Here is a 71,592-nt window from a genome sequence, read left to right as displayed (position 1 = left end):
CAGCACATAATTGCCCCTTTGAAGAGAAAACTCACAACTACCCGCTTTGTTTGTGTTAATTAAAACCCCTGCGGCTCTAAGAGTTTATTTCTCAGCCTTGAAGAGCCCTAAGGAGACAGTAGGGATGTGAGCTCCCTGGGCCAGCTCTCTGCCTCAGTTCCCAGCAGAAACACATTTCGAGGACACAGATAACCCAGCCTCACAGAGAAAACAGGAAAAAATAAATAAATAAAGAGCACCTGCAACAGCTTTGCAGCCGCTTCTGTTATCAACATATAGAAAAGAAAAAAAAAACACAATCACTTTTACCTTTTAAAAGGCACATCACCTTTTCTTCAACTGCTGGCAACTTTCTACCTTCCTTCGTGCTGTGCTGTTTTTCTTCTCTCTCCCTTTCTTTCTTTCTCAAGACAGTAAATAAACTTTTTACATCTTTATATCATAATCTTTCTCTGAGAAATCTTTCTCTGCCTGTATGTGAATTTCACACTCTTGCAGGCATCCCCCGGGGAAATACAACCAGGTTTACCCAGAAATATTGTCCTCTCAGGGGAATAGGAAAATAGATTTTGAATGTTATTTTGTTCCTAAAGTTCAGTTCTTCAGATATTGCTGACTGTCTGAGAGGTGCTGCTGGAAGATTTTCAAGACTGTGTGGTCGTTTGGGGAGTATTTTTTGAAAACCAAGTTGACTGCTGTTCTCTGTCCGCATGATCAGTTATGGGATTGCAATGCTGCATGGTAGTTGGTTAAATAAGACACAACTGGAGTGACAGAGGTGATAATGACAAACCTTGGTGTGGAGAAGATGGCTCGGCCCTCTCTGCAGATCCACTTTTTTTAAACACCCTAGTGCTCTGTTTGTTGCTATTGTCCTTTCCTTTCCAAGGACAGATGAACTTGGAGATTCTTGGAGTGGTTTTGCTTCTGTTTTGTTTTTTTATCATTTCCCTGTAGTGCTATTGCTTTGCATACAATCATCTACCCTCTTTTTCTAGGGGGTGCTAAATACTCTTTGGAATAATGAGAGGAACAGCCACTTGGTGCTACCAAGGCTGCCCACGGGCACATCAGTGACAGCCCAAACGTGGGTGAGAGAAACATGTAATTTAGTTCTTCTATGTCTTTGAATAATACTGTTCTTCTGGGGGAAAAAAGTAATAAACTAGTGAAAATTAAAGAAATTAAGGGTTTTATATAATAGGCCCATGTCCTAAGCTATTTTTAGAAGCCTTCTGTAAACTAATTTCTTTTGATCACTATTTTGCATTAATAGCATGATTTTTTTTTTTTTTTTGAGACAGAGTCTTACTCTGCTGCCCAGGCTAGAGTGCTGTGGCATCAGCCTAGCTCACAGCAACCTCACACTCCTGGGCTCAAGCAATCCTCCTGCCTCAGCCTCCCGAGTAGCTGGACTACAGGCATGCGCCACCATGCCCGGCTAATTTTTTCTCTATATATTTTTAGTCGTCCAGCTAATTTCTTTCTATTTTTTTTTAGCAGAGATGGGGTCTTGCTCTTGCTCAGGCTGTTCTCAAACCCCTGAGCTCAAAGGATCCACCTGCCTTGGCCTCCAAAGTGCTAGGATTACAGGTGTGACCCACTGCACCCGGCCAATAGCATGAATTTTAAACCAATAAATTATCAGTTATTAGAAAAAAATAAAATTTGATGAATAAAGTGAGTGACAGTAGGGAGGTGTCTCTTCAACCAATAGGAGAGAGCCACACCCGGCTGAGAGGCTTCTACGAGGCAGGTCCGGCAGAACCCACACTCTGAACATGAACATGTGAGACAGAAGACCTTTCACTTTAGCTTCCACATGGAAACGGCCAGTGAAGCCCCTGAACCCCACTGCCCCTCCAGCCAAGGCCCCACTGACCAACCCCCTTTCCAACAGATCTCTTTTACGGAAAGGGACTTAGATGAGGAGAAGAAACCATTTGAAGAAAAAAGCAACAAATTCTCTTCTCATTCCAGTGAGAACTACACCCAAAGGCAATTCCTTGGGATGTTCCCATGGAGGCTGGAAGGAGGAGTGCAGTGAGGGTTACTGAGCGTCTTTGCTAGGGTTTCATTCTGAAATTGGGGATGGGAAATGGCTTATAGCTCTCAGGGGATTTGAGAAATGTGGCAATAATCTCATGAAATAGGATCCTTCATGTTTACTCTTGACACTGGATAAATAGCTTTGGTTGAGAGAATGACCCACAAATATGGGTTAGGGATAGACTTGGGGCTTTGTGCCTAGGAAGAGGTAATTTACTTAAACTGCATTTTGCTCCGTATCAAAGGCCAATCCAAATTAGAAGAATTCCAAGGAAAATGAAGCTCAAATACAGAAAATAGGACTGCTAGATTAGGTAAGATTTGAGTCTTCCAAAGCTAGAAAGGACAGAGGATGGATGATCACAGGCTCCCCTGGGAAGGCAGCTGGGAACTTTTTAGCAGCCAGGGCCTCTCAGATCTTGCACTCTGGAGAATGGAAGAGAACAAATTATTGGTGGCAACCTCAGCTCCTGAATATTCAGGATGGACTAGGGATTCCAAGGTGTTTGGTTGGAGGCACTCACTCAAACTGCATTTTACTCTGGGATCATGCAATATTTCGTCATTAAAATGTAATTAGTTGTTATGCTGGGAAAATAAGAGTATTTGGGTGTTTCTTTTGTCCCTGGTTGTAAAATTTCCATATTACACAGTGATGAAGTAAACATTAATGTATTGTAATTTAAATTTCAGATAATTATGCTTTTTATCCATATGGATTTTTTTTTTCTACCACATGTGTGGCTTAGAGAGCTGTATTCTCTTCACATCTGGTTCATCTCCACCCTGATCTCCACAGACCCCACAGCTCTTACTTTAGTTGGTAGATAGCAGATTATCATTCCCCTAAGTGGGCCGAATTCAATGATAGTATGCTACAAATCAGTTTAAAACCAGGACATGCCTTCAAAGCATACTAACAAGTGCCTGCATATGTACTGTAATCACTACAAGTTGCAGTTGGGGAGGGACATGAAACTACAAAAGGATTATTAAAGTAAATTAAAATGGAGACACATGTTGGAGACTCCATAAGGAGACAAAAAGTCAGGCCTCAACCTTGCTTGCTTGGCAAACATAAGAAAAATTTAACTTGAGGTATTTCAATTCTTGCAAAGGCCTATATTAAAGAAAAACAGAACGTAAGCTCAAGCATTCAGTGATATCCATCAAACTTATAATTGTATAACTAGAGACTTTCCAGCAGTGTAAACAAAAAAGAATCAAATAATTTTGTAACTTCAACCAATTATTTTACCTCTGCAATTTCCTAATCAATACTTGCCTCTGGTACTTTGTCATTGAAATACTAATCCTCTTTCATTGCGTTGTTCTACAATGCATGAATTCCTTTATACTCAAATAAACTCTTACAAATTTTGTTATGCCTCAGGTTACTTTTTAAAAGGACAAAATAAAATAAATTACCTAAGAATAAATCTAACAAAAATGTTCTGAGGGGTCCAGCAGGTGCCTCTGGAAAGATTTCCATGTCCTGGCTGGGGGACACATGGAGGATGTGTGTGTGTCTCTCTCATTTGTCTGTCCCATGAGCCAGAAGATGTCCCTGGTTTGGGCCCTCAGGCAAAACACTTCCAGGGCCCCCTTCAGCCCTCAGGGTTGTGTCACCATGACGGAGAAGGCAGGAGCCCCCCAGGGTTCCACTGGTACCCTCAACCTGTCCTGGGCTGAGAAACTAAACATGAGGTGAACCTGGATGAGGCCTTTTTGTGTCCTCCAGCAAGGTCCACTGATGGCCTGGAGAGACCGGTCCTGCCTCTACTGGTGTCGTGTGCTGGGGGCAGTGGGTGATGGAGTGGGGGAAGGGCTGGGGAAGGCATGAGCTGCACCGGGAAAGTGACAACTGACATTGTTTCCTGGGGTGCTGGGTAGGGCCTGAGATGTCAGGTGTGGGTTGTAGAATGTGTTGGTATGCCCTGAGGTTTTACCAATGGTGATTATTAGAAATATAAAAATAATTATTATGAAAAATCTAGTGTATATCATTTATAAATTAATCATATTTATAAATATATTAATATGAACATAGATAATTATATAAGTACAAGCATAAGTTATTGTTATAATTGTTATTGTCATAAAGACACTGAATAAAGATTATGTACAAATATTGTTAGTTTGAATGAAGATGACTAAGGGGTGAGGTTTTCTATCCCCAGCCTGGAAAGGCCTTGACCCAGGACCTTTTCAGCAAATAGTCTGACCCCCTACACCTCTGCAGCCATCGGCCCCCAGTGGTCAGGACTGCACTGATTGCTTCCCTAATTTTTGTGGCAGTTTCCAACTTAGGACTAAGGAGCAGGGACAGCTGAACACACACCCTCACCCATCAGGTAGGGTGCCCCTCTCTAGCCAGCCCACCTCCAGCTTCCACGAGCAGACAACACCCTCCCATCAGGACCCTCCTTGCCTTCCTTCCCCACAGCTCCCCCTCTCCTCCACCTGCCTGGGAGTCCCTGCCAGAGCAAAGCAAGTTGTGCTGCAGGTGGTGGGGGCCGCAGAGCAAAATCTCCTGCAATCCGTAGGAAGCTCTCTGTAAACACACTCGTTCTCTCTGGGGTGACCTTCCTTTATCTCCTGAGAGGTGAGTAGCTTGAAAAGCAAATGAAGCGCTCAGGATAATACCTGTGCCCTCACGTTAACACCCTTTCTATGTCTCTTCTGATCCTCTCTCCCTCTTTGACGTATGACTTACATACTAAAAAAATTCACCCATGTAACAGTGTCAATGTAGCATTTTTTTCAGTCTATTGAGAAAGCTGTGCAGCCATCACCACTATCTAATTCAGAACATTCCCATCGCCTGAGAAAGAGACACCCCAACTGTACCAATTAAATGCTCACTTCACATTTGCCCTTCCCCAATCCCCTGGCAACCACCAACCAGCTTTCTTTTCTAGAATGTGACTATCTGGATATTTTAAAGAATAGAGTCATACAGCAGGTGGCCTGTTATGACTGGCTTCTTTCACTTAGTGAGATGTTTCCCGGGCTCACTCATGTTTGTATGTCTCAGTGCTTCATTTCTTTGTCTGGCTTCATAAGTTTTCACCACAACCGTTTAAAATGGAATTGCTAATCAATTGCCTCTCACATGGTACCATGTTTCTTTTTTAAACTTTCAAATTATGGTAAAAAGAAAAACCCCTAAAGAGGAAGAAAATTCTGACATATGTTACAACATGGATGAACCTGGAGGCATTATGCTGAATGAAATAAGGCAGTCACAAAAAACTATCTGATTCTACATCTGTGAGTATCTAGAGTCCTAAAATCTGTTCAGAAATGGAAAATGCAATGGTGGTTGCTAGGGGATGGGGAAGGGGGAAATAGGGAATTACTGGTTCATTGGGAAGAGTTTCAGCTTTGCAAGTGAAAGAGTTCTGGAGACCGCACAGCAATGTGCATGGACTCCACACAGCTAAGCTGTGTACACTCAGAAATGACTAAGATGTGACAAAGACTCTTTACTTGACCAAACTAACATCAGGCTCCTGCACCTTCTACTAGGCCCATCTGTGGACTTCGACATAAAGTTTTTTTTTTTTTGAGACAGAGTCTCACTTTGTTGCCCGGGCTAGAGTGAGTGCCGTGGCGTCAGCCCAGCTCACAGCAACCTCAAACTCCTGGGCTTAAGCGATCCTCCTGCCTCAGCCTCCCGAGCAGCTGGGACTACAGGCATGTGCCACCATGCCCGGCTAATTTTCTCTCTATATATTTTTAGTTGTCTAGATAATTTTTATTTCTATTTTTAGTAGAGATGGGGTCTCGCTCAGGCTGGTCTGGAACTCCTGACCTCGAGCGATCCACCTGCCTCGGCCTCCCAGAGGGCTAGGATTACAGGCACGAGCCACCGTGCCCGGCCTGACATAAAGTCTTTTTTTTTTTTTTTTTTAGACAGAGTCTTGCTCGCTCTGTTGCCCGGGCTAGAGTGCTGTGGCGTCAGCCCAGCTCACAGCAACCTCAAACTCCTGGGCTCAAGCGATCCTCCTGCCCCAGCCTCTCGAGCAGCTGGGACTACAGGCATGTGCCACCGTGCTCAGCTAATTTTTTTCTATATATATTTTTAGCTGTCCAAATCATTTCTTTCTATTTTCAGTAGAGACAGGGTCTCGCTCTTGCTCAGGCTGGTCTCAAACTCCTGACCTCGAGCAATCCTCCCACCGCAGCCCGGCCTACAGAGTGCTAGGATTACAGGCATGAGCCACCGCGCCCGGCCTACATAAAATCTTGATTTAGCAAAGAACGCTGTTCAGTCTAGCAAGAATCCCCTGCTCAATATCTGGTCAGTTTCCAGGTCTCTGGGAAAAGGATGAGGAAGAGGTGGCCACTGCTTCTGAGTCATGGAGGCCCAAGCCTGGAGCAGAGCAACATCATCTTCAGCTCTGACTCCTCAGATGCTTCATAAAATCTGACAGCAGGGCGTTGCCCCTGAAGTCTTGTGGCTTTATTAGGGTGTGCAGAGGGGAATGGTATCCAGCCTCCAGCCACAGCACAAGACTCTCCTCACCAGTTGAGAGAGGGGTGCCCAGGCCATGGAGGGCCCAGAATGAGGATTTTTAAAAGGCCTGGCAGGGGCTAGAACCTGAAGCACGGGCCAAGTGGCCTTCAGGGCACCAATGCCTCCACCTGCACCAAGGATTCCCTGAGGAGGAGGCCCTCTGAGGCAAGGTGGTAACACTCAAGTCCTTGCAGATGGTCCTGTGACCACACCTGTCTCTAACCTATGGGTACATCGCCAATCACAGTGGGTTCTGGCTGTCCTCATTCCTGGGATTTTACACTCAAGATAGATGGTCTTGATACTTACCAAGGTTTGCTTTAGGCCAGGTTCAAAGGCACCCTCTAGGGATCAGGAAATCCATTCAGTTTCCACAAAGCTCAGATTCTCCATGAGAAAGCCACATTTGTCCAAGTGCTGTAATCCTCATTATTTCAACTTTGTTATTATTAATTGCTAGAAGCTTGTCATGCATGAGTATAATAACAAATTTTTTGAAGAGAAAGACTAGACTAAGTTGGGATCTACATAGAAAGGAAGTAAATTCATGTTGAAAAACTTCTCCCAAGTAATATGGAAAAGTTCATCCAAGTGATAGGGGATTGTGCTGTATACATATACAAAGAATATTCTTCCCAAAGTGGCAACTGCAGAAAGTAACTTTAGCAGCTTAACCACTCTGCTAGGGTGTGTGGGTACATCAGGAGAAAGACAGGAGATATGTGTGCAGATGACATGGGATGACCCAAGATTTTCTGAACATTTCCCAGACGTTGGACATCCTCAATATATTTTACTTGTGGGGTGTCCCAGGGCAAACCCTCAGAGCAAGGTGGAAGGGCCAGGCCAAAATAACCCTGGGAGGGTGGTGGAAGAAAATATTAAGGTGTCAAGGGGTTAGCTTTTTCTTTTTTTTTTTTTCTTTTTTGAGACAGAGTCTCGCTCTGTTGCCTGGCTAGAGTGAGGGCCGTGGCGTCAGCCTAGCTCACAGCAACCTCAAACTCCTGGGCTTAAGTGATCCTACTGCCTCAGCCTCCCGAGTAGCTGGGACTACAGGAATGCGCCACCATGCCCAGCTAATTTTTTCTATATATATTTTTAGTTGGCCAGATAATTTCTTTCTATTTTTTTAGTAGAGACGGGGTCTCACTCTTGCTCAGGCTTGGGGGTTAGCTTTTTTGATGAAGGTTACACAGAGAGACTTCTCTCAGTCCCAGGGCATCTAGCTGCCCCCTGAGAAGCTCCACCCCCATTCTTCAGGTTGTCCCCTGGAAGGAGATGGCCCAAGGGTGATACTCACCGGATATTCCAAGAGACAGGGCTGCTGTAGTCATCTTGGTTCATCCCCAGACTGTTCCTCAATTCAGGACCAGAAAAAGACCAGACAGTAGCCTGAGGACACACCACCCTGTAAAGTTTCCAAAGTGAAACCTCAACCTGAAGAACTTCTGATAACGTCTCTGTACCTAAATAAGATAAACGAAGGAGGGGCACAAATATTTTTTATAGTTGAGTGTTAGGGCATTATTCTCTGCTATCTCCTCATGTGACATATTTACATACAGAAAACAGACCTTTAAAAAAGTGTCATCTGCTCCTCTGTGGAAAAAAATGGTTTATTTAAATACCGTGTCTAAAAGGTATAATAGAGAACAAATAGTCCACAATGTTGTGACTCAGAGAGGGGAAGTTGGCATTCAGGAATGTCCAAAAGGAACAGAAAATTTAAGATTCTTTTGCAAGCCTGAATTAGGCTTGGGGAACAGCGTGGTAAACTTGAGAGTCTTCTTGCCATACCTTTGGAAAATGCAGGGAAAAACCAGTCCTCTTGTGGAGTGTTAAAATAATTGAAAGAAGGCAATTAGACTGAAATGGCTCTAGTGCCCTGGGTTCCTATGTTACTAAAGATCCAAAATCTAAATTGCATTTCTTGTAAATTACTAGCTTAAGGGGAAACAAAATTCAGGCTTAGTGAACTACAAACCTGCAATTAATTTCTGATTAAACAACCAGGAAATTTCCACCTGGATAGGCCAAAGGCGACAGTTTAATTATACCCAATCAATTATTTAAATTGATTGATTTAATTATTTAATTTGGTTTCCTCGTGCACTTTACAAAAGCCTTGCCCTCAAGCCCCTCTAGTGAACCCCCCAAACCACAAACCATGGCTGGGGGATTCCCCATTCAGGAATCGCTGTTTGCTTAAATTTCATCAGGCCTCAGTTTAATTTTTAACAGGAGAACGGAGGGACAGAGTGAGTACGCGACAGTCCACAGGAAACCTGCACACAGCGTGGGGATTCTTCCCCGAGTGCCCTGTCGTCCTCTGCACAGTCTGCGCAGACGCGGAGCTGCAGGGCAGGGCTGCCCAGAGAGGGCTCCGGGCCGGTGAGAAGTCGCCGCACAGGGACAGCACAAGACGCCCGGGGTGGCAGTTCCCAGCCCGCCCCCCGCACCGTGGCCGGAGGAGACGCGGGGCCGAGCTGCCACAGCACGGACCGACTCCGGAGCTGACCGCGCGAGGACCGGGTCCCGCCACAGCCGGTTCTCGCCAGTTCCAGCCAGCCCCCTCCCAACTGGGGAAAACCGGCCCCTGACATACAACCATTTTCTCGGCTTGCGCACTCTCCCAGCGTCCTCCCTATGACCTCCAAGTACCTGCAGGTCACAGGGTGACAGAGGCTGTGGCGGTCTCCTGGGCCTCCCGGAGCACAGGAGAAAGAACAGTGGAAACTGAGCCGAGCTCGGCGGACACGCCGGGTAGGAGACCAAAGCCCCGCCTTGTCAGGGAAGGCCGTACCACCCGCTGCCTCTGCGGCGCCTGATTGGACAGTTCCCAACTCAACGCCCCTGATTGGATAAGGCCCCACACTCCACCCCTTAGAGCCCTGAGTGACAGCTGATGAGATCCCACAAATTCATGGCTGCGTCCAGGCTTTGCTCTGTGCTCTGGGACCTGGCTTGGGGGACATTTGCATTCAGCTTTGTATATAAGGTTATAGCCACTTGTGAGTAATATATATGATATTCAAAATTGGAAACAGTATAATGACAATTATTTTTAAATTTCACATTTCATAACTTTCATGGCTATTGGTCTATAATGAGGCAGCCTGATTTTTTAAAAGAGAGAAAATTCTTTAAGGCTGTGTGATGTAAACAGAAATAAAATATAAGCCACGTGTGTCATTTTAAATTTTCTCGTACGAATATATAGACGAAAATAACATGTGAAATTATTGTAATAACTTATTTAACCGAATATATCCAAAATATTATTAATGAAAAAAATTTTTGGTACTAAATCTTTCAAAGTCACTTTGTATTTTAACTTTCTAGAACATTCCAATTCAGAGAGCACAACTGGATGCACATGCCTGGTTTTCACACTTTTATTTATATTAAGGTTGATCAGTGGATCCAGGGAATGTCTACTTGCTATTTCTGTTAGGTTTGTTCCAGGTGGGAACCCGAAAAGTATGTATAGGACACAATGTGGTTAATGCAAAACTTAGGCTTGTAAAACAATAGCTTCAAGAGTGTGGAGAATCCCTGGATGTTGTAAATCTAACAGACAGCTGCAGCTTGAATTCCTTTTCCCCCTGAAAGAGATGAAGTTTATCCCTCCCTCTCTCTCCTGATGGGGACCACCCAGGAGCTGAAGGATGGATGTGACTGAGGCAGGGGTCCTAGGAGCTGGTTGTTTGACAATTTATTACATGCAGCTGTTCTGGCCCACTTACTCCGCGGGAGAAACTCTCTATAAAACTGAAGGCTCTGTCCTTTCCTCTTGTGGATACTTTTTCGCCTCCACCCATATGCATCCAGATGCTCAAAATAAACTGCATTTTGCTACACAGGAGGCATTTAGTTGAAAACAAAGTAGGTCAGATCATTACTTTATGGCTAATTTTTACATAAAATAATGTGAGGTTTTATGGCTTGTTTTCAGAAAAAGAGGTTCTGGCTTTTATGACCTGTCTTGGGGAAGAGGGATTTTGATTTCTATGGCTAGTTTCAGGAAAGTATGGGACAAAGAGGCAGGAAGACAAGGGAAGGTCTGACAACTTTTGTTCCTGAGGCCTTTGTTTTAGAGTAGTTTTCACCCCATAAACATGATACCACGTGACTTTAGACTCAAAAAAAGGTTTAGCACCAATCCTTAGTACCTCAAACAATGACACAAAGTTGTAACATGTTTTCTTACATGAAGATCAAGATTAAACTGTTTTAAAAATAATCTAAATAGTCTCAAAACATTTTCCAACTTGTGTGTACTAGACCCCCAAAGAGAGAAAGTGAGACATGTAAGAGGGTGGAAACAACTCAGTGGTGAAACACTGTGGAGCCCCACCCACAATCAGCACACTCTGATCCACTACACTAAACCCTAGACTATAGTTCAGTTGCTTCTTTTAAAGAAGAATGGGAAACAAATCCTTTAAAATGAGGAAAGACAAGGAGAAAATCCCCTTCAGGCACCCCAGTTGATTTATGATGCTTTTACTTGCAAATAGTTGTATAAATGGAAAGGTTCAAAGGCATGCTGGGTTTATAGGACTTCAGCAGTTTATGGTCAATTATTGTGCACAAGTTTTTACTAAAGGGCAGATTACATCAAGGGAAATTCAGAGCGCAAATTGTCAACCTGCCACTATAGAATTACAATGTCAAGTCTCTCAAGCTATATCTTTTCTTTTCTGGCTACTCTAAAACCTGCTAACTTTTTCTATTGATGTTGAGATAAACTCATTGTTTATGGCATCTTTAATTGAAAGTCTACCTGGCTATGTTGCAGCCAGTTCTAGCTAAAATGTAAACATCGAAAACTAATTTTAAACTGAAGAAAAAAAGGGGTAAACTAGGTTTTTTTGAAAAATCAAACTGCCACAAAAACTGCTTTACCCAAAACTTTGATCCACAGGTATAATTAGGTTACTTATCAGGGCAACTAAAGTTAAGCCATGTGAACAAGTTCCAGTTTTGTCAGAAAAAATTTAGATCCAGTTGCCTTTTATAAGCGGATGAGTTGTGTTACTATATAATGGCTAGAGTTCTAGGGTAAATAGATTTTACCCTTCATGTGCGTGTGTGTGAGTGTATATGTTTAGATATGTTTTGTGTATGTCCATATTTATATGTTTGTGCCTACATGGTTCCGGACTAGCTGATAAATAACGGAGCACTCATAAATTAATTAAAAAGCCCAAAGGGTTCATGTGAATTTAGTAATCTTTGGTAAATAAGCAGGGTTATTAAAAAAAAGTATTATTGGCAAAGTGAGAATAAAAATGATATGAGTTTAGTGATGGAAGTTGATAATTGATTGCACTGGGTTGGAGAGAGTGGGAAAACTTGTATTTTCAGAAAATAAAACTGCACCCGGCCGAAAATGCAATTCTTAATAGAAGAATGAGAACTAATATATGCAGAGGATAAAATACAATTAGAAAACTGCTATTTTGCAACCCTCAGTGAAATAAATGAAATTAGGAAATACTAATCAATAAATGCTAAACAATTATATGAAAATAACAGGCAGACATATTGATCAACTTTAATATAAATAAAACTGTGAAAACCAGACATGTGCATCCAGTTGTGCTGTTTGAATTGGGACGTTCTGGAAGCTTAAAATATAGAGTAACTTTGAAAGATTTAGTACCAAAAAATCTCATTAATAATATTTTGGAGGTCGGGCGTGGTGGCTCACCCCTGTAATCCTAGCACTCTGGGAGGCCAAGGCAGGTGGATCGTTTGAGCTCAGGAGTTTGAGACCAGCCTGAGCAAGAGCAAGACCCCCGTCTCTACTAAAAATAGAAAGAAATTATATGGACAACTAAAAATATATACAGAAAAAAAAAATTAGCCGGGCATGGTGGCTCATATCTGTAGTCCCAGCTACTCAGGAGGCTGAGGCAGTAGGATGCTTGAGCCCAGGAGTTTGAGGTTGCTGTGACTAGGCTGACGCCACGGCACTCTAGCCCGGGCAACAGAGTGAGACTCTGTCTCAAAAAATAACAATAATAATAATAATAGTAATATTTTCGACATATTGGGTTAAATGTTATTACAATAATTTGATGTGTTATTTTCTTCTAAGTTCATGTGAGAAAATTTAAAGTTTCACACATGGTGCATATTTTATTTGTGTTAGAAATCGCCGCCTGAGAGGATTGTCTCTCTTTGCAAAACTCAGGCTGCCTTCTTAAAGAGCAAAAGCCATGATGGTTATGAAATGTGAAGTTTAACAATAATAGTCATTATATTTTTCCAATTTTGAATATCATATACATTATTCACAAGTGGCTATAACCCTATATGCAAGGTAAAATGCAAATGTCCCCCAAGCAGCGGCCAGGTACTAACACACAGAGGAAAACCAGGATGCGGCCATGAATTAGTGGGATCTCGTCACCTGTCACTCAGGGTTCTAAGGGGTGGGGTCTGAGGCCTTATCCAATCAAAAGCGCTGACGCGACAACTGTCCAATTAGGCGCCGCAGAGGGAGCGGGGGGTGCGGCCTTCCTCGATCTGGCGGGGCCTTTGTCTCTTGCGCGGCTTGGCCGCTGCACGGGGCTCCGTGTCCGCTGTTCTTTTTCGTCCGCTCGGGGAGGCCCAGGTGCCCGGCACAGCCTCGTGAAGGAGGATCTGGGAGGTCGGTCGGGAGGACGCCGAGACACTGTGCAAGACGAGAAATGGTGAGTGCGACGGGCTGGGTGTCCCCAGTCGCAGGAGGGGGCTGGTTGGAACCCGCCGGGACCGGCCGCGGGGCGACCCGGCCTGGCCGCCGCAGCTGCGGAGTCTGTGGGCTCAGGGCCGCGGCGGCGCAGGTGCGACCGCGGTCTCCTTCCGCCACAGGGAGGGGCGGACGGCAGCAGGGACCCTGCGCATCTTGTTCCGTCCCTACGCGGCCACGTCGGCGGGCCGAGCCCTCGCTGGGCATCTCTGGGCCGCAGGCCGCGTCTCCCCGGAGTGCGCGGGACGACGGGGGTCCTCAGGGCTCCCGCGTGGGGGAGCTGTGCGCTGTGGGCACTCTGTCCCTCTTTCTCCTGCCGAAAATTAAGCTGAGGCGCGCCAAAACTTGAACAGCAATTCAGGAACGGGGAAGCCCCAGCCGTGGTTTGTGGTTTGGGGGCTCACCGGAGGGGCTTGAAGGCAAGGCATTTACAAGGTGCATGAGGAAGCAAACCAAATTAAATAATTGATTGGGTACACTTACACTGTCACCTTCTTTGGCTTATCCTGATGGAAATTTCCTGGTTGTGTAATCAGAAATTAATTGCAGGTTTGTAGTTCCTTAGTCCTGGATTTTCTTTCCTCTTAAGCTAGTAGTTTAAAAGAAATGCAATTTAGATTTTGGATTTTTTTGTTACATAGGAATCCAGGGCACTAGAGCCATGTCAGTCTAATTGTCTTTTATTTAATTATTTTAACACTTCACAGGAGGACTAGTTTTTCCCTGTATTTTCCAAAGGTGTGGCAAGCAGGGTCTCAAATTCACCACCCCATTGCCCTAGTGTAACTCAGCCTTGCAAAAAAATACTAAATTTCTTGTCTCATTTGAAATTCCTGATTGCCAACTGCCCCTCTTTGATTCACATTATAAACTGTTCTTTATTATACATTTTAGACACAGTATTGGTTTATTTATGAATGAATAATGAATGACAGAGTCCCACTCTGTTGCCAGGCTAGAGTGCCATGGCGTCAGTCTAGCTCACAGCAACCTCAAACTCCTGTGCTCAAGTGATCCTTCTGCCTCAGCCTCCCGAGTAGCTGGGACTACAGGCATGCGCCACCATGCCTGGCCAATTTTTCTATATATATTTTTAGCTGTCCCTATAATTTCTTTCTATTTTTAGTAGAGACCGGGTCTCACTCTTGCTCAGGCTGGTCTCCAACTCCTGAGCTCAAACAATCCGCCTGGCTCAGCCTCCCAGAGTGCTAGGATTACAGGCGTGAGCCACCGCGCCCATCCCAGCTAATTTCTTAATATTTTTTTAGTAGAGACAGTGTCTGGCTCTTGCTCAGGCTGGTCTGGAACTCTTGAGCTCAAACAATCCACCCGCCTCGGCCTCCCACAGTGCTAGGATTACAGGCATGAGCCACTGTGCCCGGCCAAGGCAGAGTATTTAAATAAACCACTTTTTTCACAGAGCAGTGGATGGTACTTTTTTAAAGGTCTGTTTTCTGTTTGTAAATATTTCACATGAAACAGTAGCAGAGAATAATCTCCCGACACTGAACTATAAAAATATTTGTGCCTCTCCTCCTTTTATCTTCTCCAGGCGCAGACACCTTATCAGAAGTTCTTCAGGTTGAGGTTTCACTTTGGAAATTTACAGAGTGATGTGTCCTCAGCTACTCTCCAGTCTTTTTCTTGTCCTGAATTGCAGAACTGTCTGGGGATGACCCAGGGTGACTACAGCAGCCATGTCTCTTGGAGTATGTGGTGAATATCAGCCCTGGGTTATCTCCTTCCAGAGGACAACCTGAGGTATGGGGTTGGAGCCTCTCAGGGGAGCAGCTGGATGCCCTAGGGCTGAGAGAAGTCTTCTGGTATACAATTCATCCAAAAAGCAAACCCCTTGAGGTATTAATATATTTTTCCACCACTCTCAATTTGCATTCCTTGTAGACACACTGGTGGTCAGCCAGTTGGGTGCTGATATTGAGGGGAAAAGGCAGAAATGATTCCTGCTCTCTGGATTTGCTTGCATTGTTAATGGAGAATATCTGAAATAAAAAAACTCACCCAGCGAGGTAGTACAAAAGGCTGCAAAGCAAAATGCACTTTAGGCACTTTAGGGTTGTAATGCAGTGTCCGTTGGGAGAGTTGTCATTGAGTACTGTATTGGGTTGGATAAAGGTGAGAAGATGTCCCAAGTGTCTATGTTGTAGTCAGCACTGCCACTCTCTGAATTTGTCACATTGCAAAGATTTATTCACTTCAACTTCAGGTTATGTTTGTTTCTTCTTTGTTTTACTATCTAAATAGTAATTAGAGCTTAAAGATAAAATATTTCCAAAGGGCATGAAAAATACGGATTTAAGAAAATATATACTTATATATTCCTTTGTTAAAAATTCTTATTTATCTTTTTCTTCCCCATAGTAAGTATTTCAGGTCTGTTCCTTCCAGGGGGTGGTTTCAAACAGAATCCCAGGGCTTAGCTTTAGGAATGCTGCCAGGCAAAAAAAAATGGGGAAAATCTGTTTTGTATTATGGCTGTAAAAATTATTATAAATATATTTCCACAAGAGGGTGTGATAGATGAATTGGTGAATTATGTAGATTCAGGAAAATATCAATTTCTGGGTTGAGAAGTTTCGATAGTGGATATCTCCTTTCTGTAACCTGTTACCTAGATGTCCGAGTTTAATGCTAAATTTTTTTTTTTTTTTTTGAGACTGAGTCTCACTCACTCTTGCCCGGGCTAGAGTGCTGTGGCGTCAGCCTAGCTCACAGCAACCTCAAACTCCTGGACTCAAGCAATCCTTCTGCGTCAGCCTCCCGAGTAGCTGGGACTACAGGCATGCGCCACCATGCCTGGGTAATTTTTTCTATATATATATTTTTAGTTGTCCACATAATTTCTTTCTATTTTTTTTTAGTAGAGACGGGGGTCTCGCTCTTGCTCAGGCTGGTCTCAAACTCCTGAGCTCAAACAATCCTCCCGCCTCAGCCTCCCAGAGTGCTAGGATTACAGGTGTGAGCCACCGTGCCCGGCCTGCAATTACCATTTTATCTGTACTGGCCATGCTGGTACACACTAGTGGAGCTGAGACTATTTGTGAAAAACTCTGTCTTTGTCATTAATCCCACAAATAATTGTAGGTTCTTAATTAGCATTTCCAAGGACACCATTGGAGTATGTGGAAGAGGCTCTTCCTTTTCTATAATCCTTGGAGGCAGACAGGCTGTCATGTGGAAGGGAGCAGGGAATGCTGAGGTCCAACACAAGAGAGGGCCTGGCAGTGAAGCATGTGTTGTACACTGGACTGTGTGCTTCCCTGAGAAGGATTTTTTTTTTTGAGACAGAGTCTCACTTTGTTGCCCAGGCTAGAGTGCTGTGGCGTCATCCTAGCTCAGAGCAATGTCAAACTCCTGGGCCAAGCAATCCTCCTGCCTCAGCCTCCCGGGTAGCAGAATTTAACCTGCATTACTTATAAGTTTAAATCATCAAAATTAGGCATTAGTAGATATTTTCAAACTTGACAAAATGGTCTTTTTCACACTAATGAAAAACATGAGGGATGTTCCTACTATTTTCAGAAACAGTACTAAAAAGCACAATATTGCTTATAGTATTCATTAAACTTTTATTGAGCTTTATCCAGGGCATTTGAAGATGGCAGAAGAAATAAAAACAAACATGTAAGAGTTAACTTGCAGATGATATGACTATATGTCTGGAAACAAAATAATTAGTAAAAAAAACCTAATACCACCCTGAGCAAACAAACATAATATAGCATCAATACACATAAATGGTAGCCTTTCCATGTATAATGCACAATCATTTATAAATAAAGTAGGAGAAAGATACAATAAAGATATAATATAAAGTAAATATTTAAAAGTAAAACAAAATGACCTAGAACAAATCTAATGAAAAATGGGCAAAGTCTGTATGAGCAAAATAATAAAGCATTCCTTTTTTTTTTTTTACCTGGAGCCACGCCCAAGAAGCCTTGAGCAGGTGGACTCCAAACATTCCTGAAATATATGATTGAAGACTTAAACAAATGGAAAGTTACCTCTTGTTCTTGGATAGAAAAACTCAATAACATAAAGAAATCATTTACCCTCAAGCTAACTTAGACACTGTATGTTATCTCATAATAGACTCAGTTCCTTTCAAGCTAGCAAGGATTTTGTGAAGTGTACATGGAAAAACAAACATATGGGAATAGCCAAAATCCCTAAAAAAGAAACACAATGAGTACTTCTGGTGTTACATGACATTAAAACACATTAACACATTCTATAATTAAAGCAGTGTAGTGTTGATGCAAAAACAGGCAAGCAGACTGGGACAGTGAAAAATTCAGAAATCCACCAAACTGCGTAAAAGAGGTTACACAACAAAAACTAGAAAGGAGGAGGCTTTATCAATAGTGTTTGAGAACTGGATGTTCTGATAAAGAAGATAATAATTGATTTTTTCTTTATGTGCTAGAGTAAGATAAAGTACAAATAAAGAAGACATATAAATGGTAAAAAATTGGAAACCTGCAAATAGTAGAAGAAAATATTGGTAAATATTTCCACAAGCTGTGAGAATAAATCTGGCTTATGACTCAAATCAAGAAATGTTAATAAAAATAAGTTTGGTAGAGGCTTGGGCAGAGTTGGTCTCTCAGGGCTGTCAGGGCACATCCGGAAAGGACGAGGACAGACCTAAGACAGGGCAGCTTACCGTCGGCGGGGGGCCGGCCACAGAGGGCTGTGTCCGAGCACCATGCCCGAGCTCATGTGTAGCTGCTCGTGTTCTGATAAATGTTTTCTGCCAATCCTTCATGTGTTGGCAGAGGGACTCGGACCCAGAGAAGCTCTTTCTGAACCAGTTTTCCCCCCCACTCTTCCCTACTGGATCAGTATTAAGCTTTATTTGTTGTTTTTCCACTCCAGTAAACTAAGAGCTGCTTTCGGACGAAAATGACTTATTTATTTGTAAAGCCTGGACTCAGCGCCTTGCCCATAATAATTACTAGCATTCACTAATTCAACAAATATTTATTGGTGTTTCTTCTTAAGTAAGCTTTAGTAGTTTACAGAAATATCTAAATTGTTTATAGCAAATCTGTTAACAGTATTTCTTTATTGTCTTTTTAATATCTATAAAATCTCATTACTGAAATTGGTATAAGAAAAAAAGTTTGATAAAGTACACAGTATGAAACCCGGATATGGTGCATGGGAGGAAACACTATAAGTCAGGTAAAAAGGAATATACCAAATAGGACATCTATTTGTAAATTGTGTAAAAGATAAAAGAAAACATGCATATGTGTTTGTTCCAGGGAAAAGAAAGTTCTCAAAACATGGTCTCATGGCATAAAGACACAAGAGGCAATGTGAAGTATCCTTCACTGACCTAAGATGGGACAATTTGAACTCAAAAATAGATACAACTGCAGTGTACTGAATGCTATGAAATACACAAAAAGAATGTTAGGGAAAATATTATTTAGGTGTCTTTGTTTGCTGGGGTCACTTCATCATTGTTATGACAATGGATAAAAAAAGAATCAATCTGGGTCTGGCAAAAGTGAAAAATAAATAATTTAAAAGAAAAGGAAAATAATTAAAAGAAAAAAAAAAGAATCAAGCTTTTATCCTTCCTTTCCTGAGAGGTTAGATTTGAATGTAATGAAGAGCTCATGAGAAAATGCAGTTCTTAATAGAAGAATAAGAACTACTACATGCAGAGGATATAACAGAATTAGAAAACTAATATTTTGGAACCCTCAGTGAAATTAGAAAAATACTAATCTATACATGATAAGCAATTATATGAAAGAAATAGGTAGACATTGCTGGATCCACTGATCAACTGTAATACAAATCAAAGTGGGAAAGGCAAATATATACATCCAACTGTCCTGTCTTAATTGGGATGTTCTGGAAGCTTAAAATACAGAGTGGATTTGAAAGATTAGGTACCCAAAATACTTTATTAATAATATATTGATCACAAATTGAAATAATATTTTGGATATATTGAGTTAAATAAATTATTACAATCAATTTCATATTTGGTTTTCTTTTCTGTCGCTAGTTGAATATTTAAAATGACACACGAGACTCCTACTCTAGTTGTAGCAGGCATTGCTGCCTGAGAAGATTGCCTCCCTTTGGAAAACTCAGGCTACCTCCTCAAAAAACCACAGGCCATGAAAGTTATAAATTATTTCATTTAATTTTTTATTTATTTTAGAGTTTTTTGAATTATTTATTTATTTATTTTAGAGACAGGGTCTTGCACTGATGCCCAGACTGGAGTGCAGTGGCATGATCATAGCTCACTGCAGCCTCGAATCCATAGGGTCAAGGGATCCTGCTGCCTTAGCCTCCTGAGTAGCTGAGAATACAGGCATGCACTACCATACCTGGCTTTTTACAAATTTTTGGTAGAGATAGGTCTCACTATGGTGCCCAGGCTAGCCTCAAATTCCTGGCCTCAAGTGATCCTCTTACTTTAGCCTCCCAAAGTGCTAGGATTACAGGCACAAGCCACAGTGCCGGACCCAAAACCTGAATTTTTTTTTTGAGACAGAGCCTTGCTCTGTTGCCTGAGCCACAGCGCCATGGCATTAGCCTTGCTCACAGCAACCTCAAACTCCTGGGCTTAAGCGATGCTCCTGCCTCAGCCTCCGAGTAGCTGGGACTACAGGCACATGCTACCTTGGGCAGCTTGGCCAGCTAATTTTTTTTTTTATCTTACCTGGCTAATTTTTTTTTTCTACTTTTTAGTAGAGATGGGGTCTTTCTCTTGCTCAGGCTGGTCTCAAATTCCTCACCTCAAGTGATCGTCCCACCTCGGCCTCCCAGAGTGCTAGGTGTTAGGGTGGCCTTGAATCTCCTAATTTTCTAGTAACGCTAAAGATGAGTCTTGAGCTGTCCCTATTCTCTTTGCTGCTTCTCTCCCAAACTAGCAGGCAACCTGCTGGGGAAGACAACAATGCCTGCTTCCCAATCTTTCTAATTTTTAATTTTTTCATTTTCTCATACCTTGTCTTTCCTTTTCTTACACGTATATAATAAAAACGGTGGAATGTTAGGCTTGAAGAGCTCACCCTCCCCAAACTTTCTAACAAACCTCTCATAAAACCCATCACTCTCCCCTTCCTAGGGGTGTACGAGGCACATAGCTTTTGCCAGACCCCTAGGGAGATAGGGAATGAAACGCAAAAGGGGAACTTACTTTCCTTATCCCTCCTGATAAGGACTATTTTTATGCCTCCAGGTTGTTCCCTTGAGAGATAAAGGAATGGAATGCAAGAGGGGCACTTACTTTCCTTATCCCGCCTGGTTGTTTGAAAAGAATTTATTTATTCCCCCCAGAAAAACCCTCTATAAAACCCAAGGCTCTCCCCTTTTCTCTCCTGGACACCTTTTTCGGCCTCCGCCCGTCTGCACCCAGATGCTCAAAATAAACAGCATTTTGCTACATACGAGGCTTCATGTGTCTCCCTCTCGCCTCCAGACCTAACACTAGGATTACAGGAGTGAGCCACTGTGCCTGGCCCAAAACTTGAAATTTTAAAATATTTATCATTACAGGTTCCAATTTTCAATATTACATATATCATTCATAATGGGTATAACATTATATACAAGGTTAAACGCGAATGGTCGCCAGGTAGTGCTCCACCCCAGCAGGAGGACTAACCCGGGTTGCAGCTTTGGATAGGTGGGATCCCGTTAGCTGTCACTCAGGGGGCTAAGGGGAGGGGCCTCCCGTTCCATCCAGTCAGGGGCGCTGGGCTGGGAACTGTCCAATCAGGCTCGAAGCGGAAGAGGAAGGGGCGGCTTCTACAATCTGGCCGGGCTTCCGTTTCTCTCTTCGGCCCGCCAAGTTCAATCCGTATTTACTGCCCCTGCTTCTCTCGGGAAGGTGCGGGTTTCTCTGCCGCAGCCTCTCTCGCCCCGTGACCTTCAGGTACTGCAAGACCTGTCAGCAGGATGCCAGGACAACACGGAAGCCGGGGAAGGGTGAGTGTGTGTGGCTGGCTGTCCTGGGGAGCTGGAACTGGCCAGAACCTGCTGCGGCGGGTCCGGGCCTCCCCGCGTGGGCTCCGGAGTCTGCGGACAGGACTCCCCGCTGCTCCCTCGGCCCTCAGACCCCTCTGGCCACAGCGCGGGAACTAGAAGCACAGCCAGGACCCTGGGTGTCCTGACCCTTCCACAGGTGACTTCACAGGCCGGGAGCCTCTCTGGGCCGCTCTGCACCCACAGCCCCGCCTCTCCAGACTGTTCAGTAAGGACAGGAGGGTCATCAGGGGAGCATCGTAGCATTGAAATAGTAAAGGGTTTACTAGAGCAAACAGTGTATTATGAGTCAGGAATTCCCTAGCCATGGTTTGTGTTTGGGGGTCCTCAGGAGTGGATTGAAGGAAGGGCTTTTGTAAGGTGTATGAGGAAGCAAACCAAGTTCAGTAATTGATTTGTTATAATTTTGTAGTCGCTTTTTTTGGAGTATGATGGTGGCTATCTTCTGATTATGTAATCATGTCACAGTTCAGTCCACGTTGTGAGGAATTGCAAGTCTTGGCCCTGTGCAACGGAGAGAGGTGGCAGACACTCAGCAAGTGTTCGTGAATAATTTATTCGAGTAAAGTTTAAGGGTGCAAAGTGAGAAGTACATTTCCTTAGGGGAAATGGGTCTGTCTCAACAAGTGGAGAAGACACTATTTTTGTGTTTTTCCTTTTATATCTTAGGTTTAGGTAAAGGTTAGTTATAACTATTCATAATTAATTATACGTCACTGTTTTGGGGACTGTAGTCTATGTTTCGACATGACTTAAAGGTTATGTTCCAGTAATTCTTTCTAGTATATGTATGTTGGGGAAAGTTCCATAACTGTTTATAGTGTTTTTTCATTCCCTGGTGGTCAGTGTTCCATGGCCTAATTACCCCATTCTTTAAGGCTGAAATAACTGTTTCCTCTTTTTATTTTTTTGCAACCATTTCCTCCTTACAGTTTTTCTATAAATGTTTTCTCATTTCTGTTGTTCTGATTTCCATTATCTCTCACTTGTTTTTCTGTCCCTAACAATCAGAGGTTAATTGGTAGTTTGTAGCTGGTTAAGCATAAATTTTGTTTCTAAGTTAATAATTTACAAAAAAATGCATTTGCGTTAGATTTCGGTATTCTCAGGTAGGAAGCCAGGGCTCAAGAGTCAGTTTAGTCTAATTGCCAACCATTTAGTTATTGTAACACTGCACAGAAGGACTTGTTTCTCCCTTCATTTTCGAAATATATGGCATGCTGTTCCCCCAGCATGACTCTCCTAGGGCTTGCAGTAAAATCCTAAATTTCTAAGTTTCTCCCCCTCCACATTCCTAAATATCAACTTCCTCTCACCAATTCACATTATCCAGTATTGGTCCTTAATTATACTTTTCAAAGAGCTGGAGTATTTTAATTGTTTATACCTTTTCACAGAACAGTGGGTGGTTCTTTTTAAAATATTTGTCCTTCTGAACATTTTACATGAGGAAATCAGAGAACATTGACTGGGCATTCTGGTTTAACAATTCTTTGCACCTCTCCATCTTATCTTCCTTAGGCACAGACATCTTAGCAAAATGTCTTTGGGTTGAGGTTTCTCTTTAGAAAGTTTATGGAGTGATGTGTCCTTAAGCACCCTCCTGTTTTTTCTGGTCCTGGGTTTCACAACTGTCTGGGGATGACACAGTGGCCCTGTCTCTTGGAAATTCTCGTGAATACCAGCCCTGGGTATTCTCCAAGAAAATAGCCTGAGGTATGGGGCTGGAGCCTGTCAGGAGAGAATCAGGATGACTTGGGGCTGAAAGGAATCTCCTGTTATTTTCTTCATCTAAAAAGCTAAGTTCTTGAGACATTAAGATTTTCTTCCCCAAATCCCAGTTTTCATTTTTCAGAGGCATGACAGTTGGGTGCTGGCAGTGAGGAAAAAAGGCAAATGATTCCTGCCCTCTGAATTTTCTCACATTTGTGAAGGGAGAAAAACTATCCCAAAGGATGAGGAAAACAGACCCTTGAGGTGGTGCAAGAACCTGCAAAGCAAAATGCACTTCAGACATAGAGGGGGGCAAAGTGCAGTGTCTTCTGGGAGGAGGGTCATCTAGTACTTCAGTGAGTGAGAGGTGGGGGGGTGAGCAGATGTGCCGACAGGTGACACTTGAGTCACACATTTCTGTGTTTCTCTCAGCACTGCCCCTCCCTGGGTTTGTCATCTAGAAAATATTTGTTCACTTATTTCAGCTTCAGTTTTTCTTTAACTGTAAAATGAATTTTAGCGGTACACCGAGAAAGATAAGAATATTTTTCTTTTCTGTCTTATATTTTGGGGTGAGTTTGGAGATGGATTTAATGACCTTATTTTGGGCCATCCCAAACCACTCAGCCTGGCAAGGGCCTGGGTGTGGCTGGGAGGGGCCCAGAAGGGCCCCAGAGGGGGCATGGGATCTCGATTTGGCTTCCTCTGCTCTGGCCTCAGGCCTGCTCCCATCTGGGGTGAAAAACCTCTCTAGAGAGGATACCCTCTCTCTGTCCCTGAGAGGATCTGGGGCTGAACAGAAAAGTATGCCTCTAGCATTGGGGGTGGGAGAGCCATTGTGGTGTGCTCAGGAGACCAAGGAGAGTGAAAATCTGCCCTGCTAAGCCTGACAAAATATTTTCAAAGAAACATGAAAAACAGATCTCAGGGAAAAAAAAATCTGGTCATATATTCCACTTGTTAAAAATTCTTATTTAACATTTTTCTTCACCAAGTGAGTATAGTAAGTTTCTAAGGTCTGTTTTTTGTTTGGAGGTGATTTGGGAATTCCAGGCCTTAGCTTTGGGAATGTTACCTGGGAAAGGAAATAGAAAAAAATCTTTCTTCAATTTTGGTTGCAGAAAAATGAATACCTTTTCACAAGACAGTAGGGTAGAAAAACTGGTGAATGACGAAAGATTCACCAAAACATCTATTCCTCTCTTTTTTGCAGGGTAGAGGATTTGTGACAGTGGATAACTCTGTTTTGTATCCCGTTGTCTGGATGTTGGAGTTTAACCATAAATCCTATGGGAATTTGGCAACTCCTAAATGTGTTTACCAAGTGACTTATCGTGCAAATAATAATTAAATGACCTGTTTATTGATTAAAAGGGATACAGACTTTTGTTTTTCCTCTAGAGGTATGGCATTTTAATGCCTTACAATTTCTGTGATATTATAATAGATATATTTTGATTTTTTTCCCCCATGATTCCTGGTGCTCAGCTCCTATAAGCTTTGTTATTTCCTAAGTGATTAGAGCAATAAGAATATCCTTTGTTAGATTGTTTAGTCTTTTGTCTTTGGTTTCTGAGGTAGCTACTGACCTGCACAGGTGAAAGATAGTCTTTTGCTATTTAAACAAAGCTATTTAAAACCCTTGAGCTTACGTTAATAAGGGGATTTTTGGAAAGCCCCTAGAAACTACTGGCTGGGAGGCTGGCTGCCAAGGGAACCAGACACATGCCCAGAGGAATGGGATTTTTAGTTCTATCCCCAACCTCCAAGGAGGAGAGGGGACTTAAGATTAACTTGATTACCAATGACCTGTGATTTATGAAATATGTCAATGAAATGAAGCTTCCATAAAACTCAAAAGGATGGGGCTTGGAGATCCTGGAAGGAGGTGGGTCTGGCAAGGACATGACTGCTCTGAACCCATCCCCGATCTCCAAGTAGACAGTGTTGGAATTGAACTGGGTTTGAGGATACCGACTTGGTGTGTCCTCCAAAATTGATAGCTTGCTTCTTGATAGGGAAAAGTCTCCTCACCTTTGGTTACAGAAATCTTCCGTGTTGATTGTTGTGTTGTGAGAGCAGAGGAAAAACGCTTACGGTTTGAATTTTTCCCTCTTAGAATTTCCTTTTATTCCGTGAACATAAACACTGAGTTTGAATGATTTTTGCTGGCTTCTTTAAATACTGTGCATTTTCTTATATAAAATTATGTAAATAATCCTGACCACAAAGTGGAGGCCTGAGCCCAGTGACTCCACGTTAAGGCCAGTCTTGAGCCTGCCACAGGAGGTCACTGAAGGCCCGGTTAGTTCTTCCTGGGGAGCCACACTGCGGGTTTCCCAGCCTGCTCACGCCAGCCATGGGAGGAGCACTTTATAAAATCTTTTTGTGGTAAAATTCCTGTTTTCCCAAGTAATTAAGGATTTTATTCCATGGTTGGAGTTTAAGCTCTTTATTTTCTGGGCTGAAAATATGAGTGTGCTAAGTGACGTGGTCTGAACAAGCAAAGATCATTTTTGAAGTAAGTTGTTTGTTTTATGCTGAGCTCAAAAAATAATGTAATCACGCATGGACTCCCACACTCCTGATTCTTTTCCTTGTTCTTTGTAACTTAACCATCGGTTTATCATAAAGCAGTGCTTACCTCAGTTTTGCTCCTTTTGAATTTTCAGTACCTTAATGTTACTATTAATATACCATCAACATTATGCTGAAAAGGTGTTTTTATGGTTTCTGTGCCTCATGCTGTTGCACAAATGCTGCTGTTTGAGTCTGTGGGTCACCCAGTCTGTTCCCCCATTCCACAGATTTTAAGCCTTGGGTTGTTTCAAGTTTATGCTTTGATGTTGCTAATAATGTACTTGTTGGTTTTATTCTCAAGTGCTATCATTTTATAAATTTGTCAACCCAAAGAAAGAAACTAAAGCACAAAATATATTTTTAAAGTGTTTACTTGAGCCAAGTTAGGGACAGGTGCCTGGAAAGCTCAGATCCAAGTAACCTTGGATATGAGCTCCATTCTTGCTTTATTACAAGCATGTTTTTCAAGGCAAAAAGGAAAAAAGAATTGGATCAATAAAAAAGTTGTTTGTCAAGAATTCTCACTGGTTTGCCCAAGCATTGATTAATGATTGGCTGTACATTGTTGAACTATAAGGTATAAGTTATGTTGTTGAGGAAGCAGCATTGTTAATTTATAGCTACTTGTTTTTTTCATAAGTCTGGAGTCCATATAGCAAGCACCTTCAAGAGATTATTACTTAGCTGAAGGGTCGGAAGTGGAGTGGGACATGACTGCTGACTCTTTCCTGTCACTGTCTGGGCTTTGTAACTTAGAGGAGGCTTGTATTCCTCAAAGAAATAAAAATGTTTCTTTTCTTTCTCATGTTCCCCTTTTGATCAAAATCCTTCTTTTGAAAACATTGATGATCAAAGTGTAAGCGTCAAAATTTCCCTCACACTGAGAGGCTAATTTCCCTATAGTCCTGTCCTGTGACAGGTGGTGGGGAGGGAGGATATGTCTCAGTGAGGAATTTTTTGAATGCCTGTGCACTGTGGTCCTGGGAATGAGGGTGTTCTTGTCCTTGCTCTTACCCCAGAGTTAGCTGGTCATGGAGAGGTAGTAGCTGGTCCAGGGTCAGTGCTTCCCCAGGCAGGCTTATCCTCTCTGCTACCCACACAGGCAGCCTGTGTGTCTTCTGTTTGAATCACCATGGGAGCATCAGTGTGTCACTAGGGCTTTCTCTGTCTTTATTTTTTTGAATCAGTCTTGCTCTGTTGCCAAGGCTAGAGTGCCATGGTGTCACCATCGCTCATAGCAAACTCAAACTCCTGGGCTCAAGTGATGCTCCTGCCTCAGCCTCTGTAGCTGGGACTACAGGCATGCACCACCATGTCCAAATTTCTTTTTCTATTTTTAGTAGAGATGGGGTCTTGCTCTTGCTCAGGCTGGTCTCAAACTTCTGAGCTCATGGAATCTTCCCAGTTTACCCTCCTGGAGTGCTAGGATTACAGGCATGAGCCACACACCCAGCCACTAGGGACTCTCTTAACAGGATCTGGGAGACTTTGACGTATTGGGGATGTTCTGTGCAGAGTGGGTTTAGGCTGACAAGGTTTAATCCTGATTCCATCTCAGAGGGAGAGAAATGAATGAACCAGGGTTTGTTTCTCTCCTCACAGAAGGAATCTCCTTGGTTGGTGCCCAGATGGGAGTTGCTCCGGTGTCTTGGTACTTGGGTGAAGAACAAGGAAGTGGTCTGGAGATGCAAACTGGTAGATAAACCAGTTGCCTTTCTTTCATGTTGCCATGAGAAAACCAGATGAAGTAGCCATAGTTTCGAATGTCCAGAAACTTTCCTTGTAGGAAAAAACATATAAATGCTTGCACTTAACATCTTGTGTTCAGCACCAAAAAGGGAGGTTTACAGGGAACTTGGGCTTTATTTGCAATTCTTTCCCTTATGTTGTCAGTGCTGATGTCACCACTGAAGGGCAAATCATGGGCAGAAGGGTTGTTATGGTTATTGATCCTATTGTCTTTACCTTGTTAAGAATAAATATTAAGCTTCTAATATAATTTTCCTAGAAAACCCTATATGTTTGGGTTAAATTGTTTGTTATTGTATATTACAAAATAAGGATAGGGTTTAAAAAATTAAAATCAAGCAGGATGCAGTGGCTCACACCTGTAATCCTAGCACTCTGAAAGACTAAGGTGGGGGACTTGCTTGAGCTCAGGAGTTGAAACCCAGCCTGAGCAAGAGGGAGACCCCATCTCTACTAAAAATAGAAAAAGTAGACAAAAGTCATGCTGCACACCTGTAGTCCCAAATACTCAGGAGGCTGAGGCAGAAGGATCACTTGAGCCAAGGAGTTGGAGGTTGCAGTAAACTATCATGATGCCCCTGCACTGTACCTGGGGTGACAGAGTAAGACTCTCCCCCCCTCCTTTTTTTTTTTTTTGAGACAGAGTCTCACTCTGTTGCCTGGACTAGAGTGCCGTGGGGTCAGCCTAGCTCACAGCAACCTCAAACTCCTGGGCTCAAGTGATCCTCCTGCCCCAGCCTCCCGAGCAGCTGGGACTACAGGCATGTGCCACCATGCCCAGCTAATTTTTCTATATATATTTTTAGCTGTCCATATAATATTTTTCTATTTTTAGTAGAGATGGGATCTCGCTCTTGCTCATGCTGGTCTTGAACTCTTGAGCTCAAACAATCCGCCTACCTCGGCCTCCCAGAGGGCTAGGATTACAGGCATGAGCCACCGCGCCTGCTCCTAAGACTTTGTCTTTTAAAAAAAAAAAAAAAAAAGGAAACTAAGCCCCCCCTCCTCACTCCCTGTTCATATATAAAACTACTTTAAATTGTAACTGGGCACATAGAATAAATGGAATAAAAACTGAAAAAAATAAGAGGCTCAGGAATGATAGCTTTTATTTTAGTTAGTATCTTTGTGTGTGCTGTGGTCTCTCTAGTATGTTTAAAAATCACTGACATAATTTTAATTTTTTACAATGATATTTACACAAAATGTTCTACTCTATGACTTTTAATGTGTATACAGTTAACATTTATATGTATTTGTATGCATAAAATGTAAGCATTATTTGATCAATTTTGTTTTGCTGCCTTCTTGTTTTCATTACTCTTATCACTTAGGAAATACGCTCTGATATTTGGTTGGGGTTGTCTGTGTATATTGGCATGTATGTCCCTTTGAAATAAATTTTAGGTCAGATAAACTGGGGTAAAACCCAAGCGCTACTGTTTACTGGATAATTGGCAAAATATTCTCATAAGAGATGGGTGCTATTATTTTTGTCATAGATTATTTTTGTGGTTTTAAGCACAAACGTTCAAAAAGGATTGCTGCGGCTGGGCACAGTGGATCATGCCTGTAATCCTAGCACTCTGGGAGGCCAAGGCTGGAGGATCACTTGAGGTCAGGAGTTTGAGACCAGCTTGAGCAAGAGTGAGACCCCATCTCTACCAAAAATAGAAAAAACGAGCCTGTACCAAAAATAGAAAAATTTAGCTGGGATGGTGGCACGTGCACCTGTAGTCCTAGCTACTGAGAAGGCTGAGGCTGGAGGATTGCTTGAGCCAAGGAGTTTTAGGGTGGGGTGAGCTGTGATGACACCGCCACACTCTACACAGGGTGACAGAGTGAGACTCTGTCTCAAAAATATATATATAAGGTTGGTGCTGTGATTGCTATTATGTTATACTCTGTATATTTCATAATACTCTGAATTCCACATCATTCATGATTCCTTCCCCCAGAGTTCTACCTCTGTGCTGTTCAAAGGTGTGGCTTTTAGACCTGAGGCATTGGCGTCACTGGTGAGCTTGTTAGAAATGCAGAATCTCAGGCCTCACCCAGATCTCCTGAACCAGAATCTGACTTATAACAAGATCTTCAGTTCATTGTTGTACCGAGTAAAAATTGAGAAATATGCTTCTAACTCACCATGGCTTTTTCATCTGAGGAATAGATACAGGTAATTCTGTATGATGTAAATATAGCACTAAAAGATGTATATTTTTGTGTTGATGCTTTATTTTATATTTCATATTCTATATAAGCATAGCATCAACACTAATTTTGCAGAACTTATGTCATTCTCTTTCCACAGAGGTAGAGAATACCTTAAAAAATTACTGTGTTTAAACATATCTTCTTTTGTAATTCAGGTCACTCATATATGTCAGAGCCAGTAGTCTTTTCTTATTTTATTTTATTTTATTTTATTTACTTCACTTTACTTTATTTTACTTTGCTCTTTACTTATTTTATTTTATTTTTTATTTATTGTGTGGCACAGTCTTTCTCTGTTGCCTGGGGTATAGTGCTGTGGCATCAGCCTAGCTCACAGCAACCTCAGACTCCTGGGTTTTACCTCCTTGGGTTTTACCCCAGTTTATCTGACCTAAAATTTATTTCAAAGGGACATACATGCCAATATACACAGACAACCCCAACCCCAAGCAATCCTCCTGCCTCAACCTCCCGAGTACTAGGATTATAACAGGTGTGAGCAACCACACCTGGCCCCCATAGTCTTAACTCCCTCATTTTATCTTGGGTCAAATTAAGAACCCTACCCATGGCTACATGGTTGGTTGGTTGTTTAATTTATTTCAGGAACTGTTGATATTTAGTTATGTGGGCATAAAATTCTCTCTGGAGGAATGGGAATACCTCTACCCTCAGAACTCTGCCCATGGCCACATGGTCAGTGTGTAATTTATTTATTCATTTATTTATTTATATTTCAGGAACTGTTGACATTCAGGGATGTGGCCATAGAATTCTCTTCAGAGGAGTGGGAATACCTGGACCTTGCTCAGCGGGATTTGTATAGGGATGTGATGTTAGAGACCTACAGAAACCTGGTCTCTGTGGGTGAGAATAACTTACCTCCAGAATATGTAATATGCCTCAAGGGGTTTTATTTCTTTCCTTTCCAGAATTTCTTTTGGGAGTTTGTGCTTTGTATGAATGAGTTTCAGATTCCTGCTTTCAAGAGAAAAAAAATTAAGGATTTGTTAATATAAAAAACATCTTTTATCTTTGACCTCATTATTCACCTTCTTTCTTGAGGTGATTTGCAAGTTTTACTCTAGTAGTGATTCCAGGAATTCAGTGATGTAAAATATTTTTGTCTACACCTTAAAATCTAATTCCTCCTTTTTATTTTTGATTGAATCATACTTGAAAGTGAATGACAGGATCCACAAATTTACAATGCTTCTTAAATATTCTACAATGGCTGTCAGGAAATAGTATTTTGTGAAATTATTTTCTGCAGTCTTCTATAATAATTCTCTCTTCTCTGCTAAGTACAACACTAAGTTGAAAATTGAACACCAAGCAAAATTCATGTGCCTTTTTCTAATAAAATAGAACTTGCTGTCTCTAAGCTGGACCTGGTCACCTTTTTGAAACAAATGAAAGAGCCCTGGAATGTGGAGAGAGAGGAAACAGTAGCCAAACACCCAGGTAGGTGGGAGTTGATGAAGCAGATGACACAGGTGAGAGGTCCACAGGTCAAGGAGAAGCCAGACCTTAAAGTGTGGATTCAGAAGCTCTGGCACAATGAAACTATTTTTTTTTTTCTTGCCCCAAGTGTGTTCACAGAATGAAACTACTTCTTGAGAAGCCTAGGTTTATTTCTCTTGCTCTCATAGAAAGACATTGTCTTTCTCCTGTTCTTTAATTATCTGAGGATTGATTCTCATTAAGATGGTGAAAAATATTATTAGAGGATTCCCTTTGCCCTTCAGTGATCTTCCATCAAATTCACTGGGAGAGCCAGAATCCTCTCCGTGGTCTGTGAGGACCTACATAATCTACTCATCCATTCCCCTTGGAGTCCTGGAAAAATCTGTGCATATTTGTGACTACCTCTATGTTAAACCATTTTTAAGTTCTGTTTTTACCTCATGTCTGAAGTGTGTGAACATAGTAGTGGACGTAGTAATATTTGGTTCAAAAGTCCCAGGAATACTATAGACAGATGTGAAATATTTTGGTTTTTTTTAGTATCCAATCCTATAGAGGTTTCAAAGGTGTTTCTACAGAAATTGAGACTCTGTACAGAGTCTCATCAGAGTACAAAGGATCTCCCTTTGCGTTGGTGGTATAGTGGTGAGCATAGCAGCCTTCCAAAGTATCTGCCTTTAATTAAATATCAAATTATATATTAAATGTTAAACCTTTATTAGATATTTAATTTTTAACTATTTATTTTCTTTCCCCATTCAGAGCAGATTGAAGAACCTGATAATTTTTTATTTTAATATCTAATTATATATTTTACTTTAACAGTTCCTTTTTCCTACCCTGAACTAAGATTAGAAATTTTAACTGCATATACACAATATCCACATGTGTAAAATAGTTTAATGTACTACTTTCCATATAGAGTTCTTTTTTTTTTTTTTTGGAGACAGAGTCTTGGTCTTTTGCCCTGGCTAGAGTGCCGTGGCGTCAGCCTAGCTCACAGCAACCTCAAACTCCTGGGCTCAAGCAATCCTCCTGCCTCAGCCTCCCTGCCTGGGACTACAGGCATGTGCCACCATGCCCGGCTAACTTTTTCTATATATATTTTTAGTTGTCCAGCTAATTTCTTTCTATTTTTAGTAGAGACGGGGTCTCGCTCTTGCTTAGGCTGGTCTCAAACTCCTGACCTCGAGCGATCCTCCTGCCTCGGCCTCCCAGAGTGCCAGGATTACAGGTGTGAGCCACCGCACCCGGCCCATATAGAGTTCTTAACTAAAAATAGTTGATGGGGAGCTTAGAACATTGGGCAGAATATAATAATATTTTGACTGTCATCTTATTATCTTAATAATTATAATTTTATAATTTTGTTTGGTTAAGGATGCAGCTTACTGAGAATGTGTCCTTTATGTTCATTTGTTCCTGTGTTTGTCCTTTCTTTCTTTCTTCCTGACATGTTGATTTTTTTTAACGAACATAAATTTTATGTTTTGAGATGTACATCTTGGTGATTTGATATATGTATACATTGTGTGGTGATTAACACAATGAACTTAACGCATCCATCATCTCACATAGTTGCCAAATTTTTGAGGGGGTGAGAACACTTAAAGTCTATTCTCTTAATCTATTTAAGAGAGTATTACTTAATCCCAAGTATACAATACAATACTGTTAACTATATTCACAATCCTGTATATTATATTCCCAGAATTTATTCATCTTGTAAATGAAAGCTTGTACTCTTTGATCATTATCTCCCCATTTTCATCACTCCCCTGCTGTTGGCACCCACCATTCTACGTCCTACTTCTATGATCTCTCCTTTTTAAATTCCACAAATAGCTCATATGATACAGTAATTGTATTTCTCTATTTTATTTTAATTACCATAATTTTCACTTGGTTCATCCATCTATGTGTTCATAAATGACAACAATCTCGGGTTACGCCCAGATCTCTTGAATCAGAACACAGATTATAACAAGATCTCCAGTTCATTGTTGTAGTCAATAAAATTTGAGAAATATGCTGCTTTATTTGCATATGACTGGACTGTACTATATATTGTGAATAATCTGCTATAAGTATAAGAGAGTAAATATCTCTTTGTATTGCTGACTTCATTTGTTCTCTGTATATACCCAGAAGTGGGATTGAAGGATTGTATGGTACTTCTGTTTTTAGTATTTGAAGAGCCTCCATGCTGTTACCATAATGGTTGGGTCAATTTGCATTGCCTCTGTCATTGTTACAAGAGTTTCCTTTTCTCCTCACCTTTGCCAACATTTATTATGTCTTGACTTTTTGATTATAGTCCTTATAACAGGTGTGAGGTGGTATCTCATTATAGTAAGATTGTTTGACTTGCATTTCCCTGATGAATAATGATGTTAAACATCTTTTCATAAACCTATCTGCCACTTTTATGTCTTTGGAGAAATATTTACTGAGGTCCTTTGCACATTTTATGTCATATTCACTTTTTATTTCTTATTGACTTGTTTGAGATTCTTCTATATTTTAAATATTACATTCATCAGATATATTTTCTCCCAATCCTTGGGTTGGTATTTTATGTTGTTTTTTGTTTCCTTTGCTGTGCAGAAACTTTTTAGTTTGATGTAGTCTTACTTGTTTTTGGGTTTTGCTTTTGCTGCTTGTGCTTTTTTGGTATGATATAAAAAAATTACTAAAGCTAATGTCAAAGAGATGGTTCTAGCCAGGCATGGTGGCTTATGCCTGTAAAACTGCCATTGTGGGATGCCAAAGTGGGAGGATCACGTGAAGATCACATGAGGTCAGAAGTTCAAGAACAGCCTGAGCAAGAATGAGACCCCGTCTGCACACACAAAAAAGAGAAAAATTAGCCAGGCCTGGTGGCATGCACCTGCAGTCTCAGTGACTTGCGGGGCTGAGGCAGTTGGATAGTTTGAGCCAAAGACTGAGGTTGTAATGAGCTATGATCACACCACTGCACTTTATCTGGGCAACAGGGTAAGACGCTGTTTGGGGGAAAAAAAGATTATTCCCTGTGCTTTCTTCCTGAAGTTATGTAGTTTCCAGCATTACATTTAATGTTAATCCATTTTTAGTTAATTTTTGTTGATCGTGTGAATGTCCAATTTCATTCTTGTGCATGAGGTTTGTGGTTTTCTTTCTTGTAGTGTCTTTATCTGGCTTCAGTGTGAGAGTAATGATGGCCTCATAGCATGAGTTTAGAGGTGTCTCCTCCAGTTTTTTGAAAGAACTGGGGAAGAAATGACATTAATTCATCTTTAAATGCTTGATAGAATTCACTTCTGAAGAAGTCATTCAGCCTTGGGGTACACTTTGTTGGAATTTTTTTTTTTTAATTACTTCTTCAATGTCTTTCCTCAGTATTGGTCTGTTTAGTATTTCTACTTCTTCGTGATTTAATCTTGGTGGGTTGTTTTGAGGAGCTTATTTATTTCTAATTTATTCAATATGTTGTCATATAATTGTTTACAGTATTATCGTATTATACTTTGTATTTCTGTGATATCAGATATGAGTCTTCTCTTTTAATTTTCTTTGGTCCTCTCTTGTTGCCTTTCCTTTAATCTAGCCAAAAGTTTCTCAATTCTACTTTCTTTAGAAAAGTTACTTTGATTTACTGTATTCTCTTTCTAACCCTTATTTAATTATTTGCTCTAATCTTTATTATTTCCTTCATTATGCTAATGTTGGGATTATTTTATTCTTTCTGTTCCTTGGGGGTTAAAGTTGGGTTGTTTATTTTAAGAACTTTCTTTTTCTCTTAATGTCAAAAGTTATCCTTATAAACTTGTCTTAGTAATACTTTTGTTGCATCTTAGAAGTGTTCATTGGTGGTGTTTTGAATCTTACTTGTCTCAAAATACTTTTGGATTTTTTTTTGGATTGTAACAATTTTAAGCTGAAAACTTTAATTGCATACAAAGTACCTGCCTTTTTACATCCCCAGTTGCATTTTGTTGATGTCACAAATTATATCTTTTTATATCTTTTGTCACAAATTATATATTGTGTATCCATTAATAAAAACTTATGGTTATTTTAAGGGTTCATATTTTTACATCTACAGCAGTATTAAAAGTATTTTATTCACCATCATTATGATATTAACAACACAGAATACCATACGTAGCATATAATTACATTTACCATGGAGCTTTATAAGTTCACATAACTGTGTGTCTAATATTTTACTTTTCGATATGAATTACTGACTCTCTTTAGCAATTTGTGTAAGGTATGTCTCTTGGGTATGGCTTTTTAAAGCTTTTTTTGATCTTTGAGGTTTTTTGTTTTTAACTAATTTTTAAAGGACAGTTTTGCCAGAAATAGTGTTCTTGGCTGGTAGTTGTCATTTTTTTTTTTTTTAAGCACTTTGAATATATTATAGCTTTTTGGCTTTCAAGGTTGGTTGGTTTGTTTTTGCTGTAAAATCTGTTGATCATCCTATAGGAGTGCCCTTTTACATGCCTGGTTACTTTGTGCTTGCTGATTTCAAGATTCTCTTTGTAACTCTTCAATCTTTGATTAAAATGTGTCTGGTTTTGGGTCTCTTTTTGTTATTCCTAGTTAGAGTAGGTTCAGCTTCTTTAAATTTTATGCTTCTTCCTCCCTCAACTTTAGAATATTCTCAGACATTATTTCTTCACATAAGCTCTATGCCCAGTTTTCTCTCTCCTCTCATTATAGAACTCCCCTTATAAATATTTTGGCATGCTTGATGGTAATAAGTCCCTTAGGCTCTCTTCACTTCTCTTCATTGTTTTTATTTTTGCTCTCTTGACAATAATTTGAAATGGCCTATTATCAATCCTGCTGTGTTTGTTTTTTTCCTACTGCATCAAGTCTGCTGTTGACCATATCTAGTGAATCTTTAAATTCGGTTATTTTATTTTCCAGCTCCGTAGTTCATGTTTGTGGGTCTTTGTTTAGTTTTAATCTCTTTGTAAATTATTTCATTTTCTTTAAGCATTGTTTTACTCCTTTTATGTAGTTGTCTGTGTTCTCATTGAGGTGATAGAACATCTCTAAGACAGATATTTTAAATACTTTTAAAATTACTTCATAGATCTTCACTTCTGTAGGGTCACTTAAATATTTTTGTCTTTTCATTGGATTATATTTCTTGTTTTCTTTGACCTTTTTTCGTTTTTAATGAGATTTTGGTCGGTTTCATCCTGTAGAGAATGACTTTGTTCAGGGGAAATTGTAGCACCATCCAGCCACTCCAGACATTCTGGGCACTTCTCCAAACTGTTGGCAGGATGTGTCTTCTCTGGAGTACTCTGTATATTTTCCCACTAAAAAGGCTGCCTGTTTCTTGTTAAAGGCTCTTAATCTTTGCCTTCCATGATGAATTCCACATGTTCTGCATTCTTTCTGTTGCTGCAATAGTTGCTCATCTTTGTTTCCACTCAACTCAGCATGTCATTTAAACTATATCTGCATTTCTTTTCAGCACTACATATTAAAGGAAGCAATAAGCAGGCTTTTCAAAGCCCCAGAGAAACCCAGGACATTCGATATGGGATTGGATTAAGTGTTCAGTCAAATATTTCTGAAGATCTGAGATTGAAAATTGAAGAGGATATTTCTAAATGTGGTCAATTGGATGAGTCTTTCATTCAAACTTTATTATTCTTCCACCAACCAATAATATCATCAAATGCCAAAATTCACAACTATGATCAGTATAGTAAGGTGTTAACCCAATCATTATTGCTTAATCAATACCAGGGAATAAATAATCGGGACAAACATTATATCTGCAAAAAAACTTTGATGTCCTTTGTCCAGAAGTTTACCCTAAATAACTACCAGAATATTTATATTGATGAAAGAAATTGTCAATGCAATAAACCTGAAAAAAACTTGAGCCAAGTCTCATGCTCTAGAAAATATCAGAAAGGTCACTATCCAGAGATTCAGTGCAAATGTAAAACATGTGAGAAAGTTTTTTATCAATGTTTAAAGGGTATTAGCCATGAGGATACCCATCTTCAAGGGTATTCCTACAAATGTAATGAATGCGTAGAAGCTTTTGCCCAGTCAGGAAAACATTCTGAACATCAGGGAATTCATACTGAAGAAAACTCATGCAGATATAATAAATGTGAGAAAGTCTTTAGTCAGTCATCCAATTTAAGAAAACAGAACATAATCCATTCTGAAGATAACCTCTCCAGTAAAGAATGTGGCAAAAGCTTTAACCAAAGGTCACAGCTTAAACACCAGAAAATTTATGCTAAGAAGAAATCCTACAAATGTAAAGAATGTGGAAAAGCCTTTACTCAGTTTTCAATCCTTAGACAACATGAGATAGTTCATACTGGAGAAAAACCCCACAAATGTAATGAATGTGGCAAAGCTTTTAACTGTAGTTCACACCTTATTCGACATCAAAGAATTCATACTGGAGAAAAACCCTACAAATGTGAAGAATGTGGCATGTCCTTTTCCCAGTCAGGAAACCTTATGAAGCATCAAAGAATTCATACCGGAGAGAAACCCTACAAATGTAAAGAATGTGGCATGTTCTTTGCTCAATTTTCAAGCCTGAGACAACATCAGAGAATTCATACTGGAGAGAAACCCTACAAATGTGAAGACTGTGGCAAAGCTTTCAACAGAAACTCAAACCTTACTGAACACCGGATCATTCATACTGGAGAGAAACGCTACAGATGTGAAGAATGTGGCAGAGGCTTTTACCGTATTTCACAACTTACTCAACATCAGAGAATTCATACTGGAGAGAAACCCTACAAATGTGAAGAATGTGGCAAAGCCTTCAGGTGTCGTTCAAGCCTTATTGAACATCAGAGAATTCATACTGGAGAGAAACCCTATAAATGTGAAAAATGTGGCAAAGCTTTTAGCTGTCATTCAACCCTTACTCGACATCTGAAAATTCATACTGGAGAAAAACCCTTTAATTGTGAAGAATGTGGCAAAGCATTTAACTGTCGTTCGACCCTTAATCGACATCAGAAAATTCATAATGGATAGAAACCCTGCACATGTGAAGAAAGTGGCAAAGCCTTTAACCATAGTTCATACTTTACTCAACATAAGAGAATCCATAGTACAGAAACACTATAGATGTAATACATGTGAAAAGAGTTTTATCCCAGATATAAAACTTTGAAATCACCAGAGAGTTCATAGAGAAAGAAATCGTATGGGAGCAATAAATTTGAGGAATAACCAAAACTTAAGTATAAGTGCATCAGGGTATTCATACAAGTAAAAACTAAAGAACACTTTCAGATTTTACTGTAATCCAGAGTATTTATTGTAGAGAACAATGTGAAGTCAAAGCAATTAGATAATTGATCTGATCATATTTTTTGAGAAGAGCAAGAACATTGATGTTTGGACAGGTGCAATTATATTCCCTTTTTTTTTTTAAGCACCTCCGCCCACAGGTGCAATTATATTCCATGTGTACTTTGTATTACAGTATTTGAAATTTTTGGAAAGCTATTAATAATATTGATACAATTCAGTTCTCAAATTAGTTGATGCTATACCATCCTTAATGTTTATATGAAAATATATGATTTGTTATTATTCTTCATTACTCTTCATTAGAGCTATGAGAGGCCATTTAATATTAGATGAATGAGATTAATATTTATTGTTGCATGAAAAATTAATGGCAAATGTAAAATACATTAAGAAAATCTAAAGAAAGACGCTTTTTGTGTTTGAGTCATGAAACAATGAGGCATGTAAGCATACTATATGTGATCAGGGAATTTTTCTTCTGTATTAAGTAGGAAAGCCTATCAATCAGTTAAAGTACTGACATATCTTTTTATTAGAATGAAATAGAAGTCTTGAATGTTATTCGATGTGAATAGAGGATGTAGAAATCTTGAATGTTCTTTGATATAATAGAAATAAAAATGTTTTTACAGATATCAGATGACAGTGAAAATAACTCCTATCTGAAAGGTTGGATATATAGTCAAATCAATGTGCACTAAATAATTGGCCTTAATCTTTAAGATTAAAGAAAGCATAAGATCACCATACTAGACAGAAAATAATGCTTCTTGAGTGCTTCTGACCAAGGAGCATATGGTGGATTTCAAAATGCTTTATTTAGGGTATGGGTTAATACTAAATGGTTTTTAATGTTTTAACACTGATGTGCAATGAATGAAATATTCTGACACCTGTGTTAAACTATCTTATCCAGATTGTAGTTAACAGATGAAAATAATGTTCCATTTGGGTAACACAGTGGAATAACTTCTTTAATAATCCCCTTTATCTGAAGACTTAAACTTTCAATAATTTGGAGAATATTGTTCTCACAGTTACTATTTTGTGTCCTTCTCTCTTTTCTGTAACTATCGGGATGTTGATGTGGTTATAATAAAGATTATATGGGAGTATAATTTGTAGCCATACCTTAATATTCTACATCAGTATTCATGAAGTTTTACCCAATATTTTTTCTTTGCACAAGGCCCTTTTCTGGGCCAGTCAAACACATAGAAATAATTTATGTTTAGTGCAATATACAATGATATATCAAGCTAAAAGTAAACTTTGTGTGTGAGAACTATAGAGGAAAATGTGCATGTGTATACCGATCTTCAGAAGTAAGTGGAAATAGTGGATCAAAACAAATCATTTCAAAAGAGGTGATGATTTACAAGCAAACTAGGGCTTACGAATTCTCAAAGCAAACTTAGTTTCTCTACGGTACATTAAATTTATTTCTTAAAAATCTCATGTCTCCAGAGTACAGAAATCCCCTATACAAATCCTGTCTTTTTTGCTTGTCATCTGTTGTGTTAGAGTAATTATGACTTTATTGTCCTTCAAATTGTTATATGCAGATGGGCTGTCACATGCTCACACTTTAGAGTGGGGCAGCTTCCACCCTTCAAGCTGCACAAAACAGCAGGATAGAGTTTCCAGCTGCGTCTTCTCAGTTTCAAACTTACCCACAAAGCTAACTGCTAACATAGAAGTGGAGGTTTTCAGATTCTTTTGTAACAGTAATTCTTCATCTAGACTCTTTACCTTCTTAGCTGGTAAGTGGCTTCTGTGGCCACTTGAAATGTTCATGGTAATGGCCAACCCACTGTTAATGCCACGTGGTGATTTTTCTCACCCTAGGGGTTGGTTAATCAAGTTTTCTACTGACAAGTTCCCTAGTATGTCTTCCATTTTGGGGGCATCCCTGTGCTCAGTAGTCCACATGCATGTCACAAATGGACAACACCACTCCAAATAGATGAGGAGTAACACCCCGGATTTTCCACTCCAGTTTCCTCCCTTTGACCATACTTTGGTTAGTGGACTTGGGCTGGTCAGCTCACCAATTGTTTAAAAGGTCCACACACGCAAAGTGCTGCTCAAATGCAGAAGGAGCTAAGAAACCACAGAAAGGCAGGTAAGTCCAATTTGTCAAAGAGGGTGATGTACTGGGGAATTTAAGGACAGGTGAGCGTGGTCATGAGTGGCAACAAGACAGGTGCATCTCCGTGCTATTACAGCCCAGATACAGGGCCTATATACTATGGGAAGAGGGTATACATGTTAACGTGCAGGACAATTAAAGTTGACCTTCCAGGAATTCTATGTGCTTGATAGTCTGCAACTAGTGTAATAACATTAGGATTACTTTGACCTAAGGGCAGGATTTATGATAATATGTGCTGTTACACGAGGAATAGTTGAGAGGCATCTGAAAGGCATTCCCAGAACGGGTTAATCAGAAGTCAACATGATATGTTGGCACCCAAGAGGGAGGTACTTTAGCCTCTACAAAGCTCCCTCTCCAGTTCCACGGAACACTTAGGGTTCAGTGGGGCCCAGTGGAAACTCAGCCAGGCAGTTGGGATCTGTTTGGTTCTCATATTTAAGGCAATTGAACTCGCACAAGTCCCCATTGTGCCCAAATTTATTCCTTTTTCTTTTCCGTAGAAAAATTTTCACAAAACAAAACACACTAAGCAGGGTCAGCTCATCAAGTAAAAGTGGAGGCCAGAAGATGGAGAGCTGGGATTTTAACCTTGTGCCACAGTGGAGGAAGCTGAGGCGTGGGGCCAGTAAGTGGCAAAGTCAGAAAGACTCTCTGATTGGGAAAAGCCCCCCAGGCCCAGCAAGGCCCCTCCAGGACTCGGCACCCCTTGGGCTGCACCAGTGAGCTGTTCTCGGCACGAGGCACCTGATTGGGTTCAGCACCTTGTGGGAGTTGGGGTATTGGCAGTAGCAGAAGCTGTGGGAACCAAAGAGGGCAAAGGGACATTTTCCACCCACTTGCACCCTCTCCTGCACTGCAGGTGCTCCATCGGGAGCTGAGGAAGGTGGGACAAGGCTAAAGACACAGGGGAGACCAGATCCCAGGCACTCAGGGCTGGCCAGGTATGGAACCTGCTTCTCTCCCATTACAGCCTGCCCTCAACAGGCAGGTGAGGCACTGGGGCCCAGGGGATGATCTCCCTGGGGTCACACTGAAGGTCGTTGTCCTCTCAGGAGGGAGGAGGGGCTGGGCCATTCAGATGGCTCTGGATACTGGGCCTAGGCTCTGGGTGGCAGGCTGGGCCTGGGAGGGGGACACCCATGCTGCAGATCGGGAGACTGAGGTACAGGGCTCTGGGGGGCCCAGGAACAGTGGGTAGGCTCCGGCTGGCCTGTGGGGACGTTGGTGTTGGCCCTGGATGAGATGGCCGCCACAGGTGAGTACAACAGCGCACAGGGGCTCAGGTGGCTGCTGTGGGGCAGGTGGAAGGAGGGGTTAAGGGCAGCAGCAGGTGACTGCCCCAGCCCAGCGGGAGGGGAGGTGGCAGCTTGTTTTGCAGTGGGTGGGCTGTGGGTGTGAGAGAGCAGTCAGGGGACAATGCCTGGGGGGTTGGCCTGGGACAGTGGCAGGTGGACTTTGCCCAGCCAGGGAGGGGCTGGTCGGGACGCGGCTTCTGGTTTTGGAGGAGCTGAGAGATGTGCACACGCATATGAGGGGCATCATGAGATGTCCTGGGGGGACAGTGACAACTTGGGGACCGATGTGTGCAGACTGAGGCCCTGTGCCCTCTGGGGTCAGCAGGCAAGCGGTTGGAGAGGACCCAGCCAGGGAGATGGAGCTGGGGGAACCCAGGGGAGCAGACCCCAGGGGAGGATGGAAATGTCCCAGCCCAGCTGCCCCCTTGCCCCTGCCCCCAGCCACACACTGAGTGCCCTCTCAGTGAGCGCCTGCTTGTTCCTGTCCTGGTTGTCCCAGGCAAGTGTTTGATGTTCCTGCCTTGGGGGGAGTCAGGCTGTGAGGGTCGCTGGGGGCCTGTGTCACTGGGGGGGCACCTTGTGGAAAGCACCATGTGGCAGTGGGCAGTGTTAAGTCCTTGTAGTTTCCCAGGCCTGTGAAACAGCCCCGCCACAGCCAGCTGCGCTCTCTCTGCCCCTCTTTTTGGGCTCTTCCGGGAGGCCTAGGAGGGCAGCGCAGGCTCTTTGGAGGTGCCTTTTCTTAGGGTCTGTCCACACTGCTCCCACCTGTGCCTCAGGCTCCTCCGAGAGATGAGTGTTTCACCTGGGTGGCTGGCAGCAAGGTCACCAGGGAACGGGGCTTCCTCCCTCCTCTGTCCGGGTCCCTGGTGCCTCCCTCCTGGGGAGTGGCAGTTCAGCCTCCCCTGAAGTCCTAGCAAGAGGCAGCCGCCACTGCAGCCCCCAGGCAGGAGAAGAAGCTAGGCTTGAGGGTGGTGGTGGCAGCCCTGGACACATGGGTGGGGAGGAGGTGGGGTGACATCTCACAGGTGCCCACCGGCCCTGAAGCTCTGCGGGGCCTGGTTTAGGTTTCAGATTCTGTCCCTGAGGCTCCTGGCTCTGCAGACAGCTCGGTTCCCCTCCTGGCAAAGTGCTCCCAAGGCGTGTCCTGGCTTATCCGCCCAGCCAGGCTGCCTGCTGGCACCTGGGCCTTCCAGCTGCAGGGCTTGTCCCCGTGTGCCTCTGGGCTGGGTGCTGGCTCCCCTGGGAGATGCCTTTAAGCTCTGAAGGCCCCAAGGCCAGAGTGGAGCACCTGGACCTCTCAGCAGAAGCAGAAGGGAGGGACATACGGCCCACCTCTGAAGATGCCTGGGGTGGGGTTAGGCGACATGGTGTTGAGGCTTCTGGGAACCTCTTCCAGCCCACGTTGTGGTCCTAGAAAAGCCATCACTCTGTACGCAAGAGGGGAAACTGAGGCTGGGGTTGGGCATGGGCAGCCATGGAATGGGGGGTCTGGTCTGATGGGCATCTGCTCCCACCTTTGTTATCACCTTGATGTGCATGTCTGCTGACAGGGCCCTTACCAGTCTCAGCCCCAGTGGATGGACAAGAAGCTGCTGGCCACACCGGCCACCCACACCATTTGCTTCTGCTGCCCGGTCACCAGCAACCTCACTGCTGCCATCTGGCTGAGGAACTACAGGGAGTTCCACGTGGGGCATCACATCACGGCATCAAGGTGGGCCTGGTAGCAGGGCCAGATCTTTGGGCCTCAGAGGAGGTGGGGATGGGGCCTGGGCCAGGGCCTGTGCTTCAGTCCTCCCACCTGAGCATGCACCTGCTCCTGAGGCACCAGCAGTGGAGCCTGGGCACGGAAAGTGTGGTGCCCTTGGCCCTCGGCCACTCTGCCTGTGTGGTGGAGAACATGTCTGGCAGCATCTGGAAGTATGAGCTGGTAAGTGCCCAGGCAGGGGCCGGCGGGGAGCCCTGGCCCCCCCCCACCCTGGCAGAGCGCTCTCCTCCCCAGTGCATCCTGCATGTAGGGCTGCTGGCCAGCCGGCCGGCTGTGAGGAGAGCCCTCTGCCAGGTGGGCGACTCAGCAGGTGGAGCTGAACAGCAGCAAGGCGGACCCAACGACACTCCCCACCTCCCCAAGCTGAAGATCAGCACTGCAGTTGGTGGGGGCTCCACTTCACTGAAACATACCAGCATTATAGAGCATTTGCAGTAGACTGTGAAAGACAAAATATGGCACCAGCCAGGAGACAAAATCCTCTGCAGGTAGCAGACCTCCTGGATATGAACTTGCATAGAACTTGAAATTGATGCAAAACAATTTATTGTATACAATTTGTTTTATATAAAGAATCAGTAGGCTGGTCCGAAGGTAGTGAGTTATCGATTGTTCACAGTCAGTTGCAGATTGAACTCCTTATTCTACTACTTTCCCCCCTCCTCACTACTGCACTTGACTAGTCTTAAAAAAAAAAACAAAGAATCAGTAGTTTGAGTTTGATAATGACTTTGAAGAAGATTCAGGTCTGCATCGTGGAAACCTTACATCAATCAGCATTTTCACACGTGGAGGAGGATGTGCTGAGTAATCAGAGTCAGCCACCGCAGCAATGAGGCAAGGTCAGATGATCAGTTACTATTTTCAGATGTATTCATTGCTACTATACCACTTACAGCCGTTATAGGACAAGAGAATAAAGAGGCAGTGCAGCATGATTTTACTCACTATACCTATAAACTCTCTTCAAATGCTAATGTTTTAAAAGCTTATATAAATTTTACATTTTACTCTACAATGTAATTGCATTTATTTAAATATAAAACCCTTTAAGTTGCTTGCTATAGAGTAAAATGAGCTCCCCAGGAATTTATGTCATGTTTATCCTGTAACTGCATATTCCTATAAACATAACCCTCTACCATGCTAGTACTAATGAAAAATTCTATATTTGTGGCAAAGTAATGGCATATTTTTTCCTCAGGATATAAAAAAACTTTATGACTAGGAAGTCAAATCTGGAATGCATGGTGTCCTCCTGAACTCACTGCAGGTAAGATGTCAACATGCTGTCACCTTTATGCACTGAATCTGGATAAGTGTTCCACGTGTAACACATTTACTGTGAGATAAAAAGCCTCTCTAGAATTTAATGCAGTAAAATTTATACTCACTTTCATGATCCTATCACAATTTATATTGCTGAGTAGATCATGAATTCTAAACAGTTTCTAGAACCTAAAATTATGTGTTAAAATTAAGAATAAATTCCATTCCATGAAACCACCACTCAGTTGCCATTTGAGCCACATCTTATCAAATGTGTCTCACTCATTCCTGTACTTCATTTGTACCTTCCTTGCTGATAAAATGTGCTCATATTCAGGTCTTAGTGTGAAGAAACAGTTCTCAAAAGAGGGCTTTCCCATATTTAGGGCTACATGTCTCTCTCTGTTTACCCTCTTTGATTGAGATCCTGTACCCGCTGTCATCTGTCTGCCTTTCCTGCCGGACTGTAAATTCTGTGGGGTGGAAGTGTGTCTGTTAGTTACTACTGTGTTTTCATGATCTCGAACAGCACTTGGCAATTGTTCCATGATCAATAAGTATTTTAAATAAATCAGTGATCACTGAGCATGGAAGTTCAACTTGAATCATAGTGATGCCAGGGATCAGAGTATTATAATACTACAATAAAAATAAAAGTGAAAATTTAGAAATTGGCTTTGAACACCATCTTTTTTTATAGTTGTAATCCAAAATGAAATGAAGACTATATAACAGAACATTCATCAGTGATCCAACACTTTACTCATATTAACATGTAAAAATGAGAGCCTCTATGTTGTCTGTAACAGTTATAAGGATATTTACAAAAATATACTCAAATAAAGTTAAATTCTTTTTTTTTTTTGAGACAGACTCTTGCTCTGTTGCCCGGGCTAGAGTGCCGTGGCGTCAGCCTAGCTCACAGCAACCTCAAACTCCTGGACTCAAGCAATCCTCCTGCTTCAGCCTCCTGAGTAGCTGGGACTACAGGCATGCGCCACCATGGCTGGCTAATTTTTTCTCTACATAGATTTTTTAGCTGTCCACATCATTTCTTTCTATTTTTAGTAGAGACAGGGTATCGCTCTTGCTCAGGCTGGTCTCGAACTCCTGACCTCAAGTGATCCTCCTGCCTCGGCCTCCCAGAGTGCTAGGATTACAGGTGTGAGCCACCACGCCCGGCCTTGCATTAGATTTTTTGATTCCTTAGAAATAGGTATTAAAATGCCCACAACCTAAATTATATGATCTATTATATTTGCTTTAAAATGCTGCTGGGATAGCTGGAGTTGTTCATTGAAAATGATGGCAAAATTATGAACATTTTTGAAGCTTTTTCATTGGTACTATTCATGATGGGTTTTATTATATAACTATCTCTACTATTGTGCAAGATGTTTGCACTTCTATCATAATATTTAAATAAAACACATAAACATTTTAGCAAAAATGCCTAACGTACAGAACACCAGCCCCATTCTGTAAGGAAGAAAGGCCATCTTCTTCCTGCACATTGTGATGATGGATGGATTTTGAGGATCATCATCAGATTTGGGTGTGACAATTTCAGGTGAATAAATGCAGCATTAAAATTGGGAAGAGAGCACTCTAAATGTCTCTCCACATATGGACAGTGGTGCTGCCAAAAATCTTTGTGCAGGATTGTCTCCATGGGTGTTACTGAGAAGTGTCATTCTTACCTAATGACACCATTACATTTTCCTAACAATCTGTGTATTACAGAAGTGTGTCTCCTATAAGTTAATGTGGAAGGGCCCCTGGCCTGGCAGCACATGCTCTACAGCCGCCAGACCACCAGGTTGTGCCCTGTGTGATGTGCCAGGCCCCATGCCAACATGCTGAAGTGCTACTCAGGCACAGGGCAGAGACCAGTCAGATCCTTACCCACTGGTGCTTATGGGCTTCATGTCCCCTGTTCCCCAGGCCTACCATGAGCTTTCTGCAGCTTTGTGCAGACCACAGGAGGAAGAGGAGCTGGGGCTGTGCCCACCAGTGTGGCTGCTGAACACAAGGCCTGCCACTGGCTCCGTATGTGGGGGCCACTAATCCCTGGAGGACCTGGATGCACTTAGCAGATTTTAGGCATCTCTCAGAAGCCTAGATCTCACACCTAAGCTGCCAGTCACAGAGATCGCATGTTTTAAGTGTATATTCCATGCTTTGTAGTGTATTTGCACAGTTATGTAACCACAATCTTGGGGTTTTCCCTTCCTGGGGCCCCATCATTTTTTGCTCAGTATATGATTTCTGGAAGGGGGATGGGCCCCCACCAAGCAGTAGGTACAAGTGGTGGTCCACCTGTGGGCACTTCCTGCTTACAGCCCCCTGTTCTCTCTTGGGGACACCATCTCTCCCACCCTCGGGCCTCAAAACAGATGATGGTAGGTAGGGAGTGTTACCTTGCCTCTGACAATGAAAGCATGGTTCAGGCCTGTCACCTCTTTGTGGTCAGGGGAGTCAGAGCCCTCAGAGCTGCACTTCACTGTGGCAGCCACTGGCCACATGGGGCTACTGAGCACATGCCATGTGGCTGGTCTGAACTGAGAGGTGGTACATGCTTAAAACATAGAGTGAGTTTCAAAGACAGTGCAAAAAATACTTCATTAATAATTTTATATTCATCAAATATAAAAACAATCATATTTTGGATATATTGGGTTAAATATACGATTACAATCATTTTTACTTGTTTATTTTTCTTTTATGGGGCTACTAGAAAAGTTTGCATGACACCTGTGCCTCACGTTTTATTCCTGTTGCACATCGCTGCCTTAGAGGCCTGCCTCCATCTGCAAAGCTCAGGCTGCCTCCTCAAAAGGTCAGAAACTAGGAAGGTTACAAAATCTCAATCCTTAAAAAATTGTTATTATGGATATTCCCATTTCTGAATAACATATATTTACTGTATGTGTATGTATATTACACATAAAATTTATAAAAGGATATCATTTATATTCCTTCATATTAAATATAAATGTCCCCCAGGCAGGCCCAGGTCGCAGAGCGGGGGCAAAGCCCTGTCTAACAAGAGCTAAGGCCAAAAACCTGTTATTCTGGCCTCATTCAGGCCCTGTCTGACCGCGTCTCCTGTCACTCATGGCTAGAGGGGGTGGGGCCGAGAGCGTTATCCAATCAGGGGCGCTGTTGTGAGAGCTGTCCAATCAGTACACGGCCAGAAAGAAGGCGGCGGCTTCCGGGAGCTGCCCGAGTCTTTGTTTCTTGCTCGCCCGGCGCCGAGCTGGGTCCTCTCTCGGGAGCCGTTTCCAGGGGGCCCAGGTGTCTCTGCCGCAGCCCGTGTCACCCGTGACCTGCAGGTACTGGGGGTCCCTAGGGAGGACGCGGGGACGCCCCGGAAGCTGGGACGGGGCGAGTGTGCGGTCGGCGCTCCGAGGGGGCGGGGGCCGGGCGGGCGGCCGGAAGCGGCTGTGGGGACGCGGCCTCCCGGCTTCGCCTCCGGAGTCCGGGACCGAGGTCGGGCCGAGGCGCGCCGGGGCGTTCGGTCCCCTCGGTCCGCGGGGCGGGGCCGGGCGGGCAGCGGGGCCCTGGGCGTCCTGGCCCGGCCCGGCCCGGCGTGTCCTGCGGCCCCAGCCCGAGCGGCTCCGGGGGCCCCGCGTCTCCCCAGGTTGTGCGGGGACGACGGGAGGGTCCTCCGGGGAGAATCTCTACTCGGTGTGCGGGGTTCGTGCGTGGGAGAAGCTGGAGTCCATGACGTCCCCGTACTTCCTTTCTCCTATTAAAAATTAACCTGAGGAAGCGTGAAAACTTAAAAGAATTTATGTGAACAAATGGTAATTGGTAAGCCCCTAAATGGTAAATGGTAAGCCCCTAAACGTGGTTGGTGGTCTTGGGGCCACTGGACCGGCCTGAAGGAAAGGCTCTTACCAGGTGCCTGTGGAAGCGAACTGCATTCAGTAATTGATAGGAGACCGGTATGTAGTGGTCTTATTTGGACTATGCACGTGGTTATTTTCTGGTTATGTAATTAGGACTTTATTGGCAGTTTGTAGTTGTTTGCCTAAGTTTTGTTTTCCTCCAAGTTGTAATTTACAGGAAATACATTTGAGTTAGAATTAGGTTTCCATAGGTAGGAACCCAGGACGGTACAGCCACTTGAGTCTAATTGCCCCCTCTTTAACTATGTTAGCACTTTCCAGGGGGTCTGGTTTTCCTTGCGTTTTGCAAATGTGTGGCAAACAGTGTCTTGGATGCAAGACTCAAAGCCAGTGTTCCCAGCATAACTGTTCTAGGGCCTGTTGGAAATCCTAAACTCCCAGTTCCTCCTCCACATTCCCAAGTGCCTACTACCGCTCTCCAACTCATAACATTGTCAACTATTTGTCCTTTATCTATTTTTCACACAGACACAGCATTTTAATTTTTGATCATTTTTTTTTCCACAGCGCTATGGGCAACTCTTTTTAAAATATTTGTTTTCTGTTTCTGAACATTTCATATGAGAGGAAAACAAAGAATAATCACCTGATTATCTTTAGGTTGGGGTTACCCTTTAGAAACTGCATGGTCAAGTGTTCTCAGCCTTCCTCCTGTCTTTTCCTGGCCCTGGTTTCAAAACAGGATGACCAGAGATGCCCACAGCAGCCGTGTCTCCTGCAGTGTCTAGTGAATATCAGCTCTGGGTCATTTGTCAGAGGACAGCCTGAGGAGAGGGGCTGGAGCCTTCGTGACAGCTGCATGCCCTGGTGCTGAGAGGAGTCACCTGTTGTTCCCCTCACCTAAAAAGCTAACTCCTTGGGACATTGTTTTTCTTTCCCCAGTCCCAGCTTCCGTTCCATGTAGACCCATTGGTGCTCAGCCAGTAGGATACTTGTTTTGAAAGAGCTGAAATGACTCCTGTTCTCTGGATTCTTTCAGACTTTTGAAAGGAGAAAAAACTATCCCAAAGGACGAGGAAATCTCACCCAGGTGAGGCAGTGCAAGAACCTGAAAGCAGTTTGTGTTTCAGGCACACAGAGGCCCAGAGCAGCGTCTCCTGAGATGGTGGTCATTGAGTCCTTCACTGAGCAGGGTGGGGATGGGAGGATGGTCTGATTTGACACTGGAGTCACACATGCCTGTGCTGCAGTCAGCACCACCCCTCCCTGGACTCGTTACCTTGGAAAAGTTTATTCATTAACTATAAAATGTATTTTATCAGCAAAGCCTGAAAGACAATAAAATATTTCCAATGAGGCAAGAAAGAGGTGGCTTTTAGGGAAAAAATTGAGTCTTATATTCCATTTGTTGATAATTCTTGTTTACCTTTTTTCTTCCCCACAGTGAGTGCTGTAAGGTTCTGTTGTCTGTTCTATTTTGTGGTGATTTCAAACAGGATTCCAGGGCTTAGCTTTGGAAATGCTACCCGGGAGAAGAAATAGGAAAAATATCTCTACCATTATGGCTGTGCAAAAATAAAAAATTTTTCCACAAGAGCGTGGTAGATAAATTGGTGAATTATAAATATTCACCAAAGCATCAGTTCCTCTCTATTGTAGGGTGGAGAATTTTTTTTTTTTTGAGACAGTCTCCTTCTTTTGCCCTGGCTAGAGTGTGGTGGCGTCAGCCTAGCTCAGAGCAACCTCAAACTCCTGGGTTCAAATGATCCTCCTGCCTTAGTCTCCTGAGTAGCTGGGACGACAGGCATATGTCACCATGCCTGGCTAATTTTTTCTATATATTTTTAGTTGTCCAGATAATTTCTTTCTATTTTTTAGTAGAGATGGGGTCTCAGTCTTGCTCAGGCTGGTCTCGAACTCCTGACCTCGAGTGATCCTCCCGCCTCAGCCTCCCAGAGTGCTAGGATTACAGGCGTGAGCCACCGCGCCTGGCCCAAGGGTGGAGAATTTTTGACAGTGGACAACTCTGTTCTGTGTCCTGTGAAGATCTTGTCAGAGTTTATAGCTAAATTTTATGTGACAGGGCTTGGCAGTTACTAGAAGTGTTCACATATGATTCATTGTTTACTAAATGGTTTGTTAAAATAGAAATAATTAAATGACATGTTTATTGTCTGAAAGGAATAGATATTTTTACTTTTCCTGTTGAGATGTGAAATGTCAGTGCCTTATAGTTTTCTTCCCTTCTATAAACATAAACACTGAGTTTTAGTGATTTAGCTGGATTCTTCAAACACTAGCTGTTTTCTCATTTAAAACTAAGTGAATAACCTTAACTGGGAAGCAGAGACCTGGGCTTGGATACTCCAAGCAGAAGTCAATCCTGACCTGGCAGGAGGTCACTGAAGGCCCAGTTAGTCCTTCCTGGGAGCCTCCGCCCCCAAGTGTCCCAGTCTGTTCACAGCAACCCTGGAAGGAGCCCTTTATACTGAGAGAAGCTGCAGAGCCCTGGGAAGCTGGGGGGTCTGCAGGCACATGTGGTCGGGGCTGGGATGGGATTGGGGGTGTGATGCCCTTTCTGAGGGTGCAATTGTCATTGTACTGGGGCTGTTTTTAGATATTATCAAATAAAATAAATTCTAATTTAAGTTAAAAATAATTTTATTCTAAAGAATTATTTAAATAGGGTAAAAGCACCAACTATATGATCTGCAAATATCTCAAAGTTTAGACAGAGAAGGGCTTTTTTTAGTAGCAAAGAGCAAACAAGAGTAGAAAGAAGGTGGGGAGGGCGGGCAGGATGGGGGTGGCACAGTCAGGTCCTAGATCAGAGAATGTTTCATCCTGAAGTCAGCCTGTTCCCAGGAGGGGCATAAAGAGAGTTTGTGTGTTGGCTGAGGGTCGGTCAAAGTGCAGCAGCCTAGGAGGAGAGAAACACAAGGAAAGTTTGGTTAACAAGTTTTTTGTTCTGATCACTGAAGATAAAACTGTTCAGCAAATTTTTTATGAGGTAAAAATTTGCAGAGTCTGTGTCAGGCTTTGAAATAGGTGAAAAATAGAACATCATCTAAGCCAAATGGAAAAGGCCTTGTCTGCAGCCGGCTGCTCTCACTGAACATGCAGGCTGTGGGATTTCTTTACTCACACTGTTCACCATATCCATCCTGTTCCCCCGCCACATTTCCTCGTCCCCTACGGCTCTTTCACTCGGCTGTTCCTGAGCCGTATCCTTTACAGTAAAATAGTAATAATTACAATGTTTTGCTGAGGTCTGTGCGTGATTTTGTCCAATTATTGGTCTTGAGGAGGGCGATGGAAGCCCCTGATTTATGGGCAGTTGCTCGGAGGCATCGATGGGCCCCAGGGCTTGCCACTGGCATCTGCAGTGGGGACGGTGTTGTGGGACTGAGCCCTGAACTTGTGGGCTGTGTGCAGACTCTGGGTGGCGTCAGAATTGAATTGCTGGACACGCAGCTGGTGTGGAGACTTGGTAGGTGTTCAGCAATCCCCGCACACGCGGGGTCAGGAAAGAGGCATCACAGGTCAGACCTCAGAGTGACTCTCGGTGTTTGGCTGCTGGTGAGAACTGTGACCGTGGAGGAGGCTGAGTGTCCACGCTGCGAGGAGGGGACAGGATGTGTGGGGCTCCCAGAGTTAAATTTCCCAGCTGTTGAGGTTTCTGTCTCTCCCCAGGAGGGAGCCACCCTGGACTACGTCTCCATGGTGCTTGTGGTCCCCAAGCTGGGGCCCCTGGTCAGCCTCCTGAGTGTGGGGTTCCCTGTGAACTGTGGAGGAAACAGGCTGCTCACCTGAGCTGATTCCATTTTGTTTCTTTTATAAAATCTTGCTGCCATGTACTTTTAGTTCATCCAAGCATTTAACAGTTTTATTCCATGATTTCAGTGTGAGATTTGTTTTCTTACTTGAAAATGGGAGTGGATTGAGTGATATGGTCTGAAGAAGTGAAGAAAATTCTTGACATTGTCCTATGCTGAGTGTAAATAATGAGGATGCAGTCCCCCGTGGACCCGCCGTCCTTGGGCAGCTCTGGTGTGTCCCCCGGATCTCACCTGCCTTCTGCACCCCGAGGTGACTGCAGTGCGGACTCTTATTCTTTGTAGCTTGGCGATCTGTTTATTGTGAAGCAGTGTTTTGCTCAGTTTTTCCTCTTTTGAGTTTTCAGTGACTTAATGTGACTTTTAATATTCCATTAATATTATGTCAAAAAAGTTTTTTGTGGTTTCTGTGCCCCGCGCTGTGGCTGCCGTGCCGCCGTCGGCCGCTATAGGCCACCCGGTGTACTCGCCCGTTCCCCTGCTGATGGGACTTGAGCTGTTTCAGATTTATTTTTAAATGCTGTTGACAGTGTCATTCTTGCTTTTGTCCCTCAGTACTCACTCTGTATAAATTCTTTGAAGTAATGGAAGAAACTGAGGCACAAAACATAATTTTAAAGAGTTTACTTGAGCCAGTGTGAGAACAGTTGCCGGGAAGACTAAGACCAAAGTAACCTTGGATGTGAGCTCTGTTCGGTCTTTGTCATAAGCAGATTTTTAAAGGTAGAAAGGGAGACAAGTGGTTCAATACGAAGTTGTTTGTAAGGAGTTTTCATCAGAGGAATAACACTGGTTAGCGTATAGCTGCGAACTGTCGAGCAGTAGGGCACGAGTTATGGTGTTTAGCGTGTGACGCTGTGACTACCTGTGGTGTTAGTCGTCACTGACATAGCAAACAGGTTTTTGAGACGATTTCTTAGCTCAAGGGTCAGCATGGGGAGTGGGACATGGTGACTGCTGCCTAACTCCTGGGCCTCTCGGACCTGACCATTTAAAGGAGGCTTGAATTCCTCAAGTAAAAGGTTTTTTTTTTTTTAATAATTTCTCCTTTTTGATCATAATCTTTCTTTTTAAAAGCATCGATCAAAATCTGACTATCAAGATGTTCCTTGTTGCCAGGAAGTCTCATTCCCACATAATTCTGTCTGACATTGGGACAGGGAGAAGAGGAGACATTTTAGTGAGGAGTTTTAGGAGCACCCAAAGCCAAATTGGGGTGGTTTCACAAAGTGGCAAAAATGAGACAACTTCAGTCATGTCATTGATTTACATAGCTGCTGTTGCTTGTTTTAATTTTTTTACTCTTTGGAATACTATGATTTTAATTTTCTTAGAAGAAGTAAAACAACAATACATAGGATTAACAATTTGAATAGTATATATGTAATGTAAATAAGCATAAAAAATTGTATGCCAGAAAAATAATAAAATACCTATTCCAGTAGGAAGCCAACTAAAAACATCATGGCAAAAATTCAATCCAGGTTCCCCTTTAGAGAGTTGTTCTAGCCAAGTGACTTCTTTTCTGATTTTTTCTAGATGAGATTCTACTTCGTGGGAACTATTTATGAATGCACAACAAAAGGTGTTTGCCACCACACATACACCTCCTTGCCCAGGTAATGTATAATCCAAAGCAACGTGATTGCCTAGTACCTCCTCAGCCAGTGAATCAGTAGCTTTTTATTGTGCTGAATGGAGGCTGTAGGTTCATTAGCAATTTTTTCTAAGATTGTAGAAAGACTTCTCACCGTTTAATGGAAGAGAAGTAACACCAACTAAGGCAAAAGCATCTCCCCAGTGAAACACGTGGAGCTGTCTTCTTGTTGGCCAGGAAGATAATTAGCCCTTTTCCTCCAGTACAATCCCCATCTAAAATAGACTGGTGCTCGTGCCTAGAGAAAAGTTTGCAGGAACTAGCAGAGTGTTGGGTTTCTTCAGAGCTACCTATAGATAGAGGGGTGACAAAATATCGTAAGAGACAGTGCTCTTTAATTTAGCAGCACAGGGATTGTTCAACGATACCTGATAGGATTCCTTCAAACAGTGTTGGAGGGAATTTTTTATTTGGTGTTTCCAGTAAACAAAGTTTCCATGTTGGAGGCCATGGTCTTTGATGTTTACATCACCAGGGAGTACCCAGTTCAAAAAATCTTTAATTAATTTAAAATTTTTAGTGAGGAGCTGTATAAGGCCTTGGCAGTAATGAAGAATATCACCTTTAAAGAGAGCTGTCTGTAGGCTGCTTCATCCAGGTGCCTGCACCTTCCCACTATGATTTTAAAGGGAGAACGCTGATGTTTTCCAAACAGGGTAAAACACAAACAATACCAACAGAAGAGCCTGAGCCCAGGGAATGTTAAAAGTTTCTGTAAAGTTTTCTAATCGATTTTTTTTAATCAATGGAGAAAAAGACATTATCTTTATTTGCTAGTGGTACATTTATGAATACAGCTTACCCCAAAGGGTCAACTAAAACAATATAGTAAGATGATAGATTTTTAAGGTAATCAAAGCTTTCAGAAATATAAACAAAAACTAATAACCAATTACAGAATGGGCAAAAGACATCAGTAGACATTTTACCAGAGAAGATATACAAACGGCAAATGAGCACACACAAAAAAAATACTCAGTATTATTAGCTGTTAGAGAAATGCAAATCAAAACTGCAATGAGACATCACTGTACATGTATTAGAACATCCAAAAAAAAAAGGCAATTTCAAATGCTGGTGAAGATGTGAAGAAACTGAATCTCACAATCAGTGCTGGTAGGAGCATAAGTGGTATAGCTGCCCTGGAAAGCAATCTGGTAGTTTCTTATAAAACTAAATATTTAATTGTCATATGATCTTAAATCACTCCTGACATTTATCCCAGAGAAATGAAATGTCTACATAAAAACCTGTACATGCTCACGGCAGCTTTATTTGTAATAGCCAAAAACTGGAAACAACCCAGATGTCCCTCAGTGGGTGGATTCTTAAATGTGGTATATCTATACAGTGGAATAAAACCCAATAACAAAAACAAATAAACTACCCATACTTGGAAAAAAAGAAATATTAAAAATAGCTTTTATATATACTAATCATACCAGTTAGAAAATGTGGAAAACAACTCAGATTCCCATTAGCAATGGAAATACAAAATGCTCATTTTTTAATAAGCATTGTGCATGAGACACATGGAGAGAATGACAGTGATCAACTGGGAAAAATAAACATAGACTTGAATAAAGGGGAAGCATGCCATAATACTGGTTAAGGACGCTCATATTTTAGGCTGGATGTGGTGGCTCACACCTGTAATCCTAGCAGTCTGGGAGGCCGAGGCGGGCAGATTGTTTGAGCTCAGGAGTTCGAGACCAGCCTGAACAAGAGCGAGACGGCGTCTCTACTAAAAAATAGAAAGAAATTATCTGGGCAACTAAAAATACATAGAAAAAATTAGCCGGGCATGGTGGTATATTCCTGTAGTCCTGGCTACTCGGAAGGCTGAGGCAGTAGGATGCTTGAGCCCAGGAGTTTGAGGTTGCTGTGAGCTAGGCTGACGCCACGGCACTCTAGCCCAGGCAACAGAGTGAGACTCTGTTCTCAAAAAAAAAAAAAAAAAAAAAAGGACACTCATGTTTTAAAGTCATTTTTTTTTCCAAATTAATTTCTACGTTTGGCTTCATCTTATTCTAAATTTTATTCATGAGGTGGTGTCTTGAAATCCAATGAGGTGATTCTAGAATTCATGTGGATAAAATAAAAAAAGCTTAATAGGTTTTTAAGGGAGTGGGATGGGAGTAAAAACAGTTACTCAATGTATTCATTGATTCTAAGACTTTAAAAAATACTAAATTGTAAGTCTTAGATTAGAGGGAATATGATAATCAATGTTAAAAACCTGCATGAATTCTTTTTTTTTAATTTCAGAATATTACAGGGGTGCAAATATTTTAGTTGCATGCTTTGCTTGTGTACTGCTTGAATCAAAGTTATAATGAACATTGTGCCCATTAGGTACGATTTCACCCATCCCTTCCTCTTACCTTCCACCTTCTTTTTTTTTCTTTTTTTGGAGACAGAGTCTCGCTCTGTTGCCGGGGCTAGAGTGCCATGGTGTCAGCCTAGGTCACAGCAACCTCAAACTCCTGGATTTAAGCAATCCTTCTGCCTCAGCCTCCCTAGTAGCTGAGAATACAATCATGTGCCATTGTGGCCGACTAATTTTTTCTATATATTTTTAGTTGTCCAGCTAATTTCTTTCTGTTTTTAGTAGAGATGGGGTCTCCCTCTTGCTCAGGCTGGTCTTGAACTCCTGACCTCAAGTGATCCTCCCACCTTGGCCTCCCAGAGTGCTAGGATTACAGATGTGAGCCACCGTGCCCAGTCCCACCTTCTTGATTTCTGCTGAGTTTTATTTTCATCTGTGCACATGAGTGCTGATCAGTTAGTTCCAATTCAATAGTGAATACTTGTGGTGTTTTTTTCCCTCATTCTTGTGATACTTAAGAGAATGCTCTTCAGTTCCATCCAGATTGTTACAAAAATTCATTTTTTTATGTCTAAGTAGTACTCTATGGTATACATATACATTTATAAATTTTATTAATACACTCATGAATTGATGGGCACTTGGGTTGATCCCACATCTTTGCAACTGTGAATCATGCTGCAGTAAACATTCGAGTGCAAGGGTCTTTTCAATAAAATGACTTTTTTTTTCCTTGTGGTAAATACCCAGTAGTGGGATTGCTGGATCAAATAGTGGGTCTACTTTTAGTACTTGGAGGTATCTCTATATAGGGAGTTCTTCTCTTTTCACTTACCCTAGAGGTAGCTGATCAGGGACAGGTGATATCACACCTGGATCCATGGTTGGCTGCTCCAACAGAGCAGGCTCATTCTCCATCCTGACCCTACATGGTCTCCCTTGCCTTCATCACCGTGGCGACATCAGCCCAGACTGAGTAGGGACCCCCTACCGGCATCTGGAAGTCTTTGAGATATTGTCAATGTCCTGTGCAGACTGGAGTCAGGCTGCCGGCAAGGTGTAAACCTCCTTCCATCTCAGAGGGAGTGAAATGTGTCATCCAGGGGTTTTTCACCCCTCACAGAAGAAATCCCCTTGGTTGATCCCCAGATGGGAGGTGCTTCAGTTTCCTGGAACTTGAGTGAAGAACAAGGAAGGGGTTTAGAGACTCAAACTGTTAGATAACCCAACTGGCTTCCATAATTTCAAATGGCCATGAAAAAAAAAAAAAGTAGGGAAGCAGTCATGGTTCCTGCTGTCTAGTAACTTTCAGTCTACAGCAAATGGATAAATGGTTGAATTCAGCATCATGTAGTCAGTGCTAAGAAGGGGAGATGAACAAGGGATGTTGGCCTCATTTGGACACTTCCTATGTTGTTGAGTTCTGATTTCACTACCCATGGAAAGAGTTGTTGCCATTTCTTTTGTTTACCTTGTTCAGAATATTTAGCATCTAGTGTAATTGTCATAGAAAGCTCTGCTACTCTATGTTAAATTGCTTGTTATGTTATGAAATATACAAGAAAGTGCCTTAAATAATTAAAAGTATACAAACTGTGGAAGTGGAATTTATGTTGAGCAAGTTTAAAAAGGACAGAAAAGTAAACCAGCAGCATAGAGATTAGAGCCTAGGTCTTGCCCCCTGCCCCAGCTCTGCCCAGATCCACCCTCTTCTGACCCTTATCTAGGCCTGTCCCCACCCTGGAATCTCCCCTCACAGAACTGATTAGAGGAGATCAGAGCTGGGGGTGGCTGCTCACCTCCAGACCTGGTGCTTGTAATTTTCCTAAATCCAAAAGCAGATAAATATGTGCAAAAGATTATATATTTTGGTGCCTTAATTTCCATCTTTTTTATTAAAACCTGTGCTTCTAGAGGCATTTCATTACAAACCTATTTTCCATTCCTTTAGATCCAGTAAAAGTTCTACAAGTTACAAGAATAAATATAAACACAGTTAAAAATCCCTCTGTATTTACTCCTCCACACTTCCTTTCTGTATCTCTCTCCCTTCCATGTATATCCTTTATTTCATACAATCTTTATTTCTTTTTTTTTTTGGTTGTTTTTTTATTTTACTCCAAAATAGGTATTTTAAGTCCAAATTTGTGTAATTACACTTGGTGGGAGAGGCAGAACTTAGCTGTAAACGAAGCCAACCACCAGAGTGGAGGTGGGCGGGAGCAACACCTGATAAACGTGGCAGCTCCCAGTCCTGAGCTGGGTCTGCGTCCCGAGTCCCAGGGCAGGAGGCCGGGACACCCAGGACACAGGACACAGGAGTCCAATGGGCTGCATTCCAAAAGTCACAAACCTCTGGGAAAGACGGGAGGTGAAAACATTTGTATAAACTCCCAGAAAGACACCAGCAACCGTCTGACGTCACGCAGTGTACAGAGCAATATCCTCTTTTCCTGACACAACAATATTGGTGGTGATTTTAAACAAGCATTTTGCTGTAAAAAGTAATATTTTCCAAATACTTCTGCAAATGAACTTATAATTTTCTTTTTGAGTCAGAGAGCAGTTGCCTGATGTACATTTCTCTGCGGGGAAGGAGGGTCCTGCGTGCGGCTCTGTGTCTGTGGATGTGTGTGCATTAGCGAGAAAAGGACCCTGCTGCTGTCAGCAGTCACTTCTGCCACTAGGAAATGGATCACACAGGAGTGGGGCCTTTTCCCTGCCCCAGCTGTCATCACAGACCGCCTTTGAAGTATGGCATGAAGCCCTCTTCCTCTGCAGCCTCTGTCTCCCACTGAGTGAGAAACCCAGATTAACTTCTAACCTGCCCTGCCCAGAAATCAGACCTCAACCTCCCAGGGACTAAAACAGTGCAGGCCTGACTCCTGCTTAGAAATGTTTTCTTGAAGGGGAGGGGACGGAGGAGAGGAAGGAGGGGTGTGAGACGCAGGGATGTGTGGACTGACAGGAACTTGTGCTCAGGAACACAAGCCACCAAACCAGCCCTGGTTCAAGGTTGCAGGTTTATGGCAGTAAACCTCTTTGTTTTGTAAAATTGCTGTATTCACCAGCATCACCCCAATACAGGTCAAGAAAAACCCTTCAGGTTTCCAAATTGGTGACTCTCCTCTATCCATAGTTCTATAACATTTTTTTTTCTAAGCCCAGATGCACTTAGGAGTCATCAATCCCAGTCACAGCTGTCAGAATCTGCCCCCGTACTATTAATATCATGGCTCTGACTGTGAATGATTCTACTCACAGTTCCAGGCAGCAGTTAAAATGAGGCAGCAAGGTACAGCAAAAACAGGTTGGGCTGCATTGCCACATCCATTCTGTAATTGAGTGACCTTCTTGGGTTTTTACATCGGCTAGGATTTTCTTTTTTTTTTTTTTTTTCTTATTTCAGCATATTGTGGGGGTATAAAAGTTTAGGTTATATATATTGCCCTTGCCCCCCGCCCCCCCCCCCCCCCCGTCAGCGCTTCAAATGTGTCCATCCCCTAGACAGTGCACATCACACTCATTATGTGTGTATACACCCATCCCCTTCCCCACCCACAGCTGCCTGACACCCGATCAGTGTTATTCCTAAATGTGCTCTTAGGTGATGATCAGTGAAACCAATTGGCTAGGATGTTCAAGTGTAAGGGACTCTGTGCTGATCCTGCTGTCTCTAGCTGAGTGCTAGTGGTGACAGGTCAGGGGAGGCAACATCAGCATTAACAGGGACTTGTTAATGGAGCCCATGCATGGATCCCGTCCACACCTGCAGAGTCACATTGCTTAGACTGGGGCCTGGACGCCACATGCCTTCTAGGCACACTGAAGCCTGGGAGGCCATGCTTGGCTGAGTGACTCCAGCCCAGCTTCCAGGTAGGACCACATGGCCAGTTTGAAGAAACACCATCCCCTGTGCCCTCCCACAGAGTCTGTCCATTGGTCTGGGAGGCAGCACCTATATGGTTTTAATTAGGTGCCCCACATTCGAAGGTGAGGCCAGGGTCAAACTTGTGGGCTCTCAGATCCATTCATGAGAGTTGAGTCCAGCCTTTTTTCCAGAGAGAGATCCCAGGGCCTGCTCTGCTTGCGTTTGGTGGGGGTGGGTCAGTGTGGCCCGTACTCCCCCTGCGTCTGTGCAGGGGAGGGCACCTGAGGGCAGGGAAGGACACACGCACGTTTTGGTTTCTCTGGGAGCTCGGTGTTGCTGAATCTCTACTGTGACAAAGTACGGATGAATGTGGCCTTTTCTGCACTTCAGGGTCCTTCTGCCTGCGGGTGTGGTGGTAGCAGATGGAGGGGTCGCGCTGAGGCCTTGACATGCACATGCTCAAGATGCAGCTGTGACCTGTGCAGATGACCTCAGCTGAGAAGGCGCCTTAGAGAGGCCGGAGGAAGAGGAAGAAATGGCTGGTTCTCAGGTAAGTTCTCCCAGGTCAGGGGCTGTGTCCACTTTTACTGCTAGAATGTCCTGTATTTGGGACTTCTTTCTCTACTTCTGAGGTTTCTGCCTAACAAGCTTGTCTCAACTACTTAATTCCCTTTTCTTCTTACGATTTTCAAGGGATTCTTTAAATCCTTTTCTCCTACGTACCAGAACCTTCTCTCCATTCTCTCCATCCAGACTTTTTACATAGTAAGAACAGTTCTTATCATGGAATTATTACCTGTGCTATTGAAAATGTTTCTTTTGACAGATCAACATGGGGAGGTGTGGATACCCAAGATTCCTCTTGGGCGTGGGGTTGGATCTCCAGGTATCAGTGAAGAAGGAAAATAGGTGTTGTCGAGGTTCTGTCTGGATGCCCCATCACCTCTATGTCAAATAAGATGTAAAAATGCACACTTAGGGCTGAGCACAGTGGCTCACGCCTGTAATCTTAGCACTTGGGAAGTCCAAGGCAGGGTGATTGTTTGAGGTCAGAAGCTTGAGACCAGCCTGAGCAAGAGTGAAAAACCAGCTGGACATGGTAGCCCACACCTGCAGTCCCAGCTACTGGGGAAGCTAAGGCAGGAGGATTGCTGGAGCCCAGGAGTTTGAGGTTGCAGTGAGCTGTGGTGATGCCACGGCACTCTAGCCTGGGCAACAGAGAGAGACCTTGTCTCAAAAAAATGCACATTTAAAGAGGGTGACATTAATTGCCCAAGGTAACTCTCACAAAGTTCTAAGAAAGAGATAAATTAGAAGAGATGTAATCTCTAGGATGCTAAAGAAAGACTTTAAATACACTACTAGAGGTTACAGCACACGAGAAATGTATCTGGTTTGAACTTCGCATAAAACTGATGTTTTCCATGATAACATTCAGATTATGATTCACTTCTTTTTTTGGCCAATCGTCTCACAGCAGGGATGTGTCCTGTGTGCACCAGGACCTCATACCAATCCGTCCTCCCACGGCTGATGTGCACTCACTTGGTTAAGGTGCTGTCTGACAGATTCCTCCACTATAAAGTTAGTTATTCTTCATTTTATCATTAGTAAGTATCTTGGGGAGTTTTACTGACTGATGTGCATAAATCATCACATTTAATCTGGACGTTCCCCTTTCTTCTTAGTTTCTCTTTGTGTACAGTGTGCTTTGGGAAATGAAGGTTCTCATCTTTGTTTAGTGGTCAGATGAACTAGGATAAAACTCAAGCTCTACCACTTTACCGTATGTTTGACAAAATATTCTTTTGGGGCCGGAAGAGTTGGCATTGCTGAGAAGTTTGTTAGAAATGCAGAAACTCAATTTCCCCTCCAGATCTCCTGAATCAGAATCTGCAGTTTAATACGATCTCCGGTTCACTGCAGTGCACATTAAAATTTTAGAATTGGCCAGGCACAGTGGCTCACGCCTGTAATCCTAGCACTCTGGGAGGCCAAGGCGGGAGCATTGCTCGAGGTCAGGAGTTCAAGACCAGCCTGAGCAAGAGTGAGACTCCGTCTCTACTAAAAATAGAAAGAAATTATATGGACAACTAAAAATATATAGAAACAATTAGCCGGGCATGGTGGCGCCTGCCTGTAGTCCCAGCTACTTGGGGGGCTGAGGCAGGAGGATCGCTTGAGCCCAGGAATTTGAGGTTGCTGTGAGCTAGGCTGATGCCACGGCACTCTAGCCAGGACAACAAAGCGAGATTCTGTCTCAAAAAAAAAAAAAAAAAGAATTACCCATGGCTAATTGGTAAATGTGTGTTTTTTTTCCAGGGATTGTTAACATTCAGGGATGTGGCCATAGAATTCTCTCTGGAGGAGTGGCAGTGCCTGGACCCTGCTCAGTGGGATTTGTATAGGGATGTGATGTTAGAGAACTACAGAAACCTGCTCTCCCTGGGTGAGGATAATTTCCATTTAAGATTCCTAATGCACTCTTAGCATTTCAGTTTCTTTCTTTGTGGAACTTTTTTGGGGGGGAGTTTCTGCTTTATATGAATGGGTTTCAGATCCTGCTTTCAAGGAAAACTTGGGGCCTTGTTGGTGTCGAAAGGAAAGTCTTCAAGATGTTTCCTCTTGAAATGAACCTTCCCCTTGCTTGAACTGATCTGTACATTTCACTGTAGATTGATGACAGTTTTAGAAATTTAGTGGTATAAAACATTATTGTCCAGACCTTAAAATCCAATTTTTAACTATCAATTTTTGATTCAGTGATACTGGACAGTGGAGTTAATGATCCACAAATTTTAAATATTCCCTAAGTATTCTAATGGTTCTGTCAGGAAACAGTATTTTGAGTTTAATTGTTTACAATGTTCTATAATGTTCTCTCTGCTCTACTGAGCACAGTACTACATTGGTAATTGGAGAATCCTAACAAGAGTCATGTTACTTTTTTCTAATAAATAGGTCTTGCTGCCTCTAAGCCGGACTTGATCACCTTTCTGGAACAAAAACAGGAGCTCTGGAGTGTGAAGAGACATGAGGCAGTAGTAGCCACACACCCAGGTAGGTGGGAATAAATGAAGCAGATGACACAGGTGAGAGGTGCAAAGGTGTAATCTTAGACCTTAAAGTGTGGTTTGGAAGCTCTGCTCCAGTGGAAACGGTTTCTGAGAAGCCTGGGCTTCTTTCTTCTGCCCTCACATAGGGGCATCTTCTGTCCCATGCTCTATCATTCCCTAGGGACCCTGCTTCCCTTTAATCACCTTCTTTCAAGGTTACAGTCAGAGCCAACGTCCTCTTCATGGCGTATAAAGGACTGCATGATCTGTGTGCTCTTCCATTTCTTTTGGGGACGTAAGAATATTTGTGCATATTTCTGAGGGACTCTTTTTTAAACCTTTTTTTTATTTTTCCTTTTTGCATCATCTGAAATGTGTGTGAGTAGTGGTGTTACTGATATTTGCTTCAGAAATCCCAGGACCACCCGGGACAGACGCACATTTTCTGTTTTAACATTCTGTATCCTATGGAGGTTTCCGTCACCATTTTGCAGAAATTTGTACTCAGTAACTTTATCAGAACACTAAGAATCTCTCTAAATGTACAAAGAAATCTAATGTTACTTCAAAATTTTATCTTTAGTATGAATTGAGATTAATAATTTAAATTCTATATTTTCATATTCTATATTTTCATATGATAGATTTCCTAGATTTCTTAAATATGCTATGTCATTAGGGATCATAAAACATTGTTGAACATATATTAAATTGCCACTTGTTACCTTATATTTTTAATAACTCATTTCATAAGTATCTCCTGTTTAGTACGAAGATTACCTTGACTGTATCATTCGTATATAGATACATGAGTATGTGTGTAATATGTAGATTTGTGTAAATGTATATTGTATGTAGTATAATAATTTGATATTTATAGATTGTAAAATGAGTAACACAGTCAAGTTAACGAACGCATCTATTACCTCAGTTACTTTTTTTTGTACTGAGGACACTTAAAGTCTACTGTCCTAGCAAATTTTGGGAAACAAAATACTATCTAGAGTCATGGTGCTACTACACGTTACATCCTCCAGACTTACCCGTCTTATCACTGAAAGTTTGTGCTTTTCTATTTTCTCTGGCTCTGGCAGCCACCTTGGTGCTCACTGATTCTGTGAGCTCAGCCTTCTTAGAGGCCTCGTATAAGTGAGAGCATGAAATATTTGCCTTTCTGTTTGTGACTTATTTCACTCAGCATAATGTCCTTCAGGCCTATCATGTTGTGTAAATGGCGGGATTTTATGGTTTTTTTATGGGTGGATACTATTCTGTTGTGTATATACACTGTATTTTTTTTTATCCATTCAGTGTCCACAAACATTTAGATTGTTTTTGTATTTTGGCAATTGTGAGCAATACTGCGATAAGGTACAGGTGCAGATCGTTCTTTGAGATTTTATTAGATTTCCTTTGGTTTTATACAGAGACGTAGGAATGCTGGATTGTACAGTGGTTCTATTTTTTTTCTTTTTTTAAAAACCCTCTATACTGGTTTTCATAGTGACCCTACCAATTTACAACTTGACAACAGTGCACTACATTTCTTTTTCTTCATGTCCTTGTGAACACTTTTGATTTCCCTTCTTTTTGCTATTAGCTGTTCTAAGAGGTGTGAGTTGATATCTCATCATTGTTTTCATTTGCATTTGTCTGGTGGTTGGTGATGCTGAGCACCTTTTTTATTCCTGTTGGCCATTTGTATGTATTTTTTGAAAAAAGCATCTATTTTGTCTTTTCTCTACTTTTCAGTTTGGTTATTATTATTATCATTATTGTTTTTGTCTTTGATTTGTATGAATTTCTATATACTTGGGATATTAAAGTTTTATCAGCTATGTATTTGCGAATGTTTTCTTGCATTCTATGTTTTCTTAATTTATTGTTCTCTTTGTTGTATAGAAGCTTGTTTATGTGATGCAGTCTAACTTGTTTATATTTGCTTTGCTGCTGTACTTTTTGTGTCATATCTGAAAAAATTATTGCCAAGACCAATATCAGGAAAATAATCCATGTGTTTCTTTTATGATTTTTAAGATTCATGTTTTCATTTGTCTTTATTTTGACTTTAATTTTAGGTATGATGTGAGAAAAAATGGTCTAATTTCATTCTTTTTTTTTTTTTTTTGAGACAAAGTCTCACTCTGTTGCCTGGGCTGGAGTGCTGTGGCATCAGCCTAGCTCACAGCAACCTCAAACTCCTGGGTTCAAGCAATCTTTCTGCCTCAGCTTCCCGAGTAGCTGGGACTACAGGCATGTGCCACCATGCCCGGCTAATTTTTTTCTATATATATTTTTAGCTGTCTAGATCATTTCTTTCTATTTTTAGTAGAGACAGGGTCTCGCTCTTGCTCAGGCTGGTCACGAACTCCTGACTTCGAGCGATCCTCCCGCCTCGGCCTCCCAGAGTGCTAGGATTATAGGCATGAGCCACTGCGCCTGGCCTGATTTCATTCTTTTGCTGTTGGATATACAGTCTTTCTAGCATCAAGTATTAAAGAGACTATACTTTCTGTATTGTGTATTTTTGGTACCCCTGTCAAAGATTAGTTCATCTTTTATGCCTGGGTTTATTTCTGGGCTTTCTCTTGACTTCCGTTGGTTTTTGTTTCAGTTTTTAATGCACATACCATCCTGTTTTTACTACTATATTCTTGAAAAATTGAAATCTGAAAGCATGATGTTTCCAGCTTTGTTCTTCTTCCTCAACATTGCTTTGACTATTGAAAGTCTCTTGTAGGCCAGGCATGGTAGCTCAGGCCTGTAATCCTAGCACTCTGGGAGGCCAAGGTGGGGGGATCACTTGAGCTCAGGAGTTCAAGACCAGCCTGAGCAAGAGCGAGACCCCTTCTCTACCAGAAATAGACAAAATTAGCATGGCATGATGGCAAGTGCCTATTGTCCCAGCTACTCGGGAGGCTGAGGCAGGAGGATCGCTTTAAACCACAGTTTGAGGTTGCTGTGAGCTATGATGATGCCACTGCACTGTACTGTCTCAAAAAACAAAACAAAAAATCAAAATCTCTTGTAAATTTATATTAATATGAATTTTGGATTGTTTTATCCTATTGTGAAAAATGCTATTGGAATTTTGATAGAAATTACATTAAATATTTAGATTCATTTGCATAATGACACTTTAACAATATTAATTCTTCTGATACACGAACATGGGATATTTTTACATTTATTTGTGTCTTTTTCATCAATATCATATTTGTTCAATGTAAAGATCTTTCATCTTTTTTGGCTAAATGTGTACCTATGAATGTATTATTTTATGATATTGTTGATGAGATTGTTTTCTTTTTTTTTCAGATTGTTATTAGGGTATGGAAACACAACTCATGTTTCCAGGTTAATTTCATATTCTGCTAATTTACAGAGGTCATTCATTAGTTTTAACAGATTTTTGGTGTAACATTTATGTTTTTCTATATATAAGATTATGTCATCTACAGTGACATTTGTACTTTTTTCTTTTCAATTTGGTTGGCTTGTTTTCGTTTTCCCGCCAAGTTGCTTTGCCTAGGACTTCCAGTGTTATGTTAAAATAGAAGCATTGGAAGAAGGCACAATATAACCTTGCACTGGTGTGTGCAACTTTCATAAACTGGTTTCAGTGGGTATAGATATTCTCTTGTTGGTTTCTGAAGCTGAAGGGATTTCTTCTGGGCTTGCAGGGGAGAGAAGCTGCAGCTTGGTCACAAGGCTGCTGCAAGTCTGCAGTGGCATCCAGCTTTGGTGAGCTTGTTTCCAGGGGCTTGGTGGCTGTGAATCCTGTCTTATTTTTGTGCAGGCTGGATTGCCTTCATGACTTTGATCTGTTGGGCAGGCACTTAGGCAGGGTTCTGCAGTTGGATGCACATATGTTGGACCTCATGCCAGGTGTGTGGATGAGTGTGGCTCCAACTGAGTACCTGGGAGGTTTTTTTCGGGTCACTCTATGGGTGCCTGGGTGGGCAGGACTGGCCAAGGGCTGTGGTTAAGAGGGCTGGAACTGAGTCACAGAACTGCTTCAGAGAGCACAGTGAAGACCAAAGCCTGCAGGCTGCCTCCATGATTATAAATGGGCATCCTGCCCCAGGCCTCTGGATGGGCGGGACCTCTCCCAGACCGGCTGGGAGGAGTTGGAGATGGTTACAGAGTGGCTTCAGAATTCTCAGTGGGGCCAGTTTCTGTTCTGTAGTCAAGAACAGGGGTTCTGTCAAGTTTGCTACATCAATTAGGGCCCACTTTCTCAAAGTGACCTCTCTTGGTGTTGAGTTTTAGCGGGATTCACAACCCTCTCCCTGGCTCCCAAATGTGTCCTAATGCACTTTTGTCAATGGATGGCTGCCAGATTATAGATGCTGGGGGCGTGTGCACGTGAGGGGTTTCCTGTTGCTGCTTCTTGCTGATGTCACTCTCCCTATGTTTTCACTTTCTGACTCGCTTTGTTTCAAATTTGTTTATAATGTAGGTTCAAAGATTCAAAACAATGTGCTTGAACTTACACATTATGGGAGAAGTAAGTTAGTTAATTAGTAGGCACTCAATGTTTATTATTATGTCCCCTTGTAAGTTTGTTTACTGCAGATAAAAGGAATTATTAAGATTTCCAGCCACTTTCCTCAACCTGTATCTAAATGGTAACATGATTTATTCCCAAATGTTCATTTTATATAGCAGTGACTCTTTTCATATTTTATGAAATTTATATATTTTCTTTATTTAGAAGAGTAAATCACATTGAGAATAAAAAAAAGAAATGTAAGGTATTTTTTGGGGGGGTTTCTAAAGGCCTTTTCATTTTGTATAAGAATAGCATCCATATATTAATAACATAATAAAAGATTATCTTTAGTGTCCTTTAAATGCTTATTAAAATTTTCTTATTAGTGCCTTTTCCTAATAATCTTATTGCATTTTCTGTAAAATTTTATGCCATACACTGCATGCTAGTGATTCAGAATTCCCAGTTCCAGTGGGTGAAAGAGTCACAGTTGAATATTATAGTTTCTAGGAAAAAAATTTTAATGGTACATCAGTCTTGCATGCACAATTTTATGGGTAAAATGTTCTCTTTATTTATGTTTTGCAATACTGCATTACTGTGTTTCTTTTTGGGGGTAGGGTCATTGACATCAGTTTATGTTTTTGGTTTTACCTATTTATTGTAATTTTCAGTAAAAATTTGCAACTTTGTATATACACTTTAAATAAATGTTATATTTAATTGAAATATGAACAAGGCATAGGTATATCACAATTAAATTATATGTATTTGTTTATATCTATAAATATGATTCCAAAATTGTTCATGTCTTATCTTGTATTTTTCTTCTTTTGGCTTGCTTGCAATGGCTGTTTTGTCCTGTCTAGGTGAGTAGTCATGGGAATAGTCTCCATTTCAACATGTGTTCTTTGATGAGTCTGTATTCTCTTTGTGTAAGAAAAACATGTGATTTCAAGTTCATTTTTGGAAAGCTTTATAACTCTGTATCTCTTTTAATTATTTTTTAAATATTAATAATTATGATAAAAACACATAACATAAAATTTGCCATCTTAAATCTGTTTAATTTTAAAGTTTAATAGTGTTAAGTATATTCACATTGTTATGCCAGAGACCTCTAGAACTTTTACCCAATACCCATTAAAGAACAAATGCCCATTTCACCCTTTTTCTGTTTTTATGAGTTTGGCTACTAAGGATATCTGTCACTTCGTTTCAGGCTTATTTCAGTAGACATAATATTCTCAAAGTTTGTTGTTATCATAGCCTGTGACTACATTTTCTTTTTAAAGGCTGAATAATATTCGTTTGTATGCAAATGACACATTAACTGTTCATCCATTGAGAGACATCTGGCTTGCTTCTTCTACCTGTCGGCTTTTGTGAATAATGCCACAATGAACATGAGTGTACAAATATCAATTCCAGGTCATGTGTTGCAAACTTTGCAAAAGTGAGATTGCTGGAGCATATGATAAGGTTTTTGTTTGTTTGGTTTTTTTTTTTGTTTTTTTTTTTTTTTTTTGAGAAAACTCCATACTGTTTTTTGTAGTGACTGCATCATTATTCTCCTCAAAGGTGTCAATTTCTCCACATCTTCCACAGCTTTATTTCTTGCTTGTTTTGTTGTGGTCATTTTAATAGGTGTGAGGTAATATCTGTGATTTTTTTTTCCCCCATTTTTCTAAAGGCTAGTAATTTTGAGCATATTTTTAAATGCTTTTCGTCCATTTTTATGTCTTCTTTGGGGAGATAATTCTTAGTCCACTTTTTAATCAAATTATTCACTTTCTGTTTTTTAATTGTAAGCATTGTTTATACATTCTGGATATTAACACTTATCAAATATGTGATTTCAAAATATTTTCACCCATTGTGTACAGGGCATTTTCACACCACTAAATGTGTCCTTTGATATGCAGAAGTTCTGGAGTTTGATGCAGTCCCAGTTTTATGTTATTTTCTTTGTTACTTTTGCGATTGATGTCAAATTCAAGAAAATCATGCAAAGATCAATATCTTGATCTTTTCCCTATATATTCTTCTAAGGGTTTTATAGTAATATTTCTTATGCTTAAGTATTTAATCCATTTAAGATTTTTTTTTTGTATATGCTGCATTGGAAAGGTTTAATAACTTTTTTCCATGTAGATAGCTACTTTTCAACACCATTTGTTGAAATTTCTCTCCTATCCCATTGTGTGGTCATGGTAATCTTGCAAAAGATAATTTGATCATATACACAGGGTTTAATTTTGAGGTGCCTATTCTGTTCCATCATCTGTTCATCTGTCTTTGTGCCAGGACCACATTGCTTTTATTTCTGTAGCTTTGTTTTGAAATAACAAAGTATAGTTCCTCTTTGTTCTTTGTTTTTTTTTTTTGTAACAGTGGCTAGTCACAGTCATGGAAAAATTTTTAGAAAGTTTTTTTGTATTTTTGTAAAAAAGAATACCATCGAGATTTTTTTGAGGAATGTGAGCAAATGTTTTTTGTCATTTCTTCCATTTGGAGTACTCTTTGATGACATCCTTAGTCTGAGTTTCTTTGCCATATTGTGCTCTTTATGGGGCTTCCCTCTCTGTCAGTGTTACAGCGGTCTGCCGATTCCCCTTTCTTGTCAGCAGCCTTGATTAGGTTGATTTGGTGTTTAGCAGAAACACGGCCTCCACCAGCTTGACGTAAATAGGCTCATGACAGTTGGATGCAAGTACACAGAGATGGGCTTGGTGCTTGGCTAAGGCTCTGGCAACTTCCTGAATTCCACATACAAGGCCTTGTGGTTGACAGCAGCCTTCAGAACCTCTTGTAAAGCAGTAGTAACGTCCATTACACCTGCATCAGCAACACCGTCCTTGGCCATGTGCTGGGCTACGGGTGAAACTAAATCTTGAACACCTTCCTGTAACTTGGCAGTGGCAGAGAAAGATGGCATCACTGGGATTTTGATAGAGATTACACTGAATTTGTATGTTGCTGTGTGTCACACTGCCATCTTATCAATACTAAATCATCTGGCTCCTGAGCATGCATATATTCAAAAATGACTCTAATTTTTACATATTTGTGGATTTGCCATTTTTGTTTTTTATTTCTAGTTACATTGTATGATTTCAGTCTTCTTAAATTTGATGACTTGCAATCCCTAAGAGAATGTACCATGCGTGATTGAGAATATTGTGTATTCTGCTGCTTTTGACTGGAGAGCTCTGTATATGGCTGTTAGGTCTAATTGGTCTATAATGTTCAAATTTTGTTTTCTTATTTATCTTCTATGTGATTTTTCTAGTTATTATTGACAGTGGGGCTTGAAGTCTCCTACAGTTATTGTGTTGCTATATGTTAATTGCTACCCTTTTGTCTGTATTTGCTTCATATATTTGGGAGCCCTGGTGTTGTGTGTGTGTGTGTGTGTTACAGATTTCTGGTCAATGGACACATTTTACCATCATATAATATCAACATTTGCCTTTGTGGCAGTTTTTTAAGTTAAAGTATATTTTATCTAATCATGGCCACCTGACCCTTTTGTGGTTACTATTTGCATGGAATATTTTTTTTATCCTTTTATTTTCAGTGTATTTGACTCCTTAGAGGTAAAGTGAATCTTTTGT

General features: G+C 41.8%; 3 protein-coding genes across 5 annotated transcripts in view; all 3 read left to right on the top strand.

Annotated features, from left to right (window-relative positions):
- The first annotated feature begins 21,139 nt into the window (after positions 1–21,139).
- Positions 21,140–39,842, top strand: LOC123648807 (zinc finger protein 267-like). The gene is made up of 4 exons (XM_045566664.1): positions 21,140–21,299; positions 30,353–30,479; positions 30,981–31,076; positions 36,556–39,842. Exons 1-4 carry the CDS (start codon positions 21,270–21,272, stop codon positions 38,103–38,105), a joined length of 1,803 nt encoding a protein of 600 aa, XP_045422620.1. The 5' UTR covers positions 21,140–21,269; the 3' UTR covers positions 38,106–39,842.
- Positions 39,843–41,107: 1,265 nt separating this feature from the next.
- Positions 41,108–44,099, top strand: LOC123649185 (fibroblast growth factor receptor 3-like). Of its 2 annotated transcripts, XR_006738890.1 has the most exons (3): positions 41,108–41,170; positions 41,405–41,486; positions 43,391–43,703. XR_006738890.1 is itself a non-coding variant. In XM_045567148.1 (2 exons), the coding sequence occupies exon 2, from the start codon at positions 43,603–43,605 to the stop codon at positions 44,044–44,046; it is 444 nt and encodes a 147-aa protein (XP_045423104.1). In that variant the 5' UTR covers positions 41,375–41,486; positions 43,391–43,602; the 3' UTR covers positions 44,047–44,099. The 2 variants fall into 2 exon arrangements, 1 of the variants encoding a protein (XP_045423104.1); XM_045567148.1 differs by lacking the exon at positions 41,108–41,170 and having other exon boundaries at positions 41,375–41,486; positions 43,391–44,099.
- A 16,795-nt stretch (positions 44,100–60,894) lies between these two features.
- Positions 60,895–71,592, top strand: part of LOC123649140 (zinc finger protein 660-like) — a 15,016-nt gene continuing 4,318 nt past the window's right edge. The window contains exons 1-3 of one of the 2 annotated variants that reach the window (XM_045567057.1): positions 60,895–60,974; positions 62,747–62,873; positions 63,386–63,484. In XM_045567057.1, the coding sequence (XP_045423013.1) occupies positions 60,960–60,974; positions 62,747–62,873; positions 63,386–63,484 (241 nt within the window). In that variant the 5' untranslated portion in view covers positions 60,895–60,959. Of the gene's footprint in view, positions 60,975–62,746; positions 62,874–63,385; positions 63,485–68,698; positions 68,845–71,592 lie in introns of those variants that run through there. The other variant, XM_045567058.1, reaches the window with a different exon arrangement.

Source organism: Lemur catta, chromosome 13 (assembly GCF_020740605.2).
Source record: "Lemur catta isolate mLemCat1 chromosome 13, mLemCat1.pri, whole genome shotgun sequence".
Taxonomy (NCBI): Eukaryota; Metazoa; Chordata; class Mammalia; order Primates; family Lemuridae; genus Lemur; species Lemur catta.
Note: the sequence above shows the minus strand (reverse complement) of the source record. Positions and strands in the feature narration are given on the sequence as shown.

Bases quoted from the DNA above. Each gene is read 5' to 3' on its own strand.
- LOC123649185 (XM_045567148.1), top strand. From the start codon at position 43,603: ATGGGGCCTGGGCCAGGGCCTGTGCTTCAGTCCTCCCACCTGAGCATG.
- LOC123648807 (XM_045566664.1), top strand. From the start codon at position 21,270: ATGCCAGGACAACACGGAAGCCGGGGAAGG. The intron at 21,300-30,352 runs GTGAGTGTGTGT...TTTATATTTCAG, and splicing joins AACACGGAAGCCGGGGAAGG to GAACTGTTGACATTCAGGGA. The intron at 30,480-30,980 runs GTGAGAATAACT...CTAATAAAATAG, and splicing joins CAGAAACCTGGTCTCTGTGG to AACTTGCTGTCTCTAAGCTG.